Consider the following 72,089-nt stretch of genomic DNA (forward strand, 5'->3'; position numbering starts at 1 on the left):
AAGGAGAAATTGAGTTAGCTGGGCCTGAGTAAGGTAGTCTGCATCAAACATGTCAATTTTTTAGATTGTAAGCTCTAATGAGCAGGGCCCTTGGATTCCTCTTGTACCAAATTGCAATGTTACTGTAATGTCTGCCCTCTTAAGAGCTGTGCGAACTGTTCGCACTATATAGATCCTGTATACTAATAATAATTAGTAGACATTTCAATATCATCTGCTATTTAGGGAGCCAGGTTGGCTTCCTGATCAGGACCCTTCTTCCCCCAACACACAATTCCCACAAAAACAGGGTGTGCTGGCTCCCTCAATAGACCAATCTCATGTTTCATAGCTCAATTACTACAAGATAGTAATCAGCACAAGTGCAAGTGAGTTAGACTTCATATCACTGAATACATGCGACTCAGAGTTCTAGTTGCAGAACCAACCTACACAAATGTGTTGTCCTGTACTAAAGTCATCATGATTCCTGAAAACAGAAGAGCATTTCTTGGGGACTGATTTATGCTCACCACATACTGAAATGTTCTGTCTGATGCAACAATGCATCCCAGGCTTTACATCACCAGCAGTGAATGGTTTCCATTGTTTGGGGCAATGGAGGCCTGGTCAGGGGGCAGCTGAAGTCAATGTTTCACTGTATGGTATGATAGTGATTATGGGGCTCTGTGGTCCACTTCTCCAATCATATGACAGAGGACTTTTTGGACTTGGGAGTGAGTAACTCTTTAGTTACCTTGTACCTCTCAATCAACTCAACTATCTGATACACAGTGTTCAGGTCACCATAGCAAACCCATTGCCACATATCCACCAGCAGGTACCCATCCCATTACAACTCCTTCCACCATCGGAGGACGCATCAAAGATTCTAGTTGCAACATTTTATTTACCACATGTATTGATTCATGCATCTGTGATCTCAGTCACTAATCAGTTCTGTAGCTCCAATGGTGCACTTGCTGCACTCTAACAATAATTACTCCTAGGTAGGTTAGGATTTCCAACTTCATGCCATCATAAACTCTGGAGAGAGGTCATAAATGCCTTTTAGGGTTCCCTGACAAGTAGTAAGTGTAGCGGTGGCTCCTGAAGAGCACGTGCTATGCATTTTTTCAAAGTTAAACTTTGCCTAAACTGCAGTTTGGTTTAGGTATAATTGTCTAAATTGGACTTCGGAATCAGTCTTACTGGACTGTGAGATGTTCAGCCTGGCCACAGGGGGCACTGTTTCTTGTGGCAGGCATAGAGCTATGGTCTGGTCAGGTGCTTAGGTTACTCTCTCTCTCGGAGCCAGGTCAGTGGGAGTGGTGCTCTCGCTGTGCTTTCTGGGAGAAGGTATTTAAGATGAGGATGTCACGTGGTTCAGGGTTCCGGTCTGGTATGATGTGCTGACTTCATTGTCCTGGTCCTCCTGACCAACCCCCCAGAAAGGCTATGGCTTTGGGTGTGGATCCACCCGACTTTAATGCCTCGGGGCTGGATAGCCCAAGGCAAGGAAACTAAAGGAGAATTCTGAGGTGGTTGGGTGCCGTCTCCAGTTCGGGAGAGACCCAGTGTACTTCAAGCATTCCAGGGGAGGACTCTTTAGAAGAACACCACGTACGGGTTGGTTTACTTAACAAGAGCCTGGAAGGGCTAAAGTAACTGAGAGAATCTGGTCTTTTGGATACCGCCAAGCAGGCTGAAAGATCCAGGTATCCTACAAGTGTTTCAAGTTTAGTTTCCCTACATGTTCTACAACAATGTCTGTGGCAGAGACATTATTTTGTATGTTCTACAACATCTGTGGCAAAGACTTTGTTCCTGAGTAAGCACCTTGTTGGCTGCTAGGCCTTGTGAGAGAGGGACTGTCCAACCTGAGTGATCATCCAGCTGCGAATAGCTGTTCTCTGGATGCAGTCAAAGTAAGCAAGTTCTTCAACGTTTTTTGACTTTGACACTAAGAGTGCCTGGGCTTCCTTTTCAACCCAAAATAAAATCCATGCAAGTGGATCTGTTGTCAGTCTCAAGTTACTGGGCTATTTCCCATGGGACATCCCCTAGACGTGCCACAAGGAGAACAGAAGGTAACGGTAAGCCCAAAAATAACCAGCAGCTCCTTCGGGGGTTAGTGCTACATAAGCAATTTAACTTGCAAATGTATCCTGGAGCCACCCATAACACTGCAATTCTTTACAAAATGCCTCAATGTCATTTGTAGGATAAAACTTCTGAAGAAACGGGGTCACCCCAGTAGTTGCAGCTTTTGGCTCCTGGTTTTGTGAGCCAAATGTAACTACTGTTTTTATCTCTGCTGCTGTGGTCTCCCACAAAGCAGATAGCTGGGCTACTATATTTCCTTGCTACAATTCCAGATTCTGCTGGAGAGCAATGCTGCTCTGCATGTGTTTCCTGTTGTGCAGCATTAGCTACCAATTTTTCAGTATTTTTCCCAGATTAAATAAAAAAAAACATCATAATGCCGCATACACACGATCAAACAATCCGGTGGAAAAGTCCGGCAAACTCAAGTCCACCGGACAATCCGCCCGTGTGTAGCCTCCGGCGGACTCTTTTTACCCAAAAGTACAGCGGACTTAGAAAGTATTTTTGCACTCCAATCTTCCCGCCGGACTTGCATTTCGGCGGACAATCCAGCCGTGCGTGTGCCAGTCCGCCGTACTTTTGAAATGAACGGACTTTTCCCGCCTGGAGAAAAGTCCGCTCATTTTGAGCGCATCTCCAGGTAGCCGGGGCCACGGAAGGAGGTGTTGCTGGCCCCGTCACCTGGTATGGACTTAAAGGGGAACCCCAACGCCGAAAAAATCGGCGTGGGGGGTCCCCCCCAGGTCCACATCAGACCCTTGTCCGAGCACGCTACCCGGCCGGCCAGGAAAGGGGGGGATGAGCGAGTGCCCCACCCGAGCCATACCAGGCCACGTGCCCTCAACATGGGGGGGTGCCACCCCAAAGCACCTTGCCCCCATCTTTCCGACAACCCTGGCCGTTGATTGTCGGCGTCTGCGGGCGGGGGGGCTTATCCGAATCCGGGAGCCCCCTTTAATAAGGGGGCCCCCAGATACCGGCCCCCCCACCCTATGTGAATGAGTTGGGGGTACCCATTCACCTGTAAAAAAAAGTAAAAAAAAAAACACAACACACAAGGGTTAAAATAGTTTATTGCACAGCTCCGGGGTTCTTCTCGCCGGACTCCTCCCCTATCTTCTGCTAGTTCTTCTTTGCCGCCGCCCTCTTCTTCCAACTTCGGGGGGTCTTGTCCCCCTCTTCGGTTCTTCTTGCAGGGCCACCGCGCCTTCTTCTAGCTCTTTTACAGGCGGTGGCTCTGTCTTCTGTGGCCGCTTTCGCCGTCAATGCCTAAAATGTTTTTTAAAATGTTTTGGAAGGAGCACTGATTTTAATGATGATTAAAGTGAAATATTCCTTTAAATATCGTGGGGGGTGTCTATAGTATGCCTGTGAAGTGACACGTGTTTTCCATGTTTAGAACAGTCCCTACACAAAATGACATTTAACGGAAAAAAAGTAATTTCAAACTGCTTGCGGTTTTAATGTAATATCTGGTTCCGGCAATATGGATGAACATCATTGAGAAAAATGGAATGGGTAGCCCCCCCTGCCAATTACCAGCCCTTTGGGTCTTGTACGGATATTAAGGGGAACCCCGTACCCATATTAAAAAAAGGAAAGACGTGGGGCCCCCAGGCCCTACTCAGAACAGCAGTATACAGGTGGTGCAAACAAGACAGGGACTGTGTAGATTTGTTGTGTTAAGTAGAATCTGTATGTAATTTTGAACTGGTACATTTTTAAAGTGTAGCTCCAGTCAAAAAATCTATTTTTAGGCTTTTTGGAAAACATAGGGAAGGGTTATCACCCCTGTATAATTTGTTTTGCTGTCCGTCTTTTTTCATCTCACTTCCTGTTGTCTCCTTCCGTTTGCAAGTAGGAGACGTTTGTAAGTTGGATGTTTGAAAGTAGGTGCCTGCCCTATATGCTCTGCAGAAATGGCAGAACAAGGTGTTGGTGTTGCCACAACATTGTAAGCCCTCAAAGTGACTCTTGGTGGGCGCTGGAGTGCCCTGCTGTGAACGATTATATCAAGAACTGCAATTACATGCCATTGTTGAACAGTGGTAGAAAAATTGGGCCTTGGGTGATTTTGGTGCTGGTGCCACAACACTATAAGTCTTCATATTTACTCTCGATGGGCACAGGAACGGGCCCTGCTGTGAAATATATCAAGAATTGTAATTACATGCCCCTGTTAAACAGGGGCTGAAAAATTGGGCCTTAGGCACTGGTGCTTTTGCCACGACACTGCAACCTCTTCCATATACTCTAGTTGTAGTGTAGGAATGAGCCCTGCTGCATTGCATCAGAAAATTGTAATTAAACTCCCCTGTTAAACAGGGGCTGAAAAATTGAGCTGGTGGCATCACCCAAAACCAAAAATGTTCTTCCAATATATCAGCAGAGGAGGAAGAGGATAGACAATTAACATAACAGCACAGTCACTCAGCATCAGCATAGGCCGTCTTGAAGGGATGTGATATTTCCCCCAAAAAATTATTCAGTTAATTCAGCTTCAGGTGCTTGGTAGCTGTGGGTGATCCAAGACTGATTTATCTTTATGAAGGTCAGGCGATCAACCGAGTCGGTGGACAGGCGCACCCTGTGATCGGTAATGAAGCCACCAGCAGCACTGAAGGTGCGTTCCGAAAGAACGCTGGATGCAGGACAGGCCAGTAGCTCAATTGCAAACTGTGCAAGCTCTGGCCAGTGATCCATCCTCAAGACCCAGTAAGCCAGAGGATTTTCGGTGGGAAAGGTGTCCAAGTCTGACCTTGCCCCTAGGTATTCCTGCACCATGTAAATCAGACGCTGGCGATGGTTGCTTTAACTGATCATACCTTGGGGCTGCGGAAAAATTGTCTGAACGCATCGGTCAGACGGCCACCTTCTCCACCGCTCCTTCTGACCGATGCCTCAGCAACACGTTGTCCAGGACCAGGAGTTTGTAACTTCCCAGTCTTTGGGAACGTGTTGCACAGACCTTTCTGCGAGGCCTCCCAGAGATGTCTTATCCTCTGCTCTCTCTGCGATGGCAAGATAAGGTCGGCAACCTTACCCTTGTACCGTGGATCAAGGAGAGTGGCCAGCCAGTAATGGTCCCTCTCCTTGATCCGAAGAATACGGGGATCCTTCCGCATGTTTTGCAGGATCAGGGAGCCCATGCAGCGTAGGTTAGCTGAGGCATTCCGTCCGGAGTCCTCTGGGTCACTAAGAACAACATGACCCGCAGCTACCTCCTCCCAGCCATGTACAAGTCCACGGGTTTCTTGGGACTGTAAATGATCCCTACAAGACTGCTGCTGATGCTGAGTGCCAGCCTCCACCTCCATGCTGACACAATCATCCTCCTCCTCCTCTTCCTGTGTGATGGGCGGCACAGCAGGAACACTGTCTGGATAAAGGGGGCCTTGAGAGGCAAGGAAGTCCTCCTCTTCCTGCCTCTGTTCTGCCTTAAGTGCCCTGTCTATTATTCCACGCAGCGTATGCTCCAACAGGTGGACAAGAGGTACAGTGTCACTGATGCATGCACTGTCACTGCTCACCATCCTTGTGGCCTCCTCAAACGGTGACAGGACAGTGCATGCATCCCTGATCATGCCCCACTGTCATGGTGAGAAAAACCCGAGCTCCCCTGACCCTGTCCTCATGCCATAGTCGCATAGGTACTCATTGATGGCCCTCTGCTGCATGTGCAGCCACTGCAGCATGGCCAACGTTGAGTTCCACCTGGTGGGCATGACACATATAAGGCGGTTCTTGGGCAGGTTCAACTCCTTTTGGAGCTCAGCCAGCCGAGCACAGGCATTAAATGATCGGCGGAAATGCACACAGACTTTCCTGGCCTGCTTTAGGACATGTAAGCCCAGGTACCTGCCCAAGAACCGCTGCACCACCAGGTTAAGGACGTGAGCCACACAGGGCACATGGGTCAGTTGTCCTTGTCAGAGGAGGTTGGTGCCATTGTCGCAAACCACCATTCCTGGCTTAAGCTGGCATGGCGTCAACCACCTCTCGGCCTGCCCCTGCAGAGCTGACAAAATATCTGCCCCGGTGTGGCTCCTGTCCCCCAAACAAACTAGCACAAGCACGGCATGGCATCGTTTTGCCTGCGTACTTGCGTAGCCCCTGGAACGCCTACGGAGCACCGCTGGTTCTAAGGACAGAGCACTGGAAGAGGCCATGGAGGAAGAAGAGGAGGGGGTGGAGGAGAGAGGTGTGTCACAGCCAGTAGTAGCATTTTGGAGGCGTGGTGGCGGAACAACCTCCAACACTACTGCACCCTGTCCTGCATCCTCCCCAGCTGCCAGAAGAGTGGCCCAATGGGCCGTGAAAGACAGGTCCCTGTCCATGCCTGCTGGACCATGAGTTAGCGGTAATATGCACCTTACCGCTGACCGCCCTGTCCAGCAAGGCAAGGACATTGCCTTTCACATGCCGGTAGAGAGCCGGAATCGCCTTCTGTGAGAAGGGGGCCGAGTCTAACAACTGAAAAGGCAGCAGTTGAAGTGCTAGCAATTTAGCCAAGCTAGCATTCAACCGCTGGGCATGTGGATGGCTGGGAGTGAACTTCTTTCGACGGTTCAGCAGCTGGGGCAGGTAAATTTGCCTGCTATAATCGGATGTGGGTGTACTGCTAGCAGAGTGCCCGGAAGCACTTGGCTGTGACACACCTAATTCTACACCTTCATTCCTCTCGGAGCAGGTTTCAGAGAGGACTGAAGGTCTAGTGGGGTTGGAGATCCCAGCTGATGAGGAGCAAGGAGAGGTCCGCTTTGTTCTTTGGTGTGGGTCTTTGAGGTACGCTTGCCAACGAGCTGCATGGCAGGTCAACATATGTCTGGTCAAGCATGTGGTGCCCAAGCGGCTGATGTTTTGGCCACGCGAGATAAGCTTGAGACATACGTTGCAAATAGCAGCGGTGCGATCTGATGCACTCGTCTCAAAAAAGGCCCACACCAAAGTACTTTTAGAATGACGCGCAGAGGCAGCGCCCTGCACAGGCAGAGCTCTGCGGTGTGATTCAGTCGATGTGCTGCCCCTAAGCTGGCCCGCAGAGGGCATCCTGCCTCATTGGACATGTGCCTCCTCCTCTCTCCTACCAGGCACCCACGTGGAGTCAGTGCCCTCATCATCCCCTCCTTCTTCATCGCTGGAGCAAAGCTGGCAGTATGCTGCAGCTTGTGGAACATGACTGCCAGATTGCTGTCCTTCTTGAGCATCCCCTCTCTCTGCTCTCACACTACTGCCTTCCTCTAGCTGAGTATCATCATCAGAGCCTACAAAACACTGGGCATCCTCCTAGAGCATGTACCCAACACTGTGCTCAAAGAATTCAGGAGACTCCTCAGGAGGACGTGGTGGGTCTAGGGAAGGAGTCACTGATGATGACATTGAGAGGAGGGAAGACGATGCGTTGGCAGCTGCTTTGCTAGTACCCTGAGCCTGGGTGAGAGAGGATGAGGAGGATGAAGAGGGCTTGGTCATCCACTCTACCAAGTCTTTGGCATGATGCGACTCAACACGTCCAGCTGCCGAAAATAAGGACAAGCGGGTCCCATGGCCACGTGCTGATAATGGCGATGCACCGCATCCATGACCAGCACTGTTGTCTCTAGACACAGAGCCTGCTTGCCCTCTTTTATCGTCTCGTGCCTGTCTGCCTCTCCTTGTTGGCCTTTCAGACATGGTAATGGCCTAAAGGGAGATGGGAAAGCCAGCAATTGGGTAGTGTATCTTGTGCTGTAGGCACACAACACCCACTAACTCCTGCAGATGCCTTTATTATAGAACAGGAATTAAAGGGTAGATATTGGTGTATACTGTGCTGTGCTGGAGGCACACAACACCAACTAACTCCTGCAGATGGCAGATGGCTCAATTACAGAAGAGCAATATAGCTAGCTATATAGGTGGATATAATGGTGTGTACTGCGGTCAGGGCACGCAGACAACACCCACAAACTCCTGCAGATTGCTAAAAGCTCAATTACAGTACAGCAAGAACGCTAAATCGGCCGATAACGAATGGTGTATACTGTGTTGAAGGTACACAGAGAACACCCACTAACTCCTACAGACGCCAACACACTACACAAGGCTGCCGCGCTGGTGGCCTTATATATTGTGGGGCGTGTACTACACAGTCTGAGCTATGATTGGCCACAGGCATCCTGCCTGTGGCCAATCATGGCTCTCCTCGCTGCCGGCGCTGTGATTGCCCAAGCATGCGGGGTCACAGTGCATGCTTGGCCAATCATGAGCCAGCAATGCATTGCGATGGCACAGTGCATTGTGGGCCGTGGCCCGTGAGTGCCACACGAATTTGGTGCGAACAGCCCATAAAGTTTGGTATTCGCCGAACGTGCGAACAGCCGATGTTTGAGTCGAACGTATGTTCGTTTCGAACATCAAGCTCATCCCTATTGGTCATACACTAAATTTGTCTCCAGTAGCCATGTACTGTATAGTAACCACTGCAGTGTAAAGGCTTCAACTGAAATCACAATGAGCAGGTGTCAGTTCTAGCTGGCATGGCAGGAGGAGCTTGTGCATGAATGGCAGCATGTATAACATTCTGGCATCACCATTTAGCATTAAGGCTTGCTCAGTGTGGCTTCAGTTGAAGCCTGCATGCTGCAATGGTTACAATGCAGTGCCTGGTATCCAGGGATGCTAATTATTCAGGGACAGATCCCTGACAATGGCAACTGTTCCTGGAAATAGGGGGATAGTAACTTTAATTTAGAACCCTCTGCTGTATTTTTACTGCTATATGGAGCTATTTTAGAAAACACCCACATATTTTCATGGTAACAATGGTTTCTTAATGATCACTAAGTGAGTTGACCAATCAGCATCCTGCCTGTATTAAAGACTAAGTACAGCCAAAGAAAAAAAAAAACACAAAAATCAGAACAAAGGACATACAAATAACAGTCAGTAGAATGTGTCCCCTGTGCTGATGCTTCTTCTATTAGGGGAAATCTTCCCGCATTCATGAATTCTATGAATGCGAAGGGAGGTTGTAAAATATGTGCAGTTAATTATTTAGCAGCCAGCCCAGACTGGGGAAATGATTAAACTGTTTCAACTCAGTTCCCTGGCCTTTGGTTTTGGCGAGCCTATCTGTGATATATATAGGGGACAGCTGAGACCAAGGGAGTCGGGAGTCGGTTTCGGATTTGTTGGTGCCTGGTGCATAGAGTGAAGGCATCTATGAAGATGGTGCTGAAGGTACTATGAGTCACCGACAGCATCCAAGTTATGGAAAATGCCTACATGGGCTTTCACTTCATGGAGGTATGCCTGGGCCACTACACTATTCTAGTCAGATTTAGGGACAGGACATTATTCTTGTTGTAGTGCCAAAATGCCTTTCTACAGTAAAAGTTCTATTACCTGGTCTGAAGTTATTCAAAGAGGTACATTGCTTCTGGCATATTCCAAAAGAACATGGGTCTGTAATTGCACTATGGGGTATGAAATAACACTACTACAAAAGGTTAAGTTGGCAAGACATGGAAGAGGAGTGTAGTTGCTATGGGTAACTAAGTGAAGCTTCAAACAACCAGACGTTGGGTCTGGTATCTGGTAGGGGGACAGGACCTCTGGTAGCATGGGGGGGTCAATGTTCTGGTCCCCACCCCAGCAGTCTATCTCCCATAGCAACTGGGAGCAGACTAGTATTACAGAGATCCATGTCCTGGTTACGGAACGGAAAGAGTTAAGCGAGAGCACGCATGAGGTCTGCACTAAGGTCTGAGGTAACAAATGTACACTGGACTGGTGTAATGTGAGATTTTCAGAGTAGATCTGCACTTTATTACTACAAACAGCAAAGTCTCATCTCTAAGTTGGAGAACTGCTCTAATGTCAGATTCTTTACATGACTACAATCTCTGCCTGGTCCCAGGCAATGGTGAGCATCCTCCACGCGAGTGTTATCCCACGTGCATGGGTGCAGTAGACCCAGTCCATAAACTGGCAGGGCAGACAGTATCGATCAACCATCTGTGCTACATTCAGGCTGGGTTCACGCTATCTTCGGATGCGGCTCACAGCAGGGGTCCTGTGCGTCTCCGTTCACCATTTCTGATTTTAGCCCGACTTTTTGGCTGAATTCAGACCTGAAATGGACCGAAGGATGCACAGGGCTCCTGTGCAAATTTGCACTGGAGCCGCAGCGGAGATATGTGAACCGGCTCCATAGAGAGCCGGTCAAAATCTCTTGCTATTGCGAATTGGATGCGGAGAACCTGCAATAGTGTGAACCCAGCCTCATAGATAAATGTAGTATGGCTTCTAGGGATGAGCCGAACACCCCCCGGTTCGGTTCGCACCAGAACTTGCGAACGACCCCCGCGTTCGGCACGAACGTTAGAACCCCATTGAAGTCTATGGGACTCGAACGTTCGAATTGGAAAGTGCTAATTTTAACGGCTAATATGCAAGATAGTGTGCTAAAAAGGGTTTGGCGATCTGCCTCCTGCCTCAGGGGACATGGGTCACTGCAAAAAAAAGTTTTAAAAACTACCGTTTTGGCGGGAGCACTGATTTTAATGACGATTAAAGTGAAAAAAAAAAAGTGAAATATTCCTTTAAATATGGTGCCTGGGGGGTGTCTATAGTATGCCTGTGAAGTGCCACGTGTTTCCCGTGTTTAGAACAGTCCCTGCACAAAATGACATTAAACGGAAATAACACCATTTAAAACTGCTTGCGGTTTTAATGTTATATCTGGTTCCTGCAATATGGTTGAAAATCATTCAGAAAAATGGCATGGGTATCCCTCCCTGCCCATTACCAGCCTATTTGGGTCTTGTACGCATATTAAGGGGAACCCCGTACCCATATTAAAAAAAGGAAATGCGTGTGGCCCCCAGGCCCTATATACTCAGAACAGCAGTATACAGGCGGTGCAAACAAGACAGGGACTGTGTAGGTTTGTTGTGTTAAGTTGAATCTGTTTGTAATTTTCAACTGGTACATTTTTAAAGTGTAGCTCCAGTCAAAAAAACTATTTTTAAGCTTTTTGGAAAACATAGGGAAGGATTATCACCCCTGTATAATTTGTTTTGTCGTCCATCTTTTTTCATCTCACTTGCTGTTGTCTCCTTCCGTTTGCAAGTAGGAGATGTTTGTAAATTGGATGTTTGAAAGTAGGGGCCTGCCCTATATGCTCTGCAGAAATGGCGGAACAAGGTGTTGGTTTTGCAACAACATTGTAAGCCTTCAAAGTGACTCTTGGTGGCCGCTGGAGCGCCCTGCTGTGAACGATTATATCAAGAATTGTAATTACATGCCATTGTTGATCAGTGGTAGAAAAATTGACCTTTGGTGGTTGTGGTGCTGGTGCCACAACACTATAAGTCCTCACAGTTACTCTGGGTGGGCACAGGAAGGGGCCCTCCTGTGAAATATTATATCAAGAATTGTAATTACATGTCCCTGTTAAACAGGGGCAGAAAAATTGGGCCTTAGGCACTGGTGCCATCACACTGCAACCTCTGCCATACACTCTAGTTTTTTTGCTGGAATTAGCCCTGCTGCAAAGCATTGCATCAACAATTGTACTTAAACGCCCCTGTTAAACAGGGGCAGAAAAATTGGGCCTTAGGCACTGGTGCCATCACACTGCAACCTCTGCCATACACTCTAGTTTTATTGCAGGAATTAGCCCTGCTGCAAAGCATTGCATCAAAAATTGTACTTAAACGCCCCTGTTAAACAGGGGCAGAAAAATTGGGCCTTAGGCACTGGTGCCATCACACTGCAACCTCTGCCATACACTCTAGTTTTATTGCAGGAATTAGCCCTGCTGCAAAGCATTGCATCAAAAATTGTACTTAAACGCCCCTGTTAAACAGGGGCAGAAAAATTGGGCCTTAGGCACTGGTGCCATCACACTGCAACCTCTGCCATACACTCTAGTTTTTTTGCTGGAATTAGCCCTGCTGCAAAGCATTGCATCAACAATTGTACTTAAACGCCCCTGTTAAACAGGGGCAGAAAAATTGGGCCTTAGGCACTGGTGCCATCACACTGCAACCTCTGCCATACACTCTAGTTTTATTGCAGGAATTAGCCCTGCTGCAAAGCATTGCATCAAAAATTGTACTTAAACGCCCCTGTTAAACAGGGGCAGAAAAATTGGGCCTCAGGCACTGGTGCCATCACACTGCAACCTCTGCCATACACTCTAGTTTTATTGCAGGAATTAGCCCTGCTGCAAAGCATTGCATCAAAAATTGTACTTAAACGCCCCTGTTAAACAGGGGCAGAAAAATTGGGCCTCAGGCACTGGTGCCATCACACTGCAACCTCTGCCATACACTCTAGTTTTATTGCAGGAATTAGCCCTGCTGCAAAGCATTGCATCAAAAATTGTACTTAAACGCCCCTGTTGAACAGGGGCAGAAAAATTGGGCCTTAGGCACTGGTGCCATCACACTGCAACCTCTGCCATACACTCTAGTTTTTTTGCAGGAATTAGCCCTGCTGCAAAGCATTGCATCAAAAATTGTACTTAAACGCCCCTGTTAAACAGGGGCAGAAAAATTGGGCTGCTGGCATCACCCAGAACCAAAAATGTTCTTCCAACATATCAGCGGAGGAGGAAGAGGATAGACAATCAACATAACAGGACAGTCACTCAGCATCAGCATAGGCAGTCTTGAAGGGATGTGGTATTTCAAAAAAAATTATTCGGTTACATCAGCTTCAGGTGCTTGGTAGCTGTGGGTGATCCAAGACTGATTCATCTTGATGAAGGTCAGTCGATCAACTGATTCGGTGGACAGGCGCACCCTGTGATCGGTAACGAAGCCACCAGCAGCACTGAAGGTGCGTTCCGAAAGAACGCTGGATGCAGGACAGGCCAGTAGCTCAATTGCATACTGTGCAAGCTCTGGCCAGTGATCCATCCTCAAGACCCAGTAAGCCAGAGGATTTTCAGTGGGAAAGGTGTCCAAGTCTGACCTTGCCCCTAGGTATTCCTGCACCATGTAAATTAGACGCTGGCGATGGGTGCTGGAACCAATCATACCTTGGGGCTGCGGACTAAAAAATTGTCTGAACGCATCAGTCAGACGGCCACCTTCTCCACCGCTCCTTCTGACTGATGCCTCAGCAACACGTTGTCCAGGACCAGGAGTTTGTGATCTCCCAGTCTCTGGGAACGCGTTGCACAGAGCTTTCTGCAAGGCCTCCCGGAGATGTCTCATCCTCTGCTCCCTCTGCGATGGCAAGATAAGGTCGGCAACCTTACCCTTGTACCGTGGATCAAGGAGAGTGGCCAGCCAGTAATGGTCCCTCTCCTTGATCCGAAGAATACGAGGATCCTTCCGCAGGCTTTGCAGGATCAGGGAGGCCATGCAGCGTAGGTTAGCTGAGGCATTCGGTCCGGAGTCCTCTGGGTCACTAAGGACAACATGATCCGCAGCTACCTCCTCCCAGCCACGTACAAGTCCACGTGTTTCTTGGGACTGTAAATCATCCCTATAAGACTGCTGCTGCTGATGCTGAGTGCCAGCCTCCACCTCCATGCTGACACAATCATCCTCCTCCTCCTCTTCCTCCTCCTCACCCTCTTCCTGTGTGATGGGTGGCACAGCAGGAACACTGTCTGGATAAAGGGGGCCTTGAGAGGCAAGGAAGTCCTCCTCTTCCTGCCTCTGTTCTGCCTCAAGTGCCCTGTCCATTATTCCACGCAGCGTATGCTCCAAGAGGTGGACAAGAGGTATAGTGTCACTGATGCATGCACTGTCACTGCTCACCATCCTTGTGGCCTCCTCAAACGGTGACAGGACAGTGCATGCATCCCTGATCATGCCCCACTGGCGTGGTGAGAAAAAACCAAGCTCTCCTGACCCTGTCCTGGTGCCGTAGTCGCACAGGTACTCATTGATGGCCCTCTGCTGCGTGTGCAGCCGCTGCAGCATGGCCAATGTTGAGTTCCATCTGGTGGGCATGTCACATATAAGGCGGTTCTTGGGCAGGTTCAACTCCTTTTGGAGCTCAGCCAGCCGAGCACAGGCATTAAATGATCGGCGGAAATGCACACAGACTCTCCTGGCCTGTTTCAGGACATCCTGTAAGCCAGGGTACCTGCCCAAGAACCGCTGCACCACCAGGTTAAGGACGTGAGCTACACAGGGCACATGGGTCAGTTGTCCCTGTCGGAGGGCGGAGAGGAGGTTGGTGCCATTGTCGCAAACCACCATTCCTGGCTTAAGCTGGCGTGGCGTCAACCACCTCTCGGCCTGCCCCTGCAGAGCTGATAAAACATCCGCCCCAGTGTGGCTCCTGTCCCCCAAACAAACCAGCGCAAGCACGGCATGGCATCGTTTTGCCTGCGTACTTGCGTAGCCCCTGCAACGCCTACGGAGCACCGCTGGTTCTGAGGACAGAGCACTGGAAGAGGCTGTGGAGGAAGAAGAAGAGGAGGGGGTGGAGGAGAGAGGTGTGTCACAACCAATAGTAGCATTTTGGAGGCGTGGTGGCGGAACAACCTCCAATACTACTGCACCTTGTCCTGCATCCTTCCCAGCAGCCAGAAGAGTGACCCAATGGGCCGTGAAAGACAGGTAACGTCCCTGTCCATGCCTGCTGGACCATGAGTCAGCGGTAATATGCACCTTACCGCTGACCGCCCTGTCCAGCGAGGCAAGGACATTGCCTTCCACATGCCGGTAGAGAGCCGGAATTGCCTTCCGTGAGAAAAAGTGGCGTTTGGGGACCTGCCACTGAGGAACCGCACATTGTACAAACTCACGGAAGGGGGCCGAATCTACCAACTGAAAAGGCAGCAGTTGAAGTGCTAGCAATTTAGCCAAGCTAGCATTCAACCGCTGGGCATGTGGATGGCTGGGAGAAAATTTCTTCCGCCGGTCCAGCAGCTGGGGCAGGGACATTTGTCTGCTATAATCGGACGTGGATGTACCACTAGCAGAGTTCCCGGAAGCACTTGGCTGTGACACACCTAATTCTACACCTTCATTCCTCTCAGAGCAGGTTTCAGAGAGGACTGAAGGTCTAGTGGGGTTGGAGATGCCAGCTGATGAGGAGCAAGAAGAGGTCCGCTTTGTTCTTTGGTGTGGGTCTTTGAGGTATGCTTGCCAACGAGCTGCATGGCAGGTCAACATATGTCTGGTCAAGCATGTGGTGCCCAAGCGGCTGATGTTTTGGCCACGTGAGATACGCTTGAGACATATGTTGCAAATAGCAGCGGTGCGATCTGATGCACTCGTCTCAAAAAAGGCCCACACCAAAGAACTTTTAGAATAACGCGCAGAGGAAGCGCTCTGCGCAGAGGAAGCGCTCTGCGCAGGCGGAGCTCTGCGGTGTGATTCAGTCGGTGTGCTGCCCCTAAGCTGGCCCCCGGAGGGCATCCTGCCTCGTTGGACATGTGCCTCCTCCTCCTCCTCCTCCCTCCTTCCAGGCACCCACGTGGAGTCAGTGCCCTCATCATCCCCTCCCTCTTCATCGCTGTAGCAAACCTGGCAGTATGCTGCAGCTTGTGGAACATTACTGCCAGATTGCTGTCCTTCTTGAGCATCCCCTCTCTCTGTGCTCACGCTACTGCCTTCCTCTAGCTGAGTGTCATCATCAGAGCCCACCAAACACTGGGCATCCTCCTGGAGCATGTACCCAACACTGTGCTCAAAGAGTTCAGGAGACTCCTCAGGAGGACGTGGTGGGTCTAGGGAAGGAGTCACTGATGATGACATTGAGAGGAGGGACGACGATGTGTTGGCAGCTGCTTTTCTACTACCCTGAGACTGGGTGAGAGAGGATGAGGAGGATGAAGAGGGCTTGGTCATCCACTCTACCAAGTCGTTGGCATGTTGCGGTTCAACATGTCCAGCTGCAGAAAAGAAGGACAAGCATGTCCCATGGCCACGTGCTGATGACAATGCACCGCGTCCCCGACCAGCACTGTTGTCTCTAGACACAGAGCCTGCTTGCCCTCTTTTATCGGCTCGCGCCTGTCTGCCTCTCCTTGCTGGCCTTCCAGACATGGTAATGGCCTGAAGGGAGTTGGGTAAAACAGTAGTTGGGTAGTTTATATTGTGCTGGAGGCACACAACTAGTGATGGCCGAACGGTTCGCCCGGCGGTCGTTTCGCGGCGAATTTCCGACTTTCGCCGTCCGCGGGTTCGAACGCCTTTTTCCGTCGTTCGCCCCGGCGGACTTACGTGTTTAATGTATACAAGAACTTTAACCTTTCGTGACACGTTTATCATGTGTTACAGGACAACCAATTGAGACATGACAGCTCATGGACACTTGGACATTCCCCCTAACCTATAAATACACCCGATCCGGTGGCCATTTTACATTCTTTCTTCTGTCACTGTAGGGAAAGGATCCTGTGTGGAGTAGGGACAGAGAAAACGCTAGCTATTTGGTACACAAAAGTTCTTTTCAGGACTGGTATAGGTGTTAGGTCAGCAGCCTGAGTTTCTTTTGTCAGTTTAGATAAAGGGACAGAGCGCTGTATGCTGCTATTTTAGGGACAGCTCAGCCAGATTAGTCTTTCTTCATCATCATCATCATCATCATCATTAGCTGTTACTATCAGGTCCACAAAAGAGCTGTTCCAGCTAATCGTTCCAGCCTACTCTTTTTTGCCAATTTGTATAGGGACAGGCAGGAAGCAGTGTGTCAGGCAGTGAGGATAATTTTAAAGACTTGCTGTTACTATTAGTTCCACAAAGGTTCTTTTCAGGACTGGTATCAGTGGTACGGTAATAGGCTTGTACACGTATAATATTCTTTCTTCCAAATATAGAAAGAATATTATACTTGACTGCTGCCCTTCTGCTGCAGTCTGCTAATCATTCACAACTCACTTGTTCCACAAAAGTTCTTATAAGGACTGGTAACTTGGTCTGTCTAGGGTGCTACGGTACATAGGCTTGGGTGCGGTACAGTCTGCTGTTCTGTAAGGACCGCTATCGGTCCACAATAGATAGGGTTGCCGTGCACTACTGCTGACCGCTGCCCTATACTGCAGCAGTCCTTCAGCGGTATAGGGACTGACGCACAGTCTGCTAAACACTAATACACAACCTGCTTGGTCCACAAAAGTTCTTATAAGGACTGGTAACTTGGTATAGGGTGCTACGGTACATAGGCCTGAGTGCGTTACAGTCTGCTGTTCTGTAAGGACCGCTATCGGTCCACAATACATAGGGTTGACGTGCACTACTGCTGACCGCTGCCCTATACTGCAGCAGTCCTTCAGCGGTATAGGGACTGACGCACAGTCTGCTAAACACTAACACACAACCTGCTTGGTCCACAAAAGTTCTTATAAGGACTGGTAACTTGGTATAGGGTGCTACGGTACATAGGCCTGAGTGCGTTACAGTCTGCTGTTCTGTAAGGACCGCTATCGGTCCACAATACATAGGGTTGCCGTGCACTACTGCTGACCGCTGCCCTATACTGCAGCAGTCCTTCATTGGTATAGGGACTGACGTACAGTCTGCTAATCACTAACACACAACCTGCTTGGTCCACAAAAGTTCTTATAAGGACTGGTAACTTGGTATAGGGTGCTACGGTACATAGGCCTGAGTGCGTTACAGTCTGCTGTTCTGTAAGGACCGCTATCGGTCCACAATACATAGGGTTGCCGTGCACTACTGCTGACCGCTGCCCTATACTGCAGCAGTCCTTCAGCGGTATAGGGACTGACGCACAGTCTGCTAAACACTAACACACAACCTGCTTGGTCCACAAAAGTTCTTATAAGGACTGGTAACTTGGTATAGGGTGCTACGGTACATAGGCCTGAGTGCGTTACAGTCTGCTGTTCTGTAAGGACCGCTATCGGTCCACAATACATAGGGTTGCCGTGCACTACTGCTGACCGCTGCCCTATACTGCAGCAGTCCTTCATTGGTATAGGGACTGACGTACAGTCTGCTAATCACTAACACACAACCTGCTTGGTCCACAAAAGTTCTTATAAGGACTGGTAACTTGGTATAGGGTGCTACGGTACATAGGCCTGAGTGCGTTACAGTCTGCTGTTCTGTAAGGACCGCTATCGGTCCACAATACATAGGGTTGCCGTGCACTACTGCTGACCGCTGCCCTATACTGCAGCAGTCCTTCAGCGGTATAGGGACTGACGCACAGTCTGCTAAACACTAACACACAACCTGCTTGGTCCACAAAAGTTCTTATAAGGACTGGTAACTTGGTATAGGGTGCTACGGTACATAGGCCTGAGTGCAGTACAGTCTGCTGTTCTGTAAGGACCGCTATCGGTCCACAATACATAGGGTTGCCGTGCACTACTGCTGACCGCTGCCCTATACTGCAGCAGTCCTTCATTGGTATAGGGACTGACGTACAGTCTGCTAATCACTAACACACAACCTGCTTGGTCCACAAAAGTTCTTATAAGGACTGGTAACTTGGTATAGGGTGCTACGGTACATAGGCCTGAGTGCGTTACAGTCTGCTGTTCTGTAAGGACCGCTATCGGTCCACAATACATAGGGTTGCCGTGCACTACTGCTGACCGCTGCCCTATACTGCAGCAGTCCTTCATTGGTATAGGGACTGACGTACAGTCTGCTAATCACTAACACACAACCTGCTTGGTCCACAAAAGTTCTTATAAGGACTGGTAACTTGGTATAGGGTGCTACGGTACATAGGCCTGAGTGCAGTACAGTCTGCTGTTCTGTAAGGACCGCTATCGGTCCACAATACATAGGGTTGCCGTGCACTACTGCTGACCGCTGCCCTATACTGCAGCAGTCCTTCAGCGGTATAGGGACTGACGCACAGTCTGCTAAACACTAACACACAACCTGCTTGGTCCACAAAAGTTCTTATAAGGACTGGTAACTTGGTATAGGGTGCTACGGTACATAGGCCTGAGTGCAGTACAGTCTGCTGTTCTGTAAGGACCGCTATCGGTCCACAATACATAGGGTTGCCGTGCACTACTGCTGACCGCTGCCCTATACTGCAGCAGTCCTTCATTGGTATAGGGACTGACGTACAGTCTGCTAATCACTAACACACAACCTGCTTGGTCCACAAAAGTTCTTATAAGGACTGGTAACTTGGTATAGGGTGCTACGGTACATAGGCCTGAGTGCGTTACAGTCTGCTGTTCTGTAAGGACCGCTATCGGTCCACAATACATAGGGTTGCCGTGCACTACTGCTGACCGCTGCCCTATACTGCAGCAGTCCTTCATTGGTATAGGGACTGACGTACAGTCTGCTAATCACTAACACACAACCTGCTTGGTCCACAAAAGTTCTTATAAGGACTGGTAACTTGGTATAGGGTGCTACGGTACATAGGCCTGAGTGCAGTACAGTCTGCTGTTCTGTAAGGACCGCTATCGGTCCACAATACATAGGGTTGCCGTGCACTACTGCTGACCGCTGCCCTATACTGCAGCAGTCCTTCAGCGGTATAGGGACTGACGCACAGTCTGCTAAACACTAACACACAACCTGCTTGGTCCACAAAAGTTCTTATAAGGACTGGTAACTTGGTATAGGGTGCTACGGTACATAGGCCTGAGTGCAGTACAGTCTGCTGTTCTGTAAGGACCGCTATCGGTCCACAATACATAGGGTTGCCGTGCACTACTGCTGACCGCTGCCCTATACTGCAGCAGTCCTTCATTGGTATAGGGACTGACGTACAGTCTGCTAATCACTAACACACAACCTGCTTGGTCCACAAAAGTTCTTATAAGGACTGGTAACTTGGTATAGGGTGCTACGGTACATAGGCCTGAGTGCAGTACAGTCTGCTGTTCTGTAAGGACCGCTATCGGTCCACAATACATAGGGTTGCCGTGCACTACTGCTGACCGCTGCCCTATACTGCAGCAGTCCTTCAGCGGTATAGGGACTGACGCACAGTCTGCTAAACACTAACACACAACCTGCTTGGTCCACAAAAGTTCTTATAAGGACTGGTAACTTGGTATAGGGTGCTACGGTACATAGGCCTGAGTGCGTTACAGTCTGCTGTTCTGTAAGGACCGCTATCGGTCCACAATACATAGGGTTGCCGTGCACTACTGCTGACCGCTGCCCTATACTGCAGCAGTCCTTCATTGGTATAGGGACTGACGTACAGTCTGCTAATCACTAACACACAACCTGCTTGGTCCACAAAAGTTCTTATAAGGACTGGTAACTTGGTATAGGGTGCTACGGTACATAGGCCTGAGTGCGTTACAGTCTGCTGTTCTGTAAGGACCGCTATCGGTCCACAATACATAGGGTTGCCGTGCACTACTGCTGACCGCTGCCCTATACTGCAGCAGTCCTTCATTGGTATAGGGACTGACGTACAGTCTGCTAATCACTAACACACAACCTGCTTGGTCCACAAAAGTTCTTATAAGGACTGGTAACTTGGTATAGGGTGCTACGGTACATAGGCCTGAGTGCAGTACAGTCTGCTGTTCTGTAAGGACCGCTATCGGTCCACAATACATAGGGTTGCCGTGCACTACTGCTGACCGCTGCCCTATACTGCAGCAGTCCTTCAGCGGTATAGGGACTGACGCACAGTCTGCTAAACACTAACACACAACCTGCTTGGTCCACAAAAGTTCTTATAAGGACTGGTAACTTGGTATAGGGTGCTACGGTACATAGGCCTGAGTGCAGTACAGTCTGCTGTTCTGTAAGGACCGCTATCGGTCCACAATACATAGGGTTGCCGTGCACTACTGCTGACCGCTGCCCTATACTGCAGCAGTCCTTCATTGGTATAGGGACTGACGTACAGTCTGCTAATCACTAACACACAACCTGCTTGGTCCACAAAAGTTCTTATAAGGACTGGTAACTTGGTATAGGGTGCTACGGTACATAGGCCTGAGTGCGTTACAGTCTGCTGTTCTGTAAGGACCGCTATCGGTCCACAATACATAGGGTTGCCGTGCACTACTGCTGACCGCTGCCCTATACTGCAGCAGTCCTTCATTGGTATAGGGACTGACGTACAGTCTGCTAATCACTAACACACAACCTGCTTGGTCCACAAAAGTTCTTATAAGGACTGGTAACTTGGTATAGGGTGCTACGGTACATAGGCCTGAGTGCAGTACAGTCTGCTGTTCTGTAAGGACCGCTATCGGTCCACAATACATAGGGTTGCCGTGCACTACTGCTGACCGCTGCCCTATACTGCAGCAGTCCTTCAGCGGTATAGGGACTGACGCACAGTCTGCTAAACACTAACACACAACCTGCTTGGTCCACAAAAGTTCTTATAAGGACTGGTAACTTGGTATAGGGTGCTACGGTACATAGGCCTGAGTGCAGTACAGTCTGCTGTTCTGTAAGGACCGCTATCGGTCCACAATACATAGGGTTGCCGTGCACTACTGCTGACCGCTGCCCTATACTGCAGCAGTCCTTCATTGGTATAGGGACTGACGTACAGTCTGCTAATCACTAACACACAACCTGCTTGGTCCACAAAAGTTCTTATAAGGACTGGTAACTTGGTATAGGGTGCTACGGTACATAGGCCTGAGTGCGTTACAGTCTGCTGTTCTGTAAGGACCGCTATCGGTCCACAATACATAGGGTTGCCGTGCACTACTGCTGACCGCTGCCCTATACTGCAGCAGTCCTTCATTGGTATAGGGACTGACGTACAGTCTGCTAATCACTAACACACAACCTGCTTGGTCCACAAAAGTTCTTATAAGGACTGGTAACTTGGTATAGGGTGCTACGGTACATAGGCCTGAGTGCAGTACAGTCTGCTGTTCTGTAAGGACCGCTATCGGTCCACAATACATAGGGTTGACGTGCACTACTGCTGACCGCTGCCCTATACTGCAGCAGTCCTTCATTGGTATAGGGACTGACGTACAGTCTGCTAATCACTAACACACAACCTGCTTGGTCCACAAAAGTTCTTATAAGGACTGGTAACTTGGTATAGGGTGCTACGGTACATAGGCCTGAGTGCAGTACAGTCTGCTGTTCTGTAAGGACCGCTATCGGTCCACAATACATAGGGTTGCCGTGCACTACTGCTGACCGCTGCCCTATACTGCAGCAGTCCTTCATTGGTATAGGGACTGACGTACAGTCTGCTAATCACTAACACACAACCTGCTTGGTCCACAAAAGTTTTTATAAGGACTGGTAACTTGGTATAGGGTGCTACGGTACATAGGCCTGAGTGCAGTACAGTCTGCTGTTCTGTAAGGACCGCTATCGGTCCACAATACATAGGGTTGACGTGCACTACTGCTGACCGCTGCCCTATACTGCAGCAGTCCTTCATTGGTATAGGGACTGACGTACAGTCTGCTAATCACTAACACACAACCTGCTTGGTCCACAAAAGTTTTTATAAGGACTGGTAACTTGGTATAGGGTGCTACGGTACATAGGCCTGAGTGCAGTACAGTCTGCTGTTCTGTAAGGACCGCTATCGGTCCACAATACATAGGGTTGACGTGCACTACTGCTGACCGCTGCCCTATACTGCAGCAGTCCTTCATTGGTATAGGGACTGACGTACAGTCTGCTAATCACTAACACACAACCTGCTTGGTCCACAAAAGTTTTTATAAGGACTGGTAACTTGGTATAGGGTGCTACGGTACATAGGCCTGAGTGCAGTACAGTCTGCTGTTCTGTAAGGACCGCTATCGGTCCACAATACATAGGGTTGACGTGCACTACTGCTGACCGCTGCCCTATACTGCAGCAGTCCTTCAGCGGTATAGGGACTAAGAGTTTTGTCACAGGGTGATTTAAAAAATGACAGGCAGAGGAAGAGGCAGGCCCTTCCGCAGGGGTGGTAGGGGTAGGGCAGGAGCAACAGCCTTGAGCCAAAGTGGGAAGTTGCAGAAGGTGCGTTCAATTACTTTAAAGGACGCACCAGACTTGGTTGAGTGGCTCACTCAGCCTTATTCTTCTGCACCCTCCTCATCCTCTCGATCTGCACCCTCTTCTTCACTCTCTGCTATGTGCACCCCCAAAGACACTACCACCAACAACACCACCACCACCACATACCTTCCGCTTGAGTGCAAATGGGGGCCTTCATGCTCCAGTGTTTTAATAGGGACCCCCGTATAAAAAGCATGAGGGTCAAGGACCAGTACTGGGTGGCAACGTACTTAGATCCCCGGTACAAACACAAAATGGCGGAAATGTTACCGCCGTCGCAGAGGGCTGTCAGAATGCAGCACTTCCAGGCCTTGCTTCGAGAAATGCTGCATTCTGCTTTTGCGTGCGCTGGCAGAGGAGCAATTCCCACTCCCAGAGAAGGATTTGCGGGTACCAATCCAACAGCGCCTGCAAGAAGAGGCCGGTTTGAAGATGTGTTGGTGACTTCGGATATGAGGTCATTCTTTCAGCCGACCCATCGACAGGTGTCATCCGGATCCAGCATCAGGGAACGCCTAGACCGTCAGGTGTCCGACTACATTGGGTTAACGGCCGATGTGGACGCTCTGAGGAGTGATGAACCCCTAGACTACTGGGTGGGCAGGCTTGACCTCTGGCCAGAGCTTGCCCAATTTGCAATCGAACTGTTGGCTTGCCCCTCATCCAGTGTCCTGTCCGAAAGGACGTTCAGCGCAGCAGGGGGGATTGTGACCGATAAGCGTACTCGCCTAGCTCACGACAGTGTTAACTACCTCACATTTCTAAAAATGAATGAGGCATGGATCTCGGAGGAATTCAACACATGTGATCAGTAGACCATGTATATGTCTATAAACAATTTTTGGAATCAAGCACACAGACCTTCTTAATTCATTTGGCTCACTTCCCTGACCCAAAAAAGCACACCGTACTATATGCCCCTACCCTCCTCTTTGAAGAGGTTGAGCGGTGTCATATTTCTACTGGGGCTGCTTATTATGAGGGGTTCCCACCATCCCTGTGCTGTGCTGACTTCCTCCTGGGTGTTCTTATTATGAGGGGCTCCCACCATCCCTGTGCTGTGCTGACTTCCTCCTGGGGGTTCTTATTATGAGGGGCTCCCACCATCCCTGTGCTGTGCTGACTTCCTCCTGGGGGTTCTTATTATGAGGGGATCACACCATCCCTGTGCTGTGCTGACTTCCTCCTGGGGCTGCTTACGGTGCTGCTGTCAGCGCTGTATGTCACGGAGCTGCTGTCAGCGCTGTATGTCACGGAGCTGCTGTCAGCGCTGTATGTCACGGAGCTGCTGTCAGCGCTGTATGTCACGGAGCTGCTGTCAGCGCTGTATGTCACGGAGCTGCTGTCAGCGCTGTATGTCACGGAGCTGCTGTCAGCGCTGTATGTCACGGTGCTGCTGTCAGCGCTGTATGTCACGGAGCTGCTGTCAGCGCTGTATGTCACGGAGCTGCTGTCAGTGCTGTATGTCACGGAGCTGCTGTCAGCGCTGTATGTCACGGAGCTGCTGTCAGCGCTGTATGTCACGGAGCTGCTGTCAGCGCTGTATGTCACGGTGCTGCTGTCAGCGCTGTATGTCACGGAGCTGCTGTCAGCGCTGTATGTCACGGAGCTGCTGTCAGTGCTGTATGTCACGGAGCTGCTGTCAGCGCTGTATGTCACGGAGCTGCTGTCAGCGCTGTATGTCACGGAGCTGCTGTCAGCGCTGTATGTCACGGTGCTGCTGTCAGCGCTGTATGTCACGGAGCTGCTGTCAGCGCTGTATGTCACGGAGCTGCTGTCAGCGCTGTATGTCACGGAGCTGCTGTCAGCGCTGTATGTCACGGAGCTGCTGTCAGCGCTGTATGTCACGGAGCTGCTGTCAGCGCTGTATGTCACGGTGCTGATGTCAGTGCTCTGTATTACGGTGCTGCTGTCAGTGCTCTGTATCTCCTGCACCCTCTTGTTTGCCTACCCTGGTCCCTGACCTTCCCTCTCCTCCATTGCCTTCATTAGCTCCATAGTCCTGAATTGTCAGAACAATTTCCCAAATAAAAAAAAAATGCTTGTAGTTATCGATCCCAAATTCACCTCATACATGTATTATGCTATTGTCCAGGTGGTGGGACTACGTGCTACCCCCTAATAATTACCCCGTGGCCGCAAATTCGACCTAAAGGTTTGCGAAATTCGCCTCCCATTGAAGTCAATGGAGCCCGCGGCGAACGGTCGTTTTCGCGAACGTTTGTGCCCGTTCGCGTTTCGCGTTCGCGAAACGTCCCGTCGGAAGTTCGTCCATCACTACACACAACACCCACTAACTCCTGCAGATGCCTTTTTTATAGAACAGCAGAGTTAAAGGGGTATATACAGATGTATACTGTGCTGTGCTGGAGGCACAGACAACTTCCAATAACTCCAGCAGATGCCAATCGGGCCCAAATACAGAACAGCTATGTAGGTGGATAATAGCGGTATGTACTGGGTACAGAGCAGGCACACAGCACGCACTATCTCCTGAGTGACACTGCTGACTGCAAGCTCTATTGTTAAAGATGGACCACTAGCTATATAGGTGAGGTGAATATCACGGTGTATACTGCGGTCAGGGCACGCAGACAATAACAAGAAAACAGCAGAGTTAAAGGGGTATATACAGATGTATACTGTGCTGTGCTGGAGGCACAGACAACTTCCAATAACTCCAGCAAATGCCAATCGGGCTCAAATACAGAACAGCTATGTAGGTGGATAATAGCGGTATGTACTGGGTACAGAGCAGGCACACAGCACGCACTATCTCCTGAGTGACACTGCTGACTGCAAGCTCTATTGTTAAAGATGGACCACTAGCTATATAGGTGAGGTGAATATCACGGTGTATACTGCGGTCAGGGCACGCAGACAATAACAAGAAAACAGCAGAGTTAAAGGGGTATATACAGATGTATACTGTGCTGTGCTGGAGGCACAGACAACTTCCAATAACTCCAGCAAATGCCAATCGGGCTCAAATAGAGAACAGCTATGTAGGTGTATATAGTGGTATGTACTGGGTACAGAGCACGCAGACAGCACGCACTAACACTACTGACTGCAAGCTCTATTATTAAAGCTAGATCACTAGCTATATAGGTGAGGTGAATATAGTGGTGTATACTGCGGTCAGGGCACAGACAGTAACCACTACACAAGAGCAAAATAGTAAATCAGCCAAAAACGATTGGTGTGTAACTGTGTTGAAGGTACACAGAACACCCACTGCTTCAGATGCTAACAAACACTACACGAGGCCGCCTGAAAGGCAGCTTTATATAGTGTGGGGCGTGCACTACACAGTCTGAGCTATGATTGGCCACAGGCAGGATGCCTGTGGCCAACCATTGCTCTTCCCGCTACTGGCGCTGCGATTGGCCAAGCATGCGGGGTCACAGTGCATGCTTGGCCAATCGTGAGACAGCAATGCATTGCGCCATCGCAGTGCATTGTGGGCCACACGAATTTTGCCGCGAACGGCCCAAACGTTCGGAATTCGGCGAACGCACGAACGACCAATGTTCGAGTCGAACATGCGTTCGACTCGAACACGAAGCTCATCCCTAATGGCTTCTATGACTGGCAGAGCTGGGCAGAAAGGGTGTGAATAATCAAGTACTCTTGATGAGCGCCTTTGACAGCGCTTCATTAACCCCCACCGAACCAGAAGGCATGAAGGGAGGACGATTTCACCTAATATGCCCCATACACACGGTCGGACATTCCGACCACAAAATCGGTCCGATTTTTTCTGACAGATTTTGGCTGAAACTTGTGTTGCATAGACACGGTCGCACAAAGTTGTCGGAAAATCCGATCATTCTGAATGAGGCGACATCAAACACGTATGTCGGGACTATAAATGGGCCAGTAGCCAATAGCTTTCATCTCTTCGTTTATTCTACGCATGCGTGGCACTTTGTCCATCGGAATTGTCTACACACGATCGGAATTTATGTGATCGGATTTTGTTGTGGGAAAATTTTAGATCCTGCTCTCAAACCTTGTGCGTTAGAAAATCTGACGGAAAAAGTCAGATGGAGCCCACACGCGGTCGGATTTTTTCGACAACATTATTTCCGTTAGAAAATTCGACCATTTGTGTGGGGGCAATAGAAGAGGAATTAGGGACACATCATACTGACAGAAAATGATGTCCCTTGTGCTGACTTTTGTGTTTTTTTATTTTATTTTGGCTGTGCTTAGAGTTTAGGATAGCACGGAAAACAAGCAACTGACCATACTTTTTAGGGCAATATTATACCACCAAAATTATCGGGTAAAGGTTCCTACGAATCCTCCCATGTCACTTTGCCCTGAAAAAAACATACATACAAATATAATAATTACTATATATATTTATTATATATTACACACACACACACACACACACACACACACACACACACACACACACACACACACACACACACACACACACACACACACACACACACACACACATTTTTACCAACTATAAACAAGGATTATGGATATGTTTTCATTATTTCATCAGTAGCACAACCAATAATTGTAGTAGTCACTATCCTGAAGAAAGCATCTTCTAGACAAACCTGTACTTCTAGTATCTTGGATAACTCATGTATGACTATATAGAGGATGTCATTGTATTCTTGATTACTAGGCAACACCCAATTACTGATCTATATTTGTTTATGGTCCACCCTTACATGACAACCTGAGATTTTGAGCACAATGTATAGAATAATGAAGAAAAAAATAACTACAGCATGACTCATGCAAGTCTTTTACAGGTGGGGGGTGATAAGATGAACCCACCTGTACTTATGGGCGGTGATCAATTGTTAATATTTCCAACAATCAATCTTAAATATACAAAGACTTGAATTGTTGGAATTGCATCAGACATCAGCTGTCAACCTTTTCTAATACAGTTCACCAGTGTATAAATGGGGCTGAGTTGTGAACCACAAAATCATAACTTGAAAGCAATATTCCTATATTAGCTGTTCAGTTTCAGTCTATTTCAAACCAAGTTAGTCATGTCTGGAATCAAGGGAAGCCGTGGACATGAGCACCACCACCATCATCATGACCACAATCAACAGAAATCAGACCAAACCGTCCTGGAGGCTAACCCAGGCTGCACTGGTAAGTGGTAGGGTAATTATCTTTTTAACCTCTATGTCTGCAGTCCACCTATAGTGGGAATCCACCAAGGAATGTTTGTGGCACTGCCTAGTTCCTGAAGCATTATATTCACTCTGCACATGTGATTTATGGCCCAGTGGCTTTGTGAAGTGTATCTAAACCCAAAGATGTCATGGCTGAATTTGTTTTCAGGATTTTTTGTCTTTATTTCCCCCCTGTGATCAGGCCAGTATCACACTCCCTGTCTTAGTGTCTCCACCATTTAGGGAGCTATGGAGAAGCAACAGAGACCCCCTTAGGCAGCAGAACTGTCTTGTGAAGGGAGTGTTATATAAGCTTTAGTTTTATGTAAACTCTAAATCATCTCTACCAGGACTTGTTTACACTAGTGGCTGGTAGGCCTCCTGTTGGGCTGGAAAAGCATTGGCTAGGGGGTGTACACATGCCACAGCTGAGATGCTTTGCTTCGCAGGATTTGGATCGCTGTCATGGACACAGATTGCCCTTCAGAAAGCAAAGCAAGTGTAAACAAGGCCCCAGTCTATCTCCAGCTCAATTGCAGTCAAATAAAATACCTTTTTTCCCTTTTGGGGAAAAAGATTTTACATAAATCAATAAAAGATTCCAGAATTTCCATAGTTTGAGTCACTAAGAACTAATATGCATATCAGACCTCTGACTGCACTCTGACTTCACATTGACTTGATGATGCAAACTTGTATCAGATCATTGACTTAAAACATATTGAAGCACGCCAATGATAGTGGGTTGCGCTTACTGGCCTACTTCTAAAATGCCAGTTGCCAGGCTATTTTATCTGGCATGGGAAAAAACACAGGGACTACCATTGCAGACGTATCCTTCTTAAAATGCTAGTTTTCTGGCAATCTTATTGCTCAAATGGCTTAAATATGTGTATATGATTTTTATAGGACTTATGATTTAACTCTAACTTTCCTGATCTGCATGTTTGCAAGTCACTGTCTTAACCACTTTCAGACCGGACCATTTTGCTGGTAAATGACCAGAGGTCTTTTTACACTTTGGCACTGCGCTGCTTTAACTGGTAATTGCGCGGTCATGCAATGTTGTACCCAAACAAAATTTGCGTCCTTTTCTTCCCACAAATAGAGCTTTCTTTTGATGGTATTTGATTGCCTCTGCGATTTTTATTTTTTGCGATATAAACGTAAAAAGACCGCAAATTTTGAAAAAAAATGATATTTTCTACTTTTTGTTATTAGAAAAATCCAATAAACTCAATTTTAGTCATACATTTAGGCCAAAATGTATTCAGCCACATGTCTTTGGTAAAAAAAAAGTCAATAATTGTATATTTATTGGTTTGCGCAAAAGTTGTCACATCTACAAACTAAGGTACGTTTTCTGGAATTTACGCAGCTTTTAGTTTACGACTGCCTATCTCATTTCTTGAGGTGCTAAAATGGCAGGGCAGTACAAAACCCCCCCAAATGACCCCATTTTGGAAAGTAGACCCCCTAAGGAAATTGATAAGAGGCATGTTGAGCCCATTGAATATTTTATTTTTTTGCCTCAAGCGATTGAATAATGACAAAAAAAAAATTTTTTTTTTTTTTTTACACAAAGTTGTCACTAAATGATATATTGCTCACACATGCTATGGGCGTATGTGAAATGACACCCCAAAATAAATTCTGCTGCTTCTCCTGAGTACGGGGATACCACATATGTGGGACTTTTTGGGAGCCTAGCCGCGTACGGGGCCCCGAAAACCAAGCACCGCCTTCAGGCTTTCTAAGGGCGTAAATTTTTGAGTTCACTTCTCACTACCTATTACAGTTTTGAAGGCCATAAAATGCCAAGATGGCACAAAACCCCCACAAATGACCCCATTTTAGAAAGTAGACACCCCAAGCTATTTGCTGAGAGGCATGTTGAGTTCATGGAATATTTTATATTTTGCCACAAGTTGCGGGAAAATTACAAACTTTTTTTTTTTTTTTTTTTTTTTCACAAAGTTGTCACTAAATGATATATTGCTCACACATGCCATGGGCATATGTGAAATGACACCCCAAAATAAATTCTGCTGCTTCTCCTGAGTACGGGGATACCACATATGTGGGACTTTTTGGGAGCCTAGCCGCGCACGGGGCCCCGAAAACCAAGCACCGCCTTCAGGCTTTCTAAGGGCGTAAATATTTGACTTCACTCCTCACTACCTATTACAGTTTTGAAGGCCATAAAATGCCAAGATGGCACAAAACCCCCACAAATGACCCCATTTTAGAAAGTAGACACCCCAAGCTATTTGCTGAGAGGCATGTTGAGTCCATGGAATATTTTATATTTTGCCACAAGTTGCGGGAAAATTACAAACTTTTTTTTTTTTTTTTTTTTTTCACAAAGTTGTCACTAAATGATATATTGCTCACGCATGCCATGGGCATATGTGAAATGACACCCCAAAATAAATTCTGCTGCTTCTCCTGAGTACGGGGATACCACATATGTGGGACTTTTTGGGAGCCTAGCCGCGTACGGGGCCCCGAAAACCAAGCACCGCCTTCAGGCTTTCTAAGGGCGTTACAGTTTTGAAGGCCATAAAATGCCAAGATGGCACAAACCCCCCCCAAATGACCCCATTTTGGAAAGTAGACACCCCTAAATTTAGGGGTACACTAGTGAGACTAGGTAATAAATGGCGGGTGCCCTGAAACTATAAAAAAATAACTAACCAACCAGCGTCACCTGTAACAGTTATATGGTGATCACTGGTGAAAGGGTTAACTAGGGGGCAATCAGGGGGCTTTATGCGGTAGTATATGGGGGTCCCTGGCGCTATAAAAAGCTGCGGCGAACCTAAATACCTACCTGCCTAACTAGCGTCACCTGTGACACTAATACAGCGATCAGAAAAACGATCGCTTATTAGGCTGGGTTCACACTGGAGCGATGCGGGAACGCCACGAATGCGCGGCGGGTTCCCGCATCGCATGCCTCCCGGCGGCAGTTCACACTGCCCTATGCGAACTGCTGGGAATGTCAGTGAAATGTTACTGACACCCCCAGATCAGTTCGCATATCGCAGTGCGATCTGCAAACTCGGATCGCATGGTGTGAACACCCATGCGATCCGATTCTGCTGCGGGCCAAAAAAAGGGTCCCGTGCGAATTTGCGGCGGGTGCGGCGGGTGTGGCGGGTGCGGCGGGTGCGGCGAATGGCTGAACTCGAATCGCACAGAGATCGGATGTGATTTGCACTGCAGTGCGGTGCGAATCACATCCGTTCTCAAACCGCTGCAATCTGAACCCAGCCTTAGTGACACTGGCGACGGGGGGTGATCACGGGGTTAAACCTTTATTGGGGGGGTTAGGGGGGTACCTTAGAACTAAAGGGGGCTAACCCTAACTGCCCTAACAGTTATTAGTCACAAATGACACCCGCCGGGTGATCAGGGGGTTAAACCTTTATTAGGTAATAAATGGCGGGTGCCCTGAAACTATAAAAAAATAACTAACCAACCAGCGTCACCTGTAACAGTTATATGGTGATCACTGGTGAAAGGGTTAACTAGGGGGCAATCAGGGGGCTTTATGCGGTAGTATATGGGGGTCCCTGGCGCTATAAAAAGCTGCGGCGAACCTAAATACCTACCTGCCTAACTAGCGTCACCTGTGACACTAATACGGCGATCAGAAAAATGATCGCTTATTAGGCTGGGTTCACACTGGAGCGATGCGGAAACGCCGCGAATCCGCGGCGGGTTCCCGCATCGCATGCCTCCCGGCGGCAGTTCACACTGCCCTATGCGAACTGCTGGGAGTGTCAGTGAAATGTTACTGACACCCCCAGATCAGTTCGCATATCGCAGTGCGATCTGCAAACTCGGATCGCATGGTGTGAACACCCATGCGATCCGATTCTGCTGCGGGCCAAAAAAAGGGTCCCGTGCGAATTTGCGGCGGGTGCGGCGGGTGTGGCGGGTGCGGCGGGTGCGGCGAATGGCTGAACTCGAATCGCACAGAGATCGGATGTGATTTGCACTGCAGTGCGGTGCGAATCACATTCGTTCTCATAAACCGCTGCAATGTGAACCCAGCCTTAGTGACACTGGCGACGGGGGGTGATCACGGGGTTAAACCTTTATTGGGGGGGTTAGGGGGGTACATTAGAACTAAAGGGGGCTAACTCTAACTGCCCTAACAGTTATTACAGTCACAAATGACACCAATGCAAAAAAAAAAAAAAAAAAAAAAAAATGACATTGGTGTCACTGTGACTGGGGGGCAGGGGTAATTGGGGGGGTGATCGGGGGGTAAAGGGGGGGTGTGAGTGTGCCTGGCATGTTCTACTGTGTGTGTAGAGTGTTGGTGCAACTCACCGATCCGCTCTCCTCCGTGTCGGAACGGAAAATACCGACACGGAGGAGAGAATACATCACTTCCTCTCCTGTGTTTACATTACAGGAGAGGAAGTGATGTCACGGGGGATTTCCATTCGTCGAGAGCGATCGCGAGGGGGTGGCCATGAATGAATGGCCGCCCCCTCATCCCGGATCGCTCTCGAAGAAATGCCGACCGCCGCAGGCACCGGGGGGGGGGCCCGATCGGGCCCCCCACCCGCGGGCAGGCAGGGACTTATATATACGCCCATATGCCTGCCCGTGCCATTCTGCCGACGTATATCGTCGTGCGGCGGTCGGCAAGTGGTTAAAGTGGTTGTAAATCCTTACATACTGTATACTCAGTGAAGTGACTGGCCTCAGGTGATAAGTGGAGATTAAACAAATCCTCCTACATACGTTATACCTGTTTATCTACAATGCTTTCTTCTCTACAGCCATTAAAATTTCTGGATTTTAAAGCTTTTCTGAGATTTCTGAGATTTCTGAAAAGGGGGTAGAGAGCTGAAGTTACACTCCTCAGAGAGGAGAGCTCTGAGAGCACACGAGCACACACACACACTTCAAAGCACACAAGAACAGAGCTGAAGCTGCCAAATCAGCAAGAGATCCCTCCCCTATCACCATTTTTCTCTTTGTGTCAGGAAAACATGTCAATGGCGATTCATGCTGATAGCAGAGGACCAAGGCAGCAGATAAAATTGACATTAGAACTCCTAATTGAGACAAGTACACACTATAGGGGGATATGCTTTATTCATATTTCATGGCTGAGGTTTACAACCACTTTAAGCTACTGAACCCAATGATAGCCAGGCTAATTTCAGAAGCCTGGTTGGTCAGAAATTAGATAATAAAAACCCACCTCTTTCTCTTAGTAGAGGTTTCTTCTTATACAGACATATATCAGAATTTAATATAAAATCTAAAGTTTGCATGTGGTATTGTCACTACTGCACAATATTGACTTTAAATAAAGGATTTATTGTTTGCTGAACAACATTTAATGACATTCACCAAACTTTCACTGCAGGTGAATCTTCCTGGTGCATTTATTAAACTACAGTGATTGTCACATTAACCGTACTATATATATATATATATATATATATATATATACACACATGAACTTTAATGGCATCCCAGGGTTAGTCGGTAGGGTTCAAGGTTCAATATTGAGTTGGCTCACCCTTTGCCGCTATAACAGATTCAATTCTTCTGAGAAGGCTGTCCACCAGGTTTAGGAGTGTTTCTATGGGAATGTTTGACCATTCTTCCAGAAGTGCATTTGTGAGGTCAGGCAGATGTCTGATATGAAGGCCTGGCTCGCCATCTCCGCTCTAATTCATCCTAAAGGTGTTCTATCAGGTTGAGGTAAGGACTCTGTGTAGGTCAGTCAAGTTCTCCCACTCCAAACTCCCTCATCCATGTCTTTATGGACCTTGCTTTGTGCACCGGTCAAAATCATTATGGTGTGGGGTTGCTTTTCAGTGGTTGGGCTTGGCCCCTTAGCCCCTCTTAAGGTGTCAGCATAGCTAGACATGTTGAACAATTTCAATTTCACGCTCCCAACTTTGTGGGAACAGCTTGGGGATGGCCCCTTCCTGTTCCAACATGACTGCACACCAGTGCACAAAGCAAGGTCCATAAAGACACAGATGAGTTGTCTTATCCAACATCAGTGCCTGACCTCACAAATGCACATCTGTAAGAACGCTCAAATATTCCCAAACTGTTCTCTCAAAGTTTGGAGCATTAAATTATCCAAAATGTCTTGATATGATGACACCTTAAGAGTTTCCTTCACTGGAACTAAGGAGCCAAACCCAACACCTGAAAAACAACCCCACACCATAATCTGCCCTCCACCAAATAATTTGGATCAATGCAGAAAGCAAGCTCTATAAAGCCATGGATGAGTGAGTTTAGGGTGGAGGAACTTGACTTGCCTGCACAGCCCTGACCTTAACCTGATAGAATATCTTTGGGATGAATTAGAGCGGAGACTGCAAGCCAGGCCTTCTTGTTCAACCTCTGCCTGACTTCACAAATGTTCTTCTGGTAGAATGGTCAAACATTCCCATAGACACTCCTAAACTTTGTGGACAGACTTTCCAGAAGAGTTGAAGCTGTTATAGCTGCAAAGGGTGGGCCAACTCAATATTGAACCCTATAGACTAAAACTGGGACGCCATTAAAGTTCATTTGTCTGTAAAGACAGTGTCCCAATATTTTTTGGCAATATAGTGTATATTTTTGAATACACTATGTTTTTTCCCTGTAAGTTATATGTCATCTTATTTTGTAGGTTGTATTTATAGAGCATTTTCTGTCTGTATACTAAAATCATTCACTGTACAGTGTGCATTTTATTAATGCCCTGATTTTTTATGTTCTACTTTAGGTTCAGTCCACTAAGTTGCAGAAGTACTTTATATGCCGTTGTTCAAATCACAAACATAAATATCTCATGGGTGTAGAATTCAGCATGCAATAAAACCAAGCTTTGCAAAATAGCAAAAACTGGGTAATTGTGTTGTGAAGCAGAAAACACAAATTACAAAGAAAAGAAACACTGTAAAAAAATGTATTTATTGATGTGTTAGAATAATGCTGAAAAATATATAACAAGAGCAGGGCTGGATTAACGTAGGGGCTATTGGAGCTGCAGCTCCAGGCCCCTACCTTAATATAGGCCCAGCCACCCAAAAAGGACATGGAAAGCAATGGGCCAATGGGAAGAGATCTCCCCTGACGGGCCCTGCATTCCACATGAACCGCCTGGGCAGGGTGGTGGGACTGATAATGGGCACTGCATGAGCAGTCCTAACAGAAGCCTGGGGCACGCCGATGCAGGGCTCTTACAGAAGTCTGGGGCTTCCATAGTGTTAGGCCTGCGCAGCTGCACTCTTTCAGCTCAGAGTGCACGCCAATGCATGGCCCTTACAGAAACTTGGCAAATCAAATGCCAGGCTTCCCTAGCGTTATGCCTGTGCGGCGGCGCACTTTTGAGTTTGGGTGCATGCCAGCACAGGCTCTTGGAAAGCAGAAGGGTGCCCAGTAAAAGGCCCACCAAAATCCTCAGCACCAAGCACAGGATGCTCTTAATCCGGCCCTGAACAAGAGGGGCAAATTGTCTGCTATTCTTAATCCCACACAGCCAACCTTACTGAGCTATTAAGGTTTTTGTTCTCTTATGTTTTCCAGCACCAGCACCTACAGTTGTGACTGTTCCAAAACCAGCTTGTGGGAGTCAAGGTATGTTATATTTAAAATTACAAATAACATAAAACGCTATTAGCTACTTACCACTTAAAGAGTAGATGTTAAGGTGAGAAATCAGAATCGTATTCAAAAGCATAGCCTTGAAATATTGACATTAGGAGGAACCACATACACAATATTAGTATAATGTTCAGCACAAAACCATCTGATGAAAAAGATTAAAAGTTAAAAATTTTAATAAAAAGTAATGCATCTGCATGCTGATACATGAAGGTGCAACCAAGTGAATGGTTAGTGGATTGAAAGTTCTGGTGGATGAACCCCTAAAAATGAATCTCTAAAGAAAGTCTCTAAATGTAGGCTGTAATGGGGGTGAGGTTGCTTCAGGGAACCCGATCACTGTGAACAAAAGGAAAGCAAAGCAGGAGAGAGAAGCGCCAAGCCAATCCTTTAACCACTTAAGCCCTGGACCCTTTTGCAGCTAAAGGACCAAGCCCCTTTTTGCGTTTTGGCACTGTGTCGCTTTAACTGATAATTGTGCAGGCGTGCGACATGGCTCCGAAACAAAATGGACGTCTTTTTTCCCCACAAATAGAGCTTTCTTTTGGTGGTATTTGATCACCCCTGCGGTTTTTATTTTTTGCGCTATAAACAAAAATATAGCGACAATTTTAAAAAAAAAAGCATTATTTTTGATATTTTGCTATAATAAATATCCACCAAAAATATATAAAAAAATATTTTTTTCCCTCAGTTTAGGCAGATACGTATTCTTCTACATATTTTTGGTAAAATCGCAATAGGCATTTATTGATTGGTTTGCGCAAAAGTTATAGCGTCTACAAAATAGGAGATAGTATATGGCATTTCTATTAATATATATATATTTTTTTACTAGTAATGGCGGTGATCAGCAATTTTTATTGTGACTGCAACATTATGGTGGACACGTCGGGACAATTTTGACACCATTGACATTAATACAGCAATCAGTGCAATTAAAAATGCAGTGATTACTGTAAAAATGTCATTGGCAGTGAAGGGGTTAACCACTAGGGGGCAGTGTAGGGGTTAAGTGTGTGTTTTTTTAACTGTAGGGGGGTGTGGCTTGGCGTCGGACATCACTGATCATCTGTTCTTATAACAGCGAACAGACGATCAATGGCAGGCTCAGTAGGAAGCACGAGGAGAGTTTTTTTTTTTTATACACTTACCTCTCCTCGTTCTTCAGCTCTGTGACCCGATCGTGGGACACCAGCGGCGATCGGGTCCACGCGTCCTGCGGTCACGGAGCTCAGGACTGGGTTGCGAGTGCGCCGGCGCGCTCGCGACCCACGGCTGGGCACTTAAAGGGCAACGTACCTGTACGTGCTTGTGCCCAGCCGTGCCATTCTGCTGACGTACATCGGCGTGAGGCGGTCCTTAAGCAGTTAAACAGGTTAGGAATCAATTCAGTACATAAGTATGAAACACTAAAAACTTGCGCAAAAAATTCTGGAGCAATCGCAGAGTGCTAGAGCGGGTGGGAGCTTCCATGTACAGTGTTACAGGAGCACGGAAGGATCGCCGTAAAGTCTCTATTGAAGGATCCACAAGCACTGTGTGTTAGCTGCAGCTGGAGCCTCAATAAGCCTCATGGAGTTGGTGAAGAAGGTGAGGCCGTACCTTTGACATCATGTGGGCGGCTCCCCAGTTTGACATCCCTGGACCACTCCCACCTAGAGACACACAGCCGACGTCTCCATGAGGCTTATCAAGTCTCCAGCTGTGGCTAACACACAACACTCATGGATCCCTCAATAGAGACTTTCCGGCGGGCCTCCTGTGCTCCTGTGACACTGCACGTAGAAGCTCCCACCTGCTCTAGCACTCTGCAAGTGATCCAAAACTTCAAGTCCTAAACATGGGTGTAACATGTAACACAGGGGTCTCAAACTGGCGGCCCTCCAGCTGTTGCAAAACTACAAGTCCCATGAGGCATTGCAAAGCTGACAGTTACAAGCATGACTCCCACAGGCAGAGGCATGATGGGACTTGTAGTTTTGCAGCAGCTGGAGGGCCGCCAGTTTGAGACCCCTGATGTAACATGTTGTAAAAGGTGGAGTAAGTCCAGTGTTTTTCAACCATTTTTCAGGAAAGACACCCTTTAAAATGTTGGACAGTCTTGGGGCACCCCATTCTAGAATGTAAAAAACTATTCTAATAGCTTTACACAATGCAGCAACATCCACACATAGGACATCCTCACATAGGACACCCAACGTTAGAGGTGATTTATTCTTCCAAAGCAAATACAATTTTGATTGGTTGCTATGCAGAGCTGCTTGAGTAAATTTCCCCCAATGCATCTTTTTTCCATTCAAGAGCAGAAAACACAGGGGCAGGCTGTGCAGTTATTGATTACTGTAACAGGCAACTCTTAGCCCCTGTACACACGGTCAGACATTCCCGGCAACCAAATCCGTCGGATTTTGTCAGACGAATTTTGTCCAAAACTGTTGCATACACACGGTCGGACAAAGTTGTCGGAAACAGAACGTGATGACGTTATTTCGTTACGACGGAACTACGTTCACGCTAGTAGCCAATAGCTTTGGTGTAGGAATTTGATCTGAGCATGCGTGGCACTTTGTCCGATCGGAATTCTCTACACATGATCGGAGTATGTCCGATCGGAGCATTTTGTCGGAAAATTCTACCAACAAGTTGGAAAACTTGGTCTGTCGGATACTCAGACGGAAACAGTCCGATGGAGACCACACACATTCGGAATATGCGACACAACGGTCCGATCGGACACATTCCGTCGGAATCTCCGACCGTGTGTACAAGGGCTTAAGGCGTCAGCATACAGAGACATTTTGGAAAATTTGAAATTCATGCTTCCAACTTTGCGGGAACTGTTTGGGGATGACACTCTTCCTGTTCCAAGATACAATAGCCATTTGCCACTAAAAGACTAAATGTTAAGGTGAGAATCAGAATCTCACATTTATGCCAAAAGACAGGGGGAAAAAAAGCTCACGAAACATGACATGTCTCTTTTTTTTTTTTGCTGCCACACAGTGCAGCTTTGGAGCTGCAGCAAATGTGTATGGGGTTGTTTGGCAACCACTGCCTCAGCCAACAGGTTTTGCTGCCTGATAGTGCCCATGTGAAGGGACCTAAGAAAAATCTGAGGCAATTAATTCAATACTGGAAGACAGGCAATTACTTATTTTTTGTGGTGTCTGTGGTAGTATGTTAAATTCATAACATTTTTTTACTAATGTTTTAATAATATAGAAACGTCAGTTATTTTCTTAAACCTATTTGTGTAGTAGTAACCCCATAGGGGCTGCTGAGAAATTTGTGGCCCACCTGTCACCCTGCCCAACCTGGCAATCACTTCCAGACACTCCAAGACAATGAACAAGTCCATCAGCTTTTTTGTATTTTATTGAGGAATTAGAACTCGGATGGGGTTAAGAGATTCATGGAATGCCCAGAAATGTATTGTTGCTTGTTTTGGGACAATTTAGATATTCTCCTCCTGCACAACTAGACATGTGCAAAAGGAAAAAATTTGTTTAGTTTCGTTTCGTTTTAATTCGTTAATTCATTAATTTCGTTTAGTTATATTCGTTAACTTCCTTAAATTCGTTTTCGGATTTCGTTTAGTTTTCTAACGAATTCGAAAAATCGGCCACATTCGAAAATATTTCAACCAAATTCGAAAATATTTCTACCGGATTCGAAATGATTTCAACATGATTCGATATTATTTCAACCACATTCGAAAATATTTTGTGACCTGACTTTAGGGCCATGTATCTCGGAGTCACTTGGTGCTAATAACTCCAAATTTGTTGTAGTGATAGTACTATTGTGTTTGCATACCAAATTTGGGGTTTCTAGCTATAAGTGACCCCGAGATATGGGGCCCCAAATTCGGGTCGCAAAATGTCATTCTCTGCTCTAATAACTAATAACATTTTGCGACCCTATTTTGGGGCCACATATCTCGGAGTCACTTATAGCTAGAAACCACAAATTTGGTATGCAAACACAATAACACTAGCACTACATATCCAAATTTGAAGTGTCTAGCACCAAGTGACCCCGAGATACATGGCCCTAAAGTCGGGTCACAAAATATTTTCGAATGTGGTTGAAATAATGTCCAATGCAGTTGAAATAATTTCGAATCATGTCGAATTCATTCGAATTCATTTGTTATATTTCTTTCGTATTCGTTGTAATTTGTTATTTTTTTATTCGGACATTCGGATGCATCCGAATGTCCGAAAGATGCAAAATTCGGCCGAATTTCGATTCGTTACGAAACGAATTGCACAAGCCTATGCACAACCCTTGCTGCAGACGATCTCTTCTTCTCCCTCCAGCACAGTTCTTCAGGAGCAGCTAGCATATGGTTAGGCCTAACTCTGGTTACAGTTCATTACAGGCTGGGATTGTGGGCCCCTTTAGTGTAGCAACCAAAATAGGAAAGTCTTTAGTGCTAGCTGACCTTGGTGGACTACTGATCCCAGTAAGCCCTTTGCAAGTCCTGACAGTCCTCCTGACTGCAGCGGCCAAACTTCACCGCCATTAGCATCTAAGTCTCTCCCACCTCTGACTGCTCACTCCCAGTCCTCTCCAGCATGCCTCTCCCAGCTCTCCCGATTGTGCCTGCCACTCACCAACAGCTGATGGATCCCTCCTGGAGACTTGCCTGGCAGTATTCCCCACTGTCCTCTCCTGTTCAGGATACCTATTGGGTTGTGTGGGGTTCCTGTTCAGTTTTGAGCCTCTAGCCCAAGGTCACCCGCCAGACTGGGGGGCTCCCTCCAAGGTCGACAGCATAACACTCAATCTCCAGTTCTTCCAGCCAAACAATCCCCCCCCCCCCAGCTGGGCTGACTCTAGTTATTTAAGGAGGCCTGCCTCCTGCCAGTCCAGGTTGGGGATTGGTCAGGGCTCCTCAGAGCACCCCAGACAGCTCCACCTCTCTTCCCCACCTTCCTTCTAGAAGCCTCTAGAAACAGAAGGGAGGTAACTGAAAGATGAAACTAGCTGTGAGTCACCAGCCACAGATAAAAACAAACTCTACCACCTATCTAACTACATTTGAATAGAGTACAATGTTTAAGAAAAGCTCTCAGTTGTCTGAGAGAACTACAGGCTGCTGCATACAACCCACCAGAGCAAGTGCTAAATATTACAGTGCAATGAGATAAAACTGAAAAATGAGCTTTACCTATGCAGAGGCCTCTCTCTATAGAAAAATGTGTTGTGTTTAACCAAAACATTGCAAATGCATCACAAAAACAGATTTCATTTACTCACTGTGGTGTTCACAGCTCATAGCACAAGGCCTCTCCCAGTAGTCTCTCATGGCAATAAGCTTCATAGGCCTAAAAGTCTTACGGCAACACGCTTAAAAGGCCTCTCCTAAATTTCTCTTATGGTAACAAGTTTCATAGGTCTCGTGAAAAAACACTTCAAAGGCCTCACCTAGCAGTGTCTCGTGGCAATGCACTGCTAGGCCTCTCTGAGCTTTCTCTTAGACCCCTTTTACACTGGGGTGCTTTTCAGGCACTTTAGCAATACAAATAGCCTCTGAAAAGCGCCTCCTATTCATTATAGTGTGTCTTTTCACACCGGGCCGGTGCGCTTGCAGAACATTTAGAAAAGTCCTGCAATCAGCATCTTTGGGGTGGGTTGAGAGCCTGTATATAGCTCTCCCAAAATGCCCTGCAAGAGCAAAATTGTAACACATCTTCTCCCAGAAAGGGGAGTATACCTCTATTCTTTAAAGTGGTTGTAAACCTTCAATTTTTTTCTAAAAAATAACAAACATACCAATACTTGCCTGCTCTGTGCAATCATTTGGCACAGGAGTAGCCCCAATCCTCTTCCTCTGGGGCCCCCGTCAGCACTCCAGGTCCCTTCTCTTCATCTGGTGCCCCCCAGGCAAAGCTGTCCTGCTGTTGCGCCCATTGACACAGACAGAGTCAGCCCACCCCATCACATGATTTGATATCAATCTGCCCAATGAGGAGAGAGACAGCATCTGGAGCCGCTGCACTCCTGCACATTGCTGGATCAGATCGGGCTCAGGAAAAAAGGACGGGGAGCTGCAGCACAGAAGGTTTTGCACCTTAATGCATAGAATGCATTAAGGTGAAAAAACTTGGAGGCTTTAAAAACCACTTTAAGATACTGCAAATCCCATAGTCCATCTTGAGTGTGTGTGTGTGTGTGTCCCTCATGGGACAGAGGAGTCAGGTGCTTCTCCCTCATCTGCTGGGGAATAATAGGCACTTAAAAAAATATACACACAAATGTATAATTTATATAACATGCAAAAATGTCACTATTATACAGTGGTGTGAAAAAGTGTTATTAGGTTTAGGGGGCAATCACTTTTTCACACAGGGCCATGATGGTTTGGATTTTTTTTTCACCTTTAATAATAAACACCTTCATTTACAAATTGCATTTTGTGTTTACTTGTGTTGTCCTTGACTATTGTTTAAATTGGTTTGATGTTCCGAAACACTTAAGTGTGACAAACATGCAAAGGAACAGGAAATGAGGAAGGGGGCAAACACTTTTTCACACCACTGTAAGTCTGTGTATTATTGCAAATGTCCTCCATTAGTAGATTGTATTGCATATCTTAAATCAGGTAAATGTGCTACTCCTAGACACATTTGCCTTAGTAAATATGTATCTATAAATAGATTTACAAATTATTTTCTCACAAATGTCTTTCTACAAAACAGCTCCAGTGCCAGTGGTACCCCAACCCGCTTCTCCACCTCAGCCAACTGCACCTAAAATTGTGACACCCCAGCCAGCTGTACCTCAGTGTGTGCCACCCCAGCCTCAACCTCAATGTGCAGCACCCCAGCCAGCTGCACCTCAAACCGTGGCACCCCAGCCTCAACCTCAATGTGCAGCACCCCAGCCAGCTGCAGCTCAAACCGTGGCACCCAAGCCCTGCGTGGTCAAGGGCAATGCAGGAGTCAAGAAGTAATAACAATTATACTGACAAAGATTGTCTATATTATATCATCATCTTGTAATACATAACATTGTAATGTTTCTTAGACAATTAAAAAATCTGAAAATCATGTTAATATCTTAAATTCTTACTGATATTAAATTATCTCCAGCAATGAATTTTGTGGCTGTAGTCTTTAATGTATATGGATGTATATTACAATATAAAAATAGAACTCCTGGCAAACACCTAGATCCAAATGTAAAAGAACTATAATGTTTACCCCCGCAGGAGCCACTTATTATGATGGGTTGGTTCTCTGTTCTGCCTTGATCCTGTAAAATGTTCTATTCCCTCTGACACACCTGGTTATATGATAGAAGGCTGCACACTCCTGTATAACTTAAGTATTAGTATATTACAACTATTAGTATACAGGAAATAGGCCACAGGCTTTATGATGGTAACTAAAGTAGGTATATATTATTGCAAGGAATGATAAATGAGAAGCAAAAAAACAATAAACAAATAAATGAATACATTTGAATGGGTTAACAGGGGTGTCAAACTCGAATTCATTGTGGGTCGCATCAGCTTTATGGTTTCCCTCAAAAGGCCAGTTGTATCAGCAAAACTATATAAATATATGTACTCTTTATCATATAAATATTTGCCTCTGCATTCAATTATTACTGGTTTTAGTAGGAAACATAAGACTTAGGCTGTGAAGAGGAGGTGCAGACCAGCATGCAGTGTTCATTTTGACGTCAAATTTAGTTTTAGTCATAGTCTTTTAACTAAAATGGCATTTTAGTTTTAGTTGTATTTTAGTCATTTGAATTGCTTTAGTTTTAGTCGTATTTTAGGTCGACTAAAATAGTGTTCATTTCATAGACAAACATATTTTCATTGACAAAATTAGGAGGAGGTGGTGCTACAGTTACAGAGAGAGGATCAGGATCAGTAGGAGTTCTGACGGGGGAGTGGTAGATACCAGCATCTGAGGCTGCACATAGAAGTGCAGAATATGGGCGTGGCCTGACAGCGGAGCTGTATGGACGTGTGAGCCCAGAGCTCCGAGCGAACGGGGATTACAGCGGCTGTTAGCGACTCAGCTCGGTGGCCCTCTACATCGTAATGGCGGCGGGACACATCGCACCACCAAGAGCCATGTCGGGGAGACGCCGCCCGCACCGTAAGCCACATCGCTTGACCGATTTTTATCCGCTCAGAGGCACAGGGGTGGACCAAGATGGCGCCGAGTCCTACACGCCGCGGAGGACCGCATCCAAGCACAAGACGGCAAAAAAAAAAAGTACACGCTCCATAAATAGAGACCTAGATGAGAAGAAAACTGTCTCTCCCTCAATCCCATCCTCCCGCAGCCCTGTTAAAGCCAAACCTAGGCTGGATGAGGGCGGATTGAGTCCGACTGCGAGCCAGGCCTCTGACTCTGGTGAGGACACAAGAGACTTGCTGGAGTCAATTGAGACATTCCCCACACAGAACCAGCCTGTGCTAGACACGGTCCTAAAGGACATGTTGCTCTCCTTGCGCAGCACATTGCAATCAGATATGGCCACGTACATGCATTGGTTCAATACTGATACAAAGGAATTAGGCAATAGGGTGGATTATATTGAGAAAAAAATGGAAGAATATGCTGGGACTATAAATGACTTAGTGGACGCTCATGTCAGGAGAGACGGATATGGAATGGATTAAGGCAAAAATGGCGGACATGGAGGATAGGTCCAGGAGAAACAACCCTAAAATCAGAGGCATTCCTGAATCCATACTGCAGTTGGACCTGGTCCTCTATGCCGCCACCATGTTTAAAGGCATTAATCCCTGATTTTAGCGATTTTGATGTCACGATTGACAGGATCCACCGTTTGCCAAAACCGGCTCATTTATCAGAGCAAGTGCCCAGGGATGTCCTCCTAATGCCGCGTACACACAGTCGAACTGTTTGATGTACTTAGTCCGTTGAAACATTTCAGCGGACAATCCGCTAGTGTGTGGGCTTCAGCTGACTTTTTCAGCGTGCAGTCTGGAGTACTAAGAATTTCAGTTTTTCCAAAAATCTTTCCGTCGTACTTTGGTTTCAGCAGACAATACGTCAGTATGCTAGTCCGACGGACTAAGAATGGCGCATGCCCAGAAAGGATTTACAGGGCTTTGCTGTGTCTTGAACTTCCTATTTCTAGTCCCGTCGTACGTGCTGTACGTCATCGCGCAAGCTTTCGTCGGACTGTTTGTGTATCCGTGTGTGGTCAAGTCCGTTCAGTGGAAAGTACGCCGGATTGTCCGTCGGATTGTATGACGGACTAAGTACGTCAAACAGTTCGACCGTGTGTACGCGGCATAAGGCTGCACTTTTTCCATGTAAAGGAGCAACTGATGACATTTATGCGGAAACAAGAATCGATCCCGCAGTACCACTGACTGCAATTCTTTAGCGACTTGTCGCAATACTCCCTGCAAAAGAGGAAGAGCCTCAACACAGTAACAAAGATCCTGTGCAACCACAAGATCATGTACCGTTGGGGATACCCCACTAAACTCTCTATCACCAAAGATAATCGCTCCTTTACCATAACGTCTTTGGAAAAGGGCATTGAACTACTCAGAGAATGGGACATACTGCCGGAAGAGGAGGAGGGTGCAACAGCTACCAGTACTCCGCATGGTCTGCCACTAGAATGGAGGCGAGTCACCACCAAAAATGCTACATCCCATAACTAAAAGAGGGCTACATGGCTCCTTAACTATTAGTCCCTGGACAGGACTAACTTTATACCAGAAACGAACTTATCCCCTGTTACAGGTTCGGCTTAGTGCTGCTTTTTGGAGGTCGAACACCTCCCCAATGATGGATGGACGTGGGTTGAAGACACCCCACGCCATTCCTGGTTACTTGTTGACTTTATACTTTCTTTTTTCTTATTTTCTTTGTTTCTTCTTTTTCTTTTTGGTGCTTAGTTACTGAGGTTCCTTCCCAATTCACGGATATTATCGCCTCTTGAAGACGCCTTCCTCTTGAGTGCACGCTGGGAGTGTTTGTAACATCGAAACTGCCTATAACCACTTTTGTGCCTTTTTCTGTGAGTATTAGTACAGCGACTGTTTTGGTCTCTTATGCCTTATTCAGAACACCTAATACTTAATTATGCCACTTAATATTATCTCAATCAACACCAAGGGATTAAACCACCCTGTGAAGCATAAATCCCTATGGAGGGAGGCGTCCCTGCATAACAGTGACATTGTGTGTGCACAAGAAACTAATTTCTGCAAGCAGGCGCCACCCAAATGCACGCATAAACAGTTTCCCTTTGTGTTCACTGCTAACACAGAAACCAAGACCAAGGGGGCAATTAGAGATACTGTGGCCTTCAAATTACTCGAACAAGTTTCTGACTCTTTGGGTAGATACCTGATATTGATATGTGAACTGAACTCTATTGTATATACTCTAGTGAATGTTTATTCCCCCAATAGCAGACAGGTGCATTTTTTCAACAGATTGATGAAAAAGGTTGATTCATGTAAGCAGGGCCGGATACTTATATGTGGGGATTTTAATATCACTCCGGATCCCCAGGTGGATTCGACTACCACTGTTACTAGAAGTCAGCCATCCTTATCACAGTCTGTCCACGGGCAGGGGTTTATGACGCTTGGCGTTGCTTGCACGCCAATGAAAGAGATTATACTTACTTTTCCCCGCCACATGGAGTTTACACCAGAATTGACTTTTTTTGGTGGAATAGCAACTACTTTTACAGACGGTGTCTGCTGGTGTGAACTCGATAATGTGGTCGGACCATGCGTCGATAACCCTGTCCGTGGCAGACTCCTTTAATCTGGGCACAACACAGATCTGGAGGCTGAATACTTTCGTACTGCAACAACCAGACCTGAAAGAAAAAATTCACACGCATTTATTGAATTTCTTAATTGATAACGAAGGATCGGTGTCTAATCCCTTTGTTCTATGGAACGCACAAAAAGCGTACATGAGGGGTATATTCATACAACTGGGGGCTGGGGTTAGGAAGAGGAGGCAGCGGAGACTTAGTGAATTAACCAAAGAGATAGCAGAATTGGAAACACAGAATAAACATCAATTCTCCCAGACCAACTCTCAAAAACTGTCTACACTTAGATCTGACCTTAGGTTACATTTATTAGAAAACTTTGAGAAGGCAACGAAGCGGCTTAGAATGAATTATTATACCACAGGTAATAAAGCGGGGAAGCTGTTAGCGCATACCATTAGAAGACACAGATATAAACATAGAATGCAATTTTTGCTGCATCCTACCACTAACCAGAAGCTTTACCACCCACAAAAAATTGCTGATGCCTTCAGTCTTTATTATAGCAAGCTATATAACTTAAAGGATGGCCCACTCACCACTCAACCCACACCCGAGATTATCGACAAATTTTTGGCTGACCTACCTATACCCAAACTGACACCGGACCAGACCCACTATTTAAATACCCCATTTAATATAGAAGAAGTCCAGAAGGCTATTGACTCACTCCCGATAAATAAATCACCTGGCCCAGACGGCTTTAGTGGAGAATATTATAGGGCATTTAAATCTATAGTGACACCTCTATTGCTGCAAGTCTTCCAGTCTGCTGCTGCCTTGTCTTCCTTCCCTCAGGAGATGCTGGAGGCCCTGATTGTCACGTTGCCAAAGTCGAGGAGGGAGCCCACCTCCCCATTAAATTTCAGACCAATATCGCTGCTAAATACAGACGTAAAACTTTATGCTAAAATCATAGCCTTACGCCTAGTTAATATTCTACCCACAATCATACACCCGGACCAAACCGGGTTTACCAAACATAGGCAAACTTCAGATGCCACACGCCGCATGATAAATATTATACACCTCGCGCAGACACGGCAAAGGCCTTCTCTGCTTCTATCTTTGGATGTGGAGAAGGCCTTCGATCGGGTGCATTGGCTGTATTTGACTAAAGTGCTGGAATCCTTCGGTTTTTTTAGGGTTGGCGTTGTCAACGATTCTAGCTCTATACTCAGAAAACCTCCACTAAAGTTTACATGTCCGGTATCCTCTCAACCCCATTTAATATTTCGATTGGCACAAGACAGGGATGCCCCCTGTCACCCTTAATATTTAATTTACTAATGGAGCCCCTAGCCATCCATATTAGAACCCATCCGAATATATCAGGTTTCCCTTTAGGTAATCAAATGCATTCCATTAGCTTATTCGCAGACGACGTGGTTGTGATTATGACGGAGGTGGGCTCTTCCCTGGCGGCAACGCAAGCTACTTTGAAACTGTTTAGCCAAGTGTCATATTATAAGGTGAATGATAAAAAGTCCTATATATTGGGATTGGGGATTGATAATTCTGTTAGCAAGAAACTCAAGGACCAATTTCCTTATGTCTGGAGCACAAGAGGAATCAAATACCTTGGAGTTGTTATAACTGACAAAACAGAACACCTGTTTGGAGCTAATTATACTCCATTCCTAAGTGAGCTCCCCCTGAAACTCCAGACAATCCACAGGATGGAAATGACATGGTCAGGCCGGCTAGCGGCTTTTAAAATGATGGTGCTACCTCAGTTTATTTATTTAGAACCCTACCCATCCCAGTGCCAAGCAGCTTCTTTCGCATAGCACAAACCAGGTTGAATGAATTCTTGTGGCAAGGGAAAAAAGGCAGGTGTGCTTTCCAAAAATTAATTAAAACTAGGGCAGCAGGAGGGGTGGGCCATATTGTCCTTAAAGACTATCACATCGCGGCGATTTTAGCCTGACTAAAGTATTGATTCCTGGGGAATCATAACCCTAGATGAAGAGAAATGGATTCACATCAATCTCCCAATGGAAGGCTGTGCGACTTGCTCATGGCTAGCAGGTTTATGAAATGTTTCCCACCACATATGCCACCCACTATGACAGTGGCACTTAAGATGTGGAATCTTTTTACTAATACTTCTTTAACTGCTGCTCCTGTCAAGGTCATACAGCACTCCATCACAAGCTTACAATTACTAGTCCCTAATCTACATGTTGCACATTGGGAATTTGAGGGAATAACCTCAGTTGATGATTTGAGAATTGGTCCTACCCTTAAAACTTTTCGGGCACTTCAGATTGAGTATGCATTGCAGCCCAAAGACCACTATGCATATACCCAAATTTCACATCTACTATCATCTATCGTAGATACGTCAACTACTATACCCTGGCAGATCTACGATTATTTTTATAACCTGAGTACTTCCTTGAGGGGTATTTCCTTATTCTATGGTTCTTTACATCAGAAGAATGTTTTTCTTAAATCCCCCTCGATGAGGTCGTGGGAGATAGATTTACAGGCAGACTGGACCATTGAACAATGGAAAGCTGCCATTGCATCTGTATACAGAGCCACTAAAAGTGCAAACTTATGGGAACTATATCAGAAAATTTTGCTAAGAAGGTACCTAACCTCCACGAGATTGGCTGGGTTTGACCCGAAAAAATCTCCACTTTGTTGGAGGCAGTGCGGACAAAGGGGCTCTCTAATGCACATTCTTTGGGCCTGCCCGAAATTAAAAAAGTATTGGAGGGAAATTTTTAAGGTTATAGGCTGCATCTCAGGAATACGAGTAGCATGTGAACCGGGCCTAGCGCTTTTGTCTTTGGGAGCAGACGCTATTCCCCACCTGCATAGACATGTCATGTCCCAAATTCTGCTTGGTGTGCGATTGGAGCCAACAAGGAGATGGGCGAATCCAGAACGGGGGGTTCCTTTTGCTACACTGGGGGGCAGTGTAGCAAAAATAATTGAGATGACTAACCTACACATTACATATGAAATCATATTTTCGGCTTACCAAAATAGACTTCATTCTAAACTTCAAATTTGGATACCATGGATAGATTGGCACAAACAATATAGCAATGAACGCAATGCAGTATAAACTGACATGATTTGAACAACTATAGCAGAGGCGAAGGGCAGAGCCTCAGTAGAAAATACTTCTTTGTTTTCTTCTCTCCTTTCTTCCTCTCTCTCTTGAATCTTTTTAAGTTCCTTTTGAGTATTTTTCTATTTTGCCTTTTTCTCGCTGTTACTCTACATGCTAATATTAATACACACCCCTGGCTGCAGATCTAACTTTTGAGTTTTAACATCACCTGAAGACAAGTTCAAATTTGGAGGATAGGGATATAGAGGTTTTGACTAATGGTGTTACCGGAGCCATTAAGACTTAGATAAGCTTTGTTGAGGAAAAGAGTGGTGGGACCCTGGCCTCCAGCTGCAGTGTGATCCCCTGGAGGTGGCTGGAGGTTGAGGACCCTTAATACCATAGATTAATAGAGGTATGACGTGGGGTGTGTGCGGACACCTCGTGCTCAATTTAGGATTGCCTTATGTTTTATTTTCCTTTCGCCGTGATGCCTTCCTAAGATTTTGCTTGTAATCCTTGCATTGTCTACACTTTATGTATCATTCACCAGATGGATGTATTTATGTTTGATGGAAAAGCATTATTGTTTGTATGTTCTATGTATATTTAATAATAAAAACTTAATGATAAAAAAAAAAGAAGAAGAAAGAAGTGCAGAATATGGGGGAGGAGTTCTGTTCTCATTTCTGTTGATGACTGCTGAGACAAGGTGGGGTTCTGCAGTTGCAGGAGAGGTGTGAGGGCCACCTGAAATGGCCTGGAAGGCTTTATTTGGCCCATGGGCCTTGTGTTGACACTTGTGGGTTAAACTAACTGGCGTGAATATTCAGCCATGATATGGTTATTAACCTACAGTATATTAGAAACTACATAAAAAAACAAAATTGCTTTAGACCTCCTGTAGCTTTGTGTTAAATGTGTGTGCTGTTTTGTTTTCCCATGTGATGCACAGGGTCTGTTCTTTTTTCCTGTTATGTAAAAGAAAAATTGAAATAAAATAGATTCTAAAAAAAATAAATAAAAAAAAATCTAATTAACTTGGTATACACAGCATAAACAGTGAAAACATATAAATGACAACAAAAAGTCTCACTGTAACTCTCTGACCAAACAACTGACCAAAAAAAAGTGTCCCAGAGTACACTCGTGTACTCTGAACTTGAGTGGAAGTATAAATATATTTTCCCTACCTAGCACCTAACTGGTTATCTTCAGCCAGCTAATGGTGGGGCCCAGTCTGTATGGTGGTACACTTCAGTGTCATCCCTACATGCAGTAGTTAAGATGCTGGGTAGAGATTGGTCCCCTTCCTGATATGCTAGCAACATATATGTTCACACACAGCTCTCCACTCTTGGCAGTTGAAAAGATCTTGCTCTGGACCCTTGGCTGTTTGCTGCTGCTGACGGGAGGAAGGGAGAGAAGAAGCTAGCAGGGGGATCAGTCACTGCCCGCTGCACAGCCAGCGAACAGCACAGCAGCGAGAGGGTGGGGGATCAGATATCAGAACATGCAGCCCACTCCTCACACATCTGGCCGCACACCTGGTGGGGGGCTGTGAAGGAGAGTGGCACAGGAGCACACAGCTGTCAAAGCACCCAGCTACACACTGTCCCCACTAAGTACAATACGTCCCCAAAGGAGGGACTGAGTCCAGTAACAAGTAAATGTCCATAACTTGAACAAACAATGGGAGGCAAAATTAGGTTCACAATTACACACAAATGATTAGCATTCAAACCAGAGTTTGCCAAGGCAACCTCCCACCATTTGTTAGCAGGAGAGTGGTTGCCTTGACCATAGACCACTGATATTGGTATGGCCCACTGAGATATAACAGGGGGTGAGCAAGAGTCGCCCTCCACTAAAACTACAATGGGAAGGATTGGCCTTTAGTGAGATCTTTGGACAGAGCAATCACAGAGCGCTCCAGGTATGCGCCACAGCGGATTTCAGTGGACGCCCTCCAAGAACTGCTGTAGCCTTCATTTGGCTATAATATGGTCGGTAAGTGGTTAAGGTTATGAATCATAAATAACTGCTAGACTTCTTAAGACCACTGTTTTGTCTCACTCTAAGCCCTATGTTCACATTCCTGGGCTCATCAAATTGCTCACTTTCTAACACTGATACAGAAGATAACTTTTAGACTGACCCAATTCTGTTATCAAAAGAAAAAAATGATGAACAGTGACAATGTTTCCAACTTAAAGTGGTGTTCCACACAAAAAAAATGCTTAAAATTCCGACACGTTACTTCTGACACATTTTCCTGACACCAAGAGAAAAAGGTAATGGGGAGAGAGCTCCAGCTAATTGACAGCCTCAGGCTAAAAGGGCCAGCAGTGTGATTTTTCTCATTTTGGACCATTTTCGGGCTAAAAGGGCCGGGAGTGCAATTTTGGTAATTTTAGGCCCATTTCGGTCTAAAGGGCAGGTATTACGATTTTAGGCCTTTTGGACCCATTTCGGCTTAAAAGGGCTGGCAGTGCAATTTTGGTAATTTTGGTAAATTTTCGGGCTAAAGGGGACAGGAGTGCCATTTTGGCCATTTTGGATCCATTTCGGGCTAAAAGGGCCGGCAGTGCAATTTTGATAGCTTTAGGCCCATTTCAGGCTAAAAGTGCCGGGGGTGCGATTTTGGTCATTTTTGATCCATTTTATGTTCCTGGGCTAAAAGGCTGGTGGAGCGATTTTAGTAATTTTGGATCCATTTTGGGCTAAAAGAGCCAGCAGTGCAATTTTGGTAATTTTTGGGCTAAAAAGGACGAGAGTGTGATTTTGGTTGTTTTGGGCCCATTTCAGGCTAAAAGGGCCGGCAGTACCATATTTTTCATTTTGTACCATTTTCGGCTAAAAGAGCAGGTAGTGCAATTTTGATTATTTTTGACCCATTTTGGGCTAAAAAGGCAGGGGTGCGATTTTGGTAATTTTGGGCCCATTTTGGCTAAGAGGGGAAGTAGTGCGATTTTAAACATTTTGGACCATTTTCAGGCTAAAGGGGCCGACGGTGACAATTTTGGTCATTTTGGAACATTTCGGGCTAAAAGGATCGGGAGTGCAAGTTTTGGGCCCATTCCGGGCTAAAAGGCAGGCACCACAGTACTCCCAGGCAACCTCTGGCTCTAACACACAGAGTTCCCTGGACACTCTAGGGACACTTCTGCAGCCTTATATACTGTTGCTAAAGCGAATAGCACATCCTGCTTAGTGATCACCCCTATCTCATTAAAGTGGTTGTATAGTCATTTTTAGAACTTTTACCTACAGGAAAGCCTATAATAAGGCTAACCTGTAGGTAAAAAAAAATCTCCTAAACCTATACGGTTTAGGAGACATTCCCCTCGCAATGCGCATGCGCACAGGGGATTCTCAGCTGAAAGTCCGGCAGACGCCGGAAAGAAATTTCCCACGCGCATGTGTGGGAGTGACGATATCGCGGCTCCGGCCATTCACAGTGCCGGAGCCGCGATACCCGGTGCATACTAGCTCATTATGCCTTTTCCTTTGCAGGTCAAAAAAATAAAAAATAACCACACACAACTTCAGCGGGTTTACTACTGCTTTAAGCATCACATTATCACCATTAGTTAGCTCAATACCAGTATGAGTATATTCCTCAGTAAGTTTGACATCATCGTATTCAATTTTGACACTTGCCTCCCTACTGGACAGGGCACTGCAGTGAGGCAAGTCCTTTTCTGCACCAACAGTGGATCTCTCATCTGGGATCACTTCCACTTCAGTGTGAGCAATCCCACAGTCAGTCTCTCCCATCACTTCCACGGCAACAATCTTACCTTACTCTTTGGCAGGTGTTGAAAACTTTAATTGAGGGCGTTGTCTCTTCTTTGCTGTGATTTCACAAGCTGATGCCCCCACATGGAAACGGACCAACATTGCATCCTTAGATTTTCGAACACCCCCTGCAGGCCAAACAAATTTCTTGCTGCCAAGGGTAACAGCAGACCTACCCACCTGGTCATACCCCTTCCACGATGCTGGATACTGTGCACTCTTCTCTGGGCTGACCACTTCACACAAGCCGCCATATGATGAAAGCACTGGTTTCTTGTGCTTTCCGTCACCCCCTGCAGGCTGAACAAAATGTTAACCACGGTTGCCAGGGGTGACAACAGACACTGCTGCACCAACATCTTCAGTCAAAAATTGAGGCACATCTCCACTGCTGCTCCTCCTTTCAGCAAACACACTTTCTCCGATTGCACATTCTCCCCATTGACTTTTTCCAGCGCTCTTTAGATTGGATTGCTCCTAGAAAATTGTCATAATCATCTCGTTTATGACCAATCCAGCGGTACACCTCTTGGTACTCCTCCGTCAGAAACGGTTGCACCAATTCAACCCAGCGACCTTTGGGACATCCTCTGTAGGAAGCAGTTATCGCAAACTCACCCAAAAAGTCTTCAACGTGTTAAAAAGGCAACATAGGCTGTATGAAGTCAGCAGCATAGATTTCTCCTTTGTTGCCATGGGCAACCACACCTATCTGCTCACTCCTTGCACTGAGTGATGGTTTCCTAGACACAGACTTTGGTGGACTCTCCATACTCATAGTCACCCGTGCACTCATTACACCAGTGTTGCTAGGGACAACCCCAACCCTCTTTCTCCTAGACAAACTCTGATCAGGCACGTATGGGGTTCATTCAAGCGGTAACAACCCCTCTAGCCACAGAGCTCTGGCTTCTCAGCTATCCTTACTTCTTTTAGAAGCTTTGGTTGCCCCCATACTCAGTCACTCCAGAACAACTTTGCACAGTTTAGCAACAATTTGGAGCACTGTCTCGTTAAAGCCAATTACCATTCTCTTGCAGGTTCTCCTCACCTGCACACACAGATTATGCCGTCTCATGCACCAAAACACAGTTCATATAACAGATAACCTTACTTTATTGTAGGAATCTCAGATTGTGCCCACAGCACTTCACCACGTGTAAAGGACTAGAGTCAAATGTAGAGCTTTAAGGACACCGCCACTCGCTGGTTCTTCTTTTCAAGGCTTTTGTTTGCTGGACTTGCTTTTAATAAAAATGGGCAAACAAAACATAGGTTTCCCTTGCAGGGGTTTGAGCATTCCTTTTCCCATCAACAAAATGACATTCAGATAAAAATATAAAGTGCAGCGCTAGAGTAAAACTCCACATCAAGATGTACACAATGTGAGAGAATTAAAGTGAATAAAAAATAAAAATATGAGGAAATATAACAGTGGCGGAAAGTCCCAATGCTAATATAAATGTCCACTGGTATCTATTCAAATCCAGAGGGTCTGGTCTTCCAGCATCCAAAACACGGTCGATCCTATATCAGACTGTTATGACATATTGGACAGAAGATGGGTACTCTTACCATGTACGTTGGACACATCTATCCTACCGCAATGCGTCTTACGAGCTCAGAGTGGCTATGATAGCCAAGGCCACTGGGCATCCAGCGAGATCTTATCATCCTCTGAATGGATCCAATCTTTGTCCGCTACCTTCAGAGGTCCACGGTTCCAAATTACAGATGGATCGACCACCTGGGACTCAAATCTGTAGGGCTGCCGTGCGTTTCTGTCCCATAGCGTAAATGTGGCAGAGGCCAAAGCTGCTTTATTCAGTTCCTGCTCTTCTCCATTCTTTTTTGACTTAAGGTAGGTTCCAGGCGAGTGAAGAGTGGGCTGCTGACTCCTGGCCAGACTTCCTATCTGCCGGGGTGGAGCCCAGAACGATGGTCAGGTTGTTACTAAAAGCCCAGCACACGCCTGACCAATTAGTACGCTGGCTGTTCTCAAAATCAGGACCCAGGACTGGGAATTCCACCCCACTCGGGTCTCTCATGCTCCGTACACACGAGCGGATTTTCCATTGGAAAAAACGTGGATGATTTTTCCGACGGAATTCCGCTCAAGCTTGCCTTGCATAAACATGGTCACACAAAAGTTTGCTGAACTTTCGACCATCAAGAACGTGGGGATGTACAACACTACGACGAGCCGAGAAAATGAAGTTCAGTGCTTCCGAGCATGCGTTGAATTGTTTCCGAGCATGCGTAGGAATTTTGCGTGTCGGAATTTGTACAGAATTCGAAAAATTGAGAACCTGCAATTTTTTGCTGGCCAAAATTCCGATGGAGCATACACATGATAGCATTTTCCAACCAAAAGCTCTCATGGGACTTTTTCTGGTGGAATTTCCGATCGTGAAATCCCCAGGCTCCAGGTCCCAAAGTGGAATTTACAAAACACTGATGAAGCTGAAAGGCCAGTTTCCTCTTTATGTTGCAAGCTCCCTGGAGCCCCTCAACCCATCCAGTTAAGAATTCTGGGTCACAACCTCCTTCTAGACCATAGCAGGGCAACGCTCTGCCACTATATATATATATATATATATATATATATATATATATATAAAATATATATTCTGCAGCATCCAGTCAGTGTAGCCTAGATCTACATTCTACAGTGCATTCCGTAGTGTACCATTTCTGATCTACTTCATGCAGTGTATTTGAGATATATATATATATATATATATATATATATATATATATACCCAAGTTGATGCACTATGGTGCGAAACATGTCGGGTACATAGCCTGTCGGCCAGATATACCACGCTTTTTATCTATTATTCTGCCTATGCATAATTTCTCTTGATGGCTTGTACCTTCATGAATTATGTTTTTTATAATTTAACATTTTTTAAAAAAAAATTTGTACTGGAGTGATCTACTCTATGTGGAGGCATTTTTCCTATTTTTTCTCATTATACCTACCTTCATGATTGCACTTTCGGAGAGTTCGAGACACAGACAACCTGCATTGGATATCTCGATCGAGAGCCGGGAGTTCGATTGTTCCTTTTGGAGGACCATTCGCGGTGGATTCAGTTTTATGCACGATTGACCCACTATTACAGCGTGTGGGTCCACACCTTAGGGTAAGAGTACCCATTATTGTTCTATGATAAGTGCACCTGCTATCTTCCTAGAAGTTTGCTATTGGTGGAATTTGGACTTCAAGTATCCCATTTCCATACTACCGCATATATTTGAAGTCCCCTGCATAAGAATTGGATGGGGTTACATGACGGACTGATTCATTGATGTTGTAGTGTCTTGACCTCTCATGAGGATTTTTTTATGTGCATAGCATTTTCCCATTCTCTGCGATAATTTTTTATGAACTGCACAGATTATTTTTTATAATTTAATGTTATACATTTTGGATTTGATATTCATTTGCTTTTTAGCAATATTTATTAGTTTCACTACTATTGTTGTGGCTCACTGTTTTCAGTGAGTTTACGCTCACACATTTTTTATCACAAATTTTTTGGGATATTTGTCTGGTGTGTATTGTCACTAGTATCTCACATTATTTAGCGCTGCAATTGTTGTTCATATATATATATATATATATATATATATATATATATATATAAACAAAATATAAACAAATGGGTCTAAGGGACCAAAAATGCACTCCCAGCCCTGGGAAGCTGAAAATGGTCCAAAATGAAAAAAAAATAAATAAAAAAAGCATCATAACCACACTCCCAGTCCTAGGAGGCTAAAAATGGGCCTTGGGGACAAAAAATGCACTGCCGACCCTGGGAAGCCGAAAATGGTCTAAAATAACCAAAAACGCACTCCCAGCCCTGGGAGGCTAAAAATGAGCCAAAGCGCCTGAAAAAGCACTCCCGCCCCAGGGAAGCCGAAAATGGTACAATATTACCAAAAATGCACTCCCGACCCTTAGAAGCCAAAAATGGTCATAAATGCACTGCAAAGCCATCAAAAATGACCAAAAACGCACTCCCGGCCCTAGAAGGACAAAAATGTGCCTCAGGGACCAAAAACGCACTCTGGTCCCTTGGAAGCCGAAAATGGTTAAAAATGACCAAAAACGCACTCACGGCCCTGGGAAGCTAAAGATGGGCCTTCCTGGCCCTGGGAAGCTGAAAAGGTCTAAAATTACCAAAAATGCACTCCCAACCCTGAGAAGCCGAAAATGGTCAAAAATAACCAAAAATGCACTACCGAACCCTGGGAAGCTGAAAATGGTCCAAAATTGCCAAAAACGCACTCAAGGTCCTGGGAGGTTGAATATGGGCCACGGGGACTAAAAATGCACTCCTGACCCTGGGAAGCCGAAAATGGTACAAAATGACCAAAAATGCACCCCAAACCCTGGGAAAACTGAAACTGGTCAAAAATAACCAAAAACAAACTCCCCACCTTGGAAGGCTTAAAATGAGCCTTGGGGACCAAAAATGCACTCCCGACCCTGGCAACCCGAAAATGGTCCTAAATTACAATAAACGCACTCCTAGGCCTTAATATGGCAAAAATGAGCTTCGGGTACCAAAAATGCACTCCCGACCCTGGGAAGCCGAAAATGGTCAAAAATTACTAAAAATGCACTCCTGATCCTGAGAACCCAAAAATGGGCTCAGGAGACCAAAAATGCACTCCCCCACCGTGGGAAGCTGGAAATGGTACAAAATCACTAAAAATAAACTCCTGACCATGAGAACCCAAAAATGGTCAAAAATGCACTGCAAAGCCGTCAAAATGACCAAAAACGCACTCTCGGCCCAATATATCCAAAAATGGTCAAAAAATTACCAAAAAAGCACTCCCGGCCCTGGGAGGTTGAAAATGGGCCTCTGGGACCAATAACGCACTCCCGGCCCTGGGAAGCAGAAAATGGTACAAAATTACCAAAAAAATGCACCCGGACCCTGAGAAGCCAAAAATGGCCATTAATGCACTGCAAAGCTGTAAAAAAATTTCAAGAAATGCACTCCCAGCCCTAGGAAGCCAAAAATGGTAAAACATGACTAAAAATGCACTCACGACCCTGGGAAGCTGAAAATAGTCCAAAATCACCAAAAACGCACCCCAGCCCTGAGAGGCTGAAAATGGGCCTCAGGGACCAAAAATGTACTCCAAGACCTGGGAGGCCAAAAATGGGATCAGGAGACCAAAAACGCACTCCCAGCCCTGGGAAGCAGAAAATGGTCCAAAATGACAAAAAACTACAGGGGCAATGTATATCTCCACATACTGGGACTTTAAATGAAGCGCACAAGGAAAGGGGGTAGTGTGCCTCCATCCCTAATCTAAATAAAAATGAGCCTGCCTCATTTAAAGTCCCATACTCTAACACAATGTAAGTGTAAAAATGTATTGTACATGAATGTCAAATTGCCTAACGTTGTGTATGACAAATAATTGCTCAATGCATATGCAGACATTGGAGAATACATAGCATACATATAAATAGGATGTAAAACATGATTACCATAACAGGGGAACAATTGTACATATTTCATAAGTATGATAAAATAGAACTAGTAATATACAGGTAAATTCATAAAAATATTGATGGAAATGTGAGGGGTTACATCTTCAAAAGCTTGACACGTTTCGTCGGTAAACCGACACATCAGGAGCGGATGCTGAATGTCTAAGTGATAAAAGATGTTCTAAATCAAAAGCCCATGATATGGAAAATATTATATGTAAAGATGTTTATATAGGAAAGAGAGATGGTCAAGTCCACAAGCTTACATCCCATTGAAATGCTGAATTTGAATAATTCTAATATGCAGGAGTCACCACATCATTCCTCCCCAGGAGCTGAGGTACAAAGGTCCACCCAAGACAACAGGCTCACACTGAAAAGTCCCTAATCAGTGAACAATTATAGTATATTGAGTATTGTGCCAGTAATGGCAACTAAATTTGTATGATAAATAAGAAGTATTGTATACAGTAAATCTGGCAGCACTGCCAAGCGCAGAGGAGATTATAATACATAGAGGAGAGAAGGTGAAAGACAATTAAAAGGCACTCCCGGCCATAGGAAGCCGAAAATGATTAAAAAAGACTTAGGCTGGATTCACACCTATGCATTTTTTGTGCTTCTTGCATTTTGCAGATTTGCACCACAGATCGCGTTCCATAGGAAACCATGTTAAATGGACTGTAGTGCAAATCTGCAAAATGCAAAAAGCACTAAAACTGCATAGATGTGAATCCAGCCTCAAGGCCCCGGGAAGCTGAAAATAGTCCAAAATCACCAAAAACACAACCCCGGGCCTGGGAGGCTGAAAATGGGCCTTGGGGACCGAAAACGCACTCCTGGCCCTGGGAAGCCGAAAATGGTACAATATTACCGAAAATGCACTCCCAACCCTGAGAAGCCAAAAATGCTCCGAAAAATGCACTGCAAAGCCATCAAAAATGACCAAAACAAAGTCCCAGCCCTAGGACACCAAAAATGTGTCTCAGGGACCAAAAACACACTCCTGACCCTGGGGAGCCGAAAATGGTCCCAAATGACCGTAAACGCACTGGGCCTTGGGGATCAAAAATGTACTCCCGGCCCAGGGAAGCCGAAAATGGTAGAAAATTACCAAAAATGCACGCCCGACCCTGAGAAGCCAAAAATGGTCATAAATGCACTGCAAAGCCGTCAAAAATGACCAAAAATGCACACCTGGCTCTATAAGGCCAAAAATGTGACTCAGGGACCAAAAACGCACTCCTGGCACTTGGAAGCCGAAAATGGTTAAAAATGACCAAAAACGCACTCATGGCCCTGCGAAACAGAAAATGGTCCACAATCACCAAAAATGCACCCCCGGCCCTGAGAGGCTGAAAATGGGCCCTGGGCACCAAATATGAACTCCCGGCCCGGGAAGCTGAAAGTGGTCAAAAATTACCAAAACTGCACTTCCGGGCTCTGGGAAGCTGAAAAGGTCCAAAATTAACGCAAATGCACTCCTGACCCTGGGAGGTTGAAAAAAAGCATCGGGGGCCAAAAATGCTGGCTAGTAGCAAGCAGAGTAGAGCCCAGTCTTTGTGGGAAGGTTTGCAAGGCGTGCAGTTGGGGGGCACGAGGCCACTGGTGGGAGACCACGGAAGTAAGAGAGGGTCCCAATAACCAAAGATGAGGAGGAGGGGGTCCTTTGGCAATTTCAATAAGGTTACTTTGAAGATGTAGGCGAGTATCCGGTCCCAAAAAGATGAAATATAGGAGCAGGACCAGAAGCGGTGAGCCAGCGAGGGCCTGTTGAGAAGACAGTGGGGGCACTTGGTGGTGTCCTGATCAGTGGCAGATGGAAGGAAGGGAAGGTATGCCCTATGGGCAATTTTCAGTTGCGATTCTCTCCAAAGTTCGTTGGGAGTTAGGCGGTAGACTTTGTTGAGACCTTGCAGAATTTTGTTCACTAAATCCGGGTCAGGAAAGTCTTTCTTCCAGTTGGCGACAGATGAAGATGTCAGTGGGGAGGAGTATCGCTGGAGCAAGGGTTTGTAGATGTCTGATATTTTGTAGGTATCATCCCTGAGCAGACGGTCCAAGAAAGTTAAGGTGAAGCGTTTACGTTCCTCTCTGCAGATGTCTTTTAAGTACCTGATACATTGCCTATAATGAAAGGCATGGGCTGGAGGGAGGGAAAACCTTTCTGCTAGGAGAGCAAAAGGCAGAGGGCGGCCAGAGTCCAGGTCACAAAGTGTAGCAAAGCTGATGATGCCCTTCTCTTTCCAGAGGTGGAATGGCTTGTGGAGAAGGCCAGGGGAGAAAGTAGGGTTCCCCTGTATCGGGAGGTGTCTGGAAACAAAAGGGGGAAGCTTGAGGCACTTCCTGGTTTCTCTCCAGGCTATGGCAGTGTCCCGGAGTAGGAGATTGTGTTGGAGCAGTGGTGGTACCGATTTCCACCGGCAGTGGAGGAGAGCTGTCAACGAAAGTGGATAGACCATGGCGGCTTCCATAGAGTAGTTGGAGTATCTGGAGGATTGGGATATCCAATCCAAACCAGTGCGTAACAAACATGACAAATTATACAATCTTAAGTTAGGTAAGCTAATACCCCCCTCGTGTCTGGGAAGATGCAACTTTTTTAGGGCTATACGTGGGCGTTTGCCCTGCCACAAAAAGGAAGAAAAAACTGATTCCAGAGTCTTGATGTCCTTGTGGAGAAGGAGCAGAGGGATGGTCTGGAGTTGGTACAGTAGCCTGGCAAAACTAACCATTTTTAGAAGGTGGCATCTTCCCAGAAGCGAGAGAGGCAGATCCATCCAGTTCACCATTTCCTGAGAAATTTTTGTGATCGGGGGGGGGGGGGGGGGGTAGTTAAGGTGGTAAAGGGAGGAAGGCAATTTTCCAATTTTAATACCAAGGTAGGTGATGTGGGAGCTAGCGGTTGTGAAGATAGAGTGTTGCGTCCAGGGGGGTTTACGATGGGAGCCTATCGGGAGGATTTCACTTTTGCTGTAGTTTATTCGAAGCCCTGAACAGGATCTGAAGACGTCAAAGACCTCTTTAATGGTAAGCATGTCGGAGGCAGGGTCCGACGAAAAAATGAGCACATCATCAGCAAAAAGGGAGGTGCGCAGATCATGTTGGCCTATGCGGATACCGTGAAGGGGGGCTTTGTGTGATAAATATCTAGACAGGGGTTCTAGGGCGATATTAAAGAGGAGAGGGGAGAGTGGGCACCCCTGACGAGTGCCCTTGTGCAGGTGAAATTCATCTGAGAGAACACCAGCCGCAACTAATTTAGCTGCAGGGGAAGAATACATGGCTTTGATAAGGTGGCAGAAGTGACCCTTGAAGCCCATTTCAGATAGAGTCATAGAAAGCCAATCAAAACTGACATTGTCGAAGGCTTTCTCCGCATCTAATGTTATAATGGCAAAGTCCCCATCGGGGTTGTTTTTTGCATGTTCCAGGGCGAGCATAACCTTACGGATGTTCAGGGTGGCGGTTCTGCCTTTCACAAAGCCAGATTGGGCAGGGTGAATTAGGGAGGGAATGATGGCAGCTAGTCTAGTGGCTATTATTTTGGACAGTTTCTTGACATCCAGGTTGAGGAGGGAAATCGGCCTATACGAGCCTGGTTCGAGGGGGTCCTTCCCCTTTTTTGTAGAGGAGTTTGATAACAGCCTGGTTCCCAGAGGGGAGATATGGGGGTTTGGGTGAAACGAAGGAGCCAGGAGGTCAGACCGCTATAAAAGGATTTACCAGGGTTATTGGGAGCGTACACGTTAGTGATCACTAGGTCTTTGGTACCCAGGCGAATATGCACTGAGAGGAGTCTGCCCTGAGAATCTGAGTGTGTGGACAGTACTTCGCAGGGGAGGTTTTTATGTATCAGCAGGAGAACACCCGCCTTACGGTTAACGGCATCTGAGCCTAGGACCTTTCCAACCCAGAGTTTCTGCATGCGATGAAAGTCTGGAGCGGATAAGTGGGTTTCCTGCAGGAGGGCAATATCTGTTTTCAATCTTTTTAGGTGCCGTAGGACTTTCATTCTCTTATTGGGCGATCTGAGGCCTTTCACATTCCAGAATATTATGTTCATGTCAGGGGGGGCGAGAAGGGGAAATGGGCCGATGTTGTATATTTAACGCTAGCCGGTGGACCGAGTCAGCTGGATTGTAGATTGAATAGAAGGAACCCGGTGTGGCAGTGGAACCCGTAAAGTGTGACGGACAGAGGGGGGACGTAGTCTCCGATAGGAGATAGGGGGGGGGAGTAGGGGGGATGGGGAATAAACTTAAAAACATACATAAACAAAAACATTGGAGCGAACTTCGCTTTTTTCCGCATGGAGTCACTGTGTAGGCCAGCCCCCAGTGCACGACCCAAGGCATGGAGCAAAAGCACTCGGGTGGGAGTATGAGCGAGGTTAAAAGTGCCAAGGGAGAGCCAAAAAAAGAATACGTGCCATGGTACGGCGCTAGACATGCACAGTGAGTCCAGAGGGAGCACAATAACGTCATAAGTCATGTAAGGAGGGAGCTTCGTATATACATGTAGTTTAAACATTTTAGGATAGAGACCCAGAAAAGCAGGGTAGTCTAAAGGGGGAGCATATATATAAAAGAAAATGTGGACCGTAAAAATATACGTAACAGAAAGAGCATATAAAAAGCAAGTAAACACACAAAGGTACTAGTGTAACCATAAAGTACAACGTATAGAATGGCCGCAATAGCGGCAGGGCCACGTCTAAGCGAGGACAGAGAGTCAGTCGATGTAGAGGTGGCCAAGAAAACAACGGTGGTGTGACTGCTACATAGGAGCATAACTTGGTACAAGGCCTAAGAAAAAGAGAAACCGGGTAGACATCAGGCAGAGCATCAACCGTGCATGATCGGATGAATTAAAAATAATAAGGCAACTTACAAGTCTGACGGACCCGGCAAAAAAAACACCGGAGAGGTGAGCAGAGGAGGAAATAGGGAGACCGCCATGACCTCACCGAGGGGTATCACGGGGATGGCGGTCCGGGGCAGAGGGCCTGAACCTTTTGGGCGAGTCTTTCCGTGGGCTCCTTTGGTCCAGGGAGCGGTTGAGCGATGATGATGACTTGGATGGGGTGTGGGGGTGCGATTCCGAGTGAAGAGAGCGTAGAAATGCCTCCGCTTCGGAGGGATCTTGAAAGGTCAGCTGGACGCCGTTCGGAGCTTTGAGGCGCAGGACAGCCGGGAAGGCCAGGGAGAACTTGAGTTGCATTTTGAAAAGTTCCGAGCACACCTGCTGGAATGCTTTCCTCTTCTTGGAGACCTCGATGGAATAATCGGCGAAGATCAGGACCTTGATTCCATCCAGTTGAAGAGAGCGGGTTTGTCTGAACTTCTGCAGGATCAGGGCCTTGTCAGAGTAATTGAGGTATTTTGCAATTATGGGTCTAGGGGATTTGCGTTCAGGTGTGGCGGGACCCATAAGGTGGGCCCTCTCTACCGTGCAGGGGCCCGGGAGGCCCAGGGCTTCTGGGATGCGAACCGCGCAAAAGTCAGATAATTCGGAGGTCTGAAGCGACTCAGGGATGCCAACGAATCGCAAGTTACTCCGTCTGGCCCTATTTTCCAAGTCATCGAGCTTCTGCAAGATGTATTGGTTTGTCCTGTCCTGGGAGCGTTCAGTGGCTTGGGCCTGATATAATTCCTCCTCCATGTCTGACACGCGGTGTTCCAGGTCGTTTAGTCTGGTATGGTGTTCGCCTATTTGGGCCTTTAGCTGTTGCATGCCTGCATTTACGGCCTTTTCCACCGATGCAGAGATCATGGGGGATAATAGAGCAGCCACGGCCTGGGCAATGCGTTCCGTAGTGGAATCACCAGCAGGGGCTGTGGGGAGAGTGCCCTGGGATGGAGGAGCTTGAGAGGTCAGTAGGGGTTGTGCGGAGCGAGGGGAGGATGGGTCACTGCTCACCTCCATGTCTGTCGTGCGCTGCGAGGAGAAGGTAGCCGAGTAGGCCGAAGCCGGGGCCTCAATTTGCGGCCGCGCCGCGGTCGCGGGCGGCGCCGCGTTCGTTCGCGCGCCGGATTTCTCCAGAAACTTGTCCATGGCTACAGAAGGCTATGGCAGAGGTGGATCGGTGGTTTCCCAGCCGCTCGGCCGAATTTATAAGCCGATTTCAGGGTCGCGCTGCGGGAGCTGAGTGGAGGAGCAGTCACTCCATGCGGCGCCGGAACCGGAAGTATTTGGTGCTTTCTACAAAAAATTATATAATTGCCTAGCCTCAGATCCCAATAACATGTTTTCTCAAGACAGCTTTGATGATTTCTGCGCTTCCTTGAAACTGCCAGTGTTATCCTCCTCGCAAGTAGCTACCCTTAATGCACCCGTCACGCCAGAAGAATTGGCTGCGGTTGTAAAAGACCTCCCGTCCCATAAATCCCCGGGTCCCGACGGGCTTCCCTATATTTATTATAAAACTTTTCTTCCGACACTAAGCCCTCATCTGCTAAGTCTCTTTACCTCCCTACAGAAGGGCATTGTACCTCATTCTCAGTTCCTCCATGCACACATCACAGTTATCCCGAAACCGGGTAAATCCCCTACCCTACCAGATAATTACAGACCCATATCCTTACTTAACTCCGATTATAAAATCTTCACCAAAATTTTAGCTAATAGACTTTCCTCAATGATTCCCGCCCTGGTCCACAACGACCAGGTGGGATTTGTCCTGGGTAGACGGGCTGGGGACAACACTAGACGTACCATCGACCTCATAGACTTGCTCGATAAAACATCTTGCCCTGCCATCGTTTTGAGTTTAGACGCACAAAAAGCCTTTGACAGGCTAGGATGGCCTTACATGTTTGCTACGCTCCAGCGTTTTGGCTTTTCTGGTTCTTTCCTGTCAGCCCTGCAGGCCTTATACTCACTTCCCACGTCCCAAGTCCAACTGGCATCTTATAGATCCCCACTTTTTACACACAGTAATGGTACCAGACAGGGATGCCCTCTTTCCCCCTTGTTGTTTATATTGTGCCTGGAACCTTTAGCTGCAGCTATACGGGAGGACTCGGACATAAGCGGAATCTCCCTCAGATTGAAAGAATATAAGTTGTCTCTTTTTGCAGACGACATACTCCTTACCCTGACGAAACCTCACATCTCCCTTCCCAAACTTCACACTCTTTTAGATACATTCAGCAGACTCTCGGGTTATAGGGTTAATACAACTAATACTGAAGCGCTCCCCATTCATATCCCACCCTCGCTTCTAGCCTCTTTGAAACACGAATACCCCTATCATTGGTGCCCCGTCTCCCTCAAATACCTTGGCATTAACTTGACCGCCACGTACAGCTCCCTCTATGAAGCTAACTTTATATCTTTAATTGCGGAAACGCACAGCCTGCTTAGAGGTTGGACGTCGTGCCCCCTATCTCTCCTAGGCAGGATTAATGTATTAAAAATGGCCATACTCCCTAAGTTTTTTTTTTTAAAGAATTTTTATTGCAGAAATAAAAATACAATATGAAAATACCTCCCGCGCAGGGGATTTCAGAGAGTACATTGCTTGACAGGCATGACAATATGCAAGAAACAAATACAGGATCCCTCCGTAAGAGGGAGAGGTCCTGAGTTAAACAACAACTAGGATGTTCAGTGGGCGACAACCATTGTCCCAATCCCTAAAAGTAGAAAGACAGGTACCCATAGGGCTTCCGGACAATGACAAAACCTCCATTGATAGGAGAAAATTAACACGAAAGCTATTGAGAATAGCTGCTAGATGTACCAAGGCTCCGAAACCCCATCTGGGATCACACTGTGTCGGAGTCTCGGGGCCCCCACACCTAAAGAGGAAACGGGGGGCCTTGTTGCCCAACTATAGCAAACAAAAGAAAAAAGAAACATGTCTGGAATTATATTATAACAAAAAAGAAGGCAATTGAGCCTGGATGGGGCCCTTGGATGACTCAAATGCTACCATAGCTGAAAGTAACATGTGAAGGTGAGTCCCGGGAGCAGTTAGACAGGTAACACACAACTATTCATTCTAAAGTCACTGAGAAATAAACCTAATCAAGGCCTAACTTGAGAACTAATATTCCCCATTTCCCAGCCCAGCTGGGCTTGATGGAGGGAGAGACAAAGAGGAGAAGGAGAGGTTGAGAAACAGAAAGGAAGGGGAGGAAGAAGGAGAAAAGAAAAGAAAAAGAAAGAAAAAAATAAATAAAAAATAAATAAATAAAAGGGGGGGAGGAGAAAAAGAAGTGCAGAGGAGGGTGCCTGAGCCAAGGAGAGTTCACGGGTAGTGATGGCCGAACGGTTCGCCCGGCGGTCGTTTCGCGGCGAATTTCCGACTTTCGCCGTCCGCGGGTTCGAACGCCTTTTTCCGTCGTTCGCCCCGGCGGACTTACGTGTTTAATGTATACAAGAACTTTAACCTTTCGTGACACGTTTATCATGTGTTACAGGACAACCAATTGAGACATGACAGCTCATGGACACTTGGACATTCCCCCTAACCTATAAATACACCCGATCCGGTGGCCATTTTACATTCTTTCTTCTGTCACTGTAGGGAAAGGATCCTGTGTGGAGTAGGGACAGAGAAAACGCTAGCTATTTGGTACACAAAAGTTCTTTTCAGGACTGGTATAGGTGTTAGGTCAGCAGCCTGAGTTTCTTTTGTCAGTTTAGATAAAGGGACAGAGCGCTGTATGCTGCTATTTTAGGGACAGCTCAGCCAGATTAGTCTTTCTTCATCATCATCATCATCATCATCATTAGCTGTTACTATCAGGTCCACAAAAGAGCTGTTCCAGCTAATCGTTCCAGCCTACTCTTTTTTGCCAATTTGTATAGGGACAGGCAGGAAGCAGTGTGTCAGGCAGTGAGGATAATTTTAAAGACTTGCTGTTACTATTAGTTCCACAAAGGTTCTTTTCAGGACTGGTATCAGTGGTACGGTAATAGGCTTGTACACGTATAATATTCTTTCTTCCAAATATAGAAAGAATATTATACTTGACTGCTGCCCTTCTGCTGCAGTCTGCTAATCATTCACAACTCACTTGTTCCACAAAGCTCTTTATCAGGACTGGTAACTTGGTCTGTCTAGGGTGCTACGGTACATAGGCTTGGGTGCGGTACAGTCTGCTGTTCTGTAAGGACCGCTATCGGTCCACAATACATAGGGTTGCCGTGCACTACTGCTGACCGCTGCCCTATACTGCAGCAGTCCTTCAGCGGTATAGGGACTGACGCACAGTCTGCTAAACACTAATACACAACCTGCTTGGTCCACAAAAGTTCTTATAAGGACTGGTAACTTGGTATAGGGTGCTACGGTACATAGGCCTGAGTGCAGTACAGTCTGCTGTTCTGTAAGGACCGCTATCGGTCCACAATACATAGGGTTGCCGTGCACTACTGCTGACCGCTGCCCTATACTGCAGCAGTCCTTCATTGGTATAGGGACTGACGTACAGTCTGCTAATCACTAACACACAACCTGCTTGGTCCACAAAAGTTCTTATAAGGACTGGTAACTTGGTATAGGGTGCTACGGTACATAGGCCTGAGTGCAGTACAGTCTGCTGTTCTGTAAGGACCGCTATCGGTCCACAATACATAGGGTTGCCGTGCACTACTGCTGACCGCTGCCCTATACTGCAGCAGTCCTTCATTGGTATAGGGACTGACGTACAGTCTGCTAATCACTAACACACAACCTGCTTGGTCCACAAAAGTTCTTATAAGGACTGGTAACTTGGTATAGGGTGCTACGGTACATAGGCCTGAGTGCGTTACAGTCTGCTGTTCTGTAAGGACCGCTATCGGTCCACAATACATAGGGTTGCCGTGCACTACTGCTGACCGCTGCCCTATACTGCAGCAGTCCTTCAGCGGTATAGGGACTGACACACAGTCTGCTAAACACTAACACACAACCTGCTTGGTCCACAAAAGTTTTTATAAGGACTGGTAACTTGGTATAGGGTGCTACGGTACATAGGCCTGAGTGCAGTACAGTCTGCTGTTCTGTAAGGACCGCTATCGGTCCACAATACATAGGGTTGCCGTGCACTACTGCTGACCGCTGCCCTATACTGCAGCAGTCCTTCATTGGTATAGGGACTGACGTACAGTCTGCTAATCACTAACACACAACCTGCTTGGTCCACAAAAGTTCTTATAAGGACTGGTAACTTGGTATAGGGTGCTACGGTACATAGGCCTGAGTGCGTTACAGTCTGCTGTTCTGTAAGGACCGCTATCGGTCCACAATACATAGGGTTGCCGTGCACTACTGCTGACCGCTGCCCTATACTGCAGCAGTCCTTCATTGGTATAGGGACTGACGTACAGTCTGCTAATCACTAACACACAACCTGCTTGGTCCACAAAAGTTCTTATAAGGACTGGTAACTTGGTATAGGGTGCTACGGTACATAGGCCTGAGTGCGTTACAGTCTGCTGTTCTGTAAGGACCGCTATCGGTCCACAATACATAGGGTTGCCGTGCACTACTGCTGACCGCTGCCCTATACTGCAGCAGTCCTTCAGCGGTATAGGGACTGACGCACAGTCTGCTAAACACTAACACACAACCTGCTTGGTCCACAAAAGTTTTTATAAGGACTGGTAACTTGGTATAGGGTGCTACGGTACATAGGCCTGAGTGCAGTACAGTCTGCTGTTCTGTAAGGACCGCTATCGGTCCACAATACATAGGGTTGCCGTGCACTACTGCTGACCGCTGCCCTATACTGCAGCAGTCCTTCATTGGTATAGGGACTGACGTACAGTCTGCTAATCACTAACACACAACCTGCTTGGTCCACAAAAGTTCTTATAAGGACTGGTAACTTGGTATAGGGTGCTACGGTACATAGGCCTGAGTGCGTTACAGTCTGCTGTTCTGTAAGGACCGCTATCGGTCCACAATACATAGGGTTGCCGTGCACTACTGCTGACCGCTGCCCTATACTGCAGCAGTCCTTCAGCGGTATAGGGACTGACGTACAGTCTGCTAAACACTAATACACAACCTGCTTGGTCCACAAAAGTTCTTATAAGGACTGGTAACTTGGTATAGGGTGCTACGGTACATAGGCCTGAGTGCGTTACAGTCTGCTGTTCTGTAAGGACCGCTATCGGTCCACAATACATAGGGTTGCCGTGCACTACTGCTGACCGCTGCCCTATACTGCAGCAGTCCTTCAGCGGTATAGGGACTGACGCACAGTCTGCTAAACACTAACACACAACCTGCTTGGTCCACAAAAGTTTTTATAAGGACTGGTAACTTGGTATAGGGTGCTACGGTACATAGGCCTGAGTGCGTTACAGTCTGCTGTTCTGTAAGGACCGCTATCGGTCCACAATACATAGGGTTGCCGTGCACTACTGCTGACCGCTGCCCTATACTGCAGCAGTCCTTCAGCGGTATAGGGACTGACGTACAGTCTGCTAAACACTAATACACAACCTGCTTGGTCCACAAAAGTTCTTATAAGGACTGGTAACTTGGTATAGGGTGCTACGGTACATAGGCTTGAGTGCGGTACAGTCTGCTGTTCTGTAAGGACCGCTATCGGTCCACAATAGATAGGGTTGACGTGCACCACTGCTGACCGCTGCCCTATACTGCAGCAGTCCTTCAGCGGTATAGGGACTGACGTACAGTCTGCTAAACACTAATACACAACCTGCTTGGTCCACAAAAGTTCTTATAAGGACTGGTAACTTGGTATAGGGTGCTACGGTACATAGGCTTGAGTGCGGTACAGTCTGCTGTTCTGTAAGGACCGCTATCGGTCCACAATAGATAGGGTTGACGTGCACCACTGCTGACCGCTGCCCTATACTGCAGCAGTCCTTCAGCGGTATAGGGACTGACGTACAGTCTGCTAAACACTAATACACAACCTGCTTGGTCCACAAAAGTTCTTATAAGGACTGGTAACTTGGTATAGGGTGCTACGGTACATAGGCTTGAGTGCGGTACAGTCTGCTGTTCTGTAAGGACCGCTATAGGTCCACAATAGATAGGGTTGACGTGCACCACTGCTGACCGCTCACCTATACTGCAGCAGTCCTTCAGCGGTATAGGGACTAAGAGTTTTGTCACAGGGTCATTTAAAAAATGACATGCAGAGGAAGAGGCAGGCCCTTCCGCAGGGGTGGTAGGGGTAGGGCAGGAGCAACAGGCTTGAGCCAAAGTGGGAAGTTGCAGAAGGTGCGTTCAATTACTTTAAAGGATGCACCAGACTTGGTTGAGTGGCTCGCTCAGCCTTACTCTTCTGCACCCTCCTCATCCTCTCGATCTGCACCCTCTTCTTCACTCTCTGCTATGTGCACCCCCAAAGACACTACCACCAACAACACGACCACCACCACCACCACCACATACCTTCCGCTTGAGTCACTGGAATTATTTTCCGATCCATATCAAGAGGACATTTCTGATGCGCAGCCACTCTTGGTATTGGATCAGGAAGAGGAGGTAGCAACAAGCGCTACTCAGCAGTCTGACGCCAGTACCCAGATCAGCCCAAGGAGGAGGTTGGTCCCCGGTGTTGCTGCCTACTCTACTTATAGCGGTGGGGAAGGTGACGTTGATGATGACGTGTCTAGTGATGTCACGTGGGTGCCCACAAGAGAGGAAGAGGAGGGGAGTTCAGAGGGAGATATGGACCAGCAGATAGGGAGGAGAAGCAGCAATGACTTACATTGCACAGCAGGGACAAAGCAGACTGCAAATGTATCAGGAGCGAGTCATCGACCATGTACGGTCACATCTGGCGCTCCCAGGACACCGGCACATGGCTCCGCAGTGTGGGCTTTTTTTAACGTGTCCGCTGCTGACAATAGCGTTGCCATCTGCAATCTTTGCAGTCAACGCGTTAGTCGCGGTAAGCCCAATACTCACCTAGGGACGACCGCCTTAAGAAGGCACATGAGCAGCCATCACCGAGCCCAGTGGGAGCAACGGAACACACAAAGCCACACTGCAGGCTCTCACCGTCCAGCCTCGTCTTCTACTTCTCCTTCTCCTCTCTCCTCACAATTGTCCTCCACTCCACCTTCCATCACGCCAAGCTCAC

At 46.7% G+C, this 72,089-nt stretch overlaps 1 protein-coding gene across 1 annotated transcript; it reads left to right on the forward strand.

Moving 5' to 3' along the window:
* The first annotated feature begins 27,945 nt into the window (after positions 1 to 27,945).
* LOC143930355 (uncharacterized) lies at positions 27,946 to 42,925 on the forward strand. The gene is made up of 3 exons (XM_077454619.1): positions 27,946 to 28,142; positions 35,738 to 35,788; positions 42,526 to 42,925. Exons 1-3 carry the CDS (start codon positions 28,034 to 28,036, stop codon positions 42,777 to 42,779), a joined length of 414 nt encoding a protein of 137 aa, XP_077310745.1. The 5' UTR covers positions 27,946 to 28,033; the 3' UTR covers positions 42,780 to 42,925.
* Positions 42,926 to 72,089: the final 29,164 nt, after the last annotated feature.

Source organism: Lithobates pipiens, unplaced genomic scaffold, assembly GCF_037356315.1.
Source record: "Lithobates pipiens isolate NorthernLeopardFrog02 unplaced genomic scaffold, aLitPip1_a1.2 Scaffold_25, whole genome shotgun sequence".
NCBI lineage: Eukaryota > Metazoa > Chordata > Amphibia > Anura > Ranidae > Lithobates > Lithobates pipiens.

Bases quoted from the DNA above. Each gene is read 5' to 3' on its own strand.
- LOC143930355 (XM_077454619.1), top strand. From the start codon at position 28,034: ATGTCTGGAATCAAGGGAAGCCGTGGACATGAGCACCACCACCATCAT. The intron at 28,143-35,737 runs GTAAGTGGTAGG...TATGTTTTCCAG, and splicing joins GGCTAACCCAGGCTGCACTG to CACCAGCACCTACAGTTGTG. The intron at 35,789-42,525 runs GTATGTTATATT...TCTACAAAACAG, and splicing joins ACCAGCTTGTGGGAGTCAAG to CTCCAGTGCCAGTGGTACCC.